The 60948-nt window shown below is 46.6% G+C and overlaps 2 protein-coding genes across 11 annotated transcripts; one reads left to right on the forward strand and one right to left on the reverse strand.

Moving 5' to 3' along the window:
• Nucleotides 1-9542: 9542 nt before the first annotated feature.
• timm10b (translocase of inner mitochondrial membrane 10 homolog B (yeast)) lies at nucleotides 9543-15086 on the reverse strand. Of its 2 annotated transcripts, none has more exons than XM_087988528.1 (3): nucleotides 15066-15086; nucleotides 13147-13242; nucleotides 9543-10236 (listed from the first exon to the last, which is right to left on the reverse strand). In XM_087988528.1, the coding sequence occupies exons 1-3, from the start codon at nucleotides 15069-15071 to the stop codon at nucleotides 9967-9969; spliced, it is 372 nt and encodes a 123-aa protein (XP_087844654.1). In that variant the 5' UTR covers nucleotides 15072-15086; the 3' UTR covers nucleotides 9543-9966. The 2 variants fall into 2 exon arrangements, with proteins under 2 accessions (XP_087844654.1, XP_087844653.1); XM_087988527.1 differs by lacking the exon at nucleotides 15066-15086 and adding an exon at nucleotides 14271-14323.
• LOC122550997 (arfaptin-2-like) lies at nucleotides 14399-60597 on the forward strand. 9 transcript variants are annotated; one of them, XM_087988523.1, is made up of 10 exons: nucleotides 14399-14487; nucleotides 36155-36257; nucleotides 44687-44794; nucleotides 46385-46493; nucleotides 49197-49292; nucleotides 53023-53141; nucleotides 55801-56022; nucleotides 56220-56377; nucleotides 58789-58963; nucleotides 59544-60597. In XM_087988523.1, exons 3-10 carry the CDS (start codon nucleotides 44696-44698, stop codon nucleotides 59697-59699), a joined length of 1134 nt encoding a protein of 377 aa, XP_087844649.1. In that variant the 5' UTR covers nucleotides 14399-14487; nucleotides 36155-36257; nucleotides 44687-44695; the 3' UTR covers nucleotides 59700-60597. The 9 variants fall into 9 exon arrangements, with proteins under 9 accessions (XP_087844649.1, XP_087844648.1, XP_087844652.1 ...); XM_087988522.1 differs by having other exon boundaries at nucleotides 14412-14454; XM_087988524.1 differs by having other exon boundaries at nucleotides 14426-14454; nucleotides 36155-36278.
• The last annotated feature ends 351 nt before the right edge of the window (nucleotides 60598-60948 follow it).

Consider the following 60948-nt stretch of genomic DNA (forward strand, 5'->3'; position numbering starts at 1 on the left):
CCACCCATCCTTACACCCTCTTCCGCCTCCACACCCTCCTTCTCTCTGCCTCACACCCACCTCACCCACTCTCTCCATCACCACCCATCCTTACACCCACTCCTGTCTCCACACCCTCTTTCCCTCTCCCTCAGACCCACCTCACCCACTCTCTCCATCACCACCCATCCTTACACCCTCTGCCACCTCCACACCCTCCTTCCCTCTCCCTCAGACCCTCCTCACCTCTCTCCACTTCACCCCTCTCTGCCTGACTTCGTCTCTCCCTCACCATCCCTCCTTCCACCATCTCTCCCCTCCCCCTCTGACCCCCTCCACACCATCCTTCCCTCACCCTGTCCCTCTCTCCCTCACCTACCTCCACCTCCCACCACTCACCCCCTCCCTCACCTCCTCTCTTCCTCCCCCTTCCCTTACCTCCTCCCTCCCTTGCCAACCCTTCTCACGCACTCTCTCCCCCAATCCCCATACCTCTCCCTCAACCTTTCTCTCCCTCTCATCTCCTCCTCACCCTAACCCCCCTCCCTCACACCCCTCCTCTCGCCTCTGTCTCTCACCCCTGACCACAACCTCCCTCGACCATTCTCTCCCTCACCACCTTCTCTGTCAACCCACTATCTCCCTTCCCCCACTCCCTCACCCCCTCTTTCACCTCACTGTCTCCCTCAACTCCTTCCTCCAACCCACTCACTCCCTCACCCCCTCCCTCCAACCTACTTACTCCTTCATCCCCTCCCTTTAGACTTCTCCCTGCTTCATCTCCTCCCAAAGTCCACCCACTCCCTCACCTTGTTCCCATGATAAAAACCACTTTCTGTTTAGATGTAAAATGAAAGTGTCAAGTAGGAATTTGTTTTCATGGAATACTGATACAAATGCATCTTAGACTATGTCTGTATTCTTGTAAATTATACTGCTATCAGACAGGAGCTGTGGAGTATGAATTGGGAACAATTGTTCTACGGGAAATGCACAGCAGAAATGGAGAGGCTGTTTAAGGAGCACTTGTTGCGAGTGTTGGATAACTTTGTCCCACTGAGACAGGCAAGGAATGAGACGGTGAAGGAGCCTTGGATGACAAGAGAAGAAGACCTCCTCGTCAAGAGGAAGAAGGAAGCTTACTTAATGTTGAGGAAGTAAGGATCTGGCACAGCTTTAGACGATTACACAGTAGCTGGAAAGAACTCAAAAATGGCTTGAGGAGAGCTGGTGGGCGGGGGGGGGACAAAAATGCCTTGGTGGGAAGGATGAGGGAAAACCCAAAGGCGTTCTATACTTACATGAGGAATAATCAAAGAGAGAGTAGGGTCCATCAGGGATAGTGGAGGGAACTTGTGCCTGGAGTCTGAAGAGGTAGGGGAGGCCCTAAATGAGTTTCCTGCTTCAGTATTCACTAGAGAGAGGGACCTTGTTGATTGTGAGAACACCATGGATTAGATGGATATTAAGAAAGTGGATGTGCTGCAAATTCTGGGAAGCATCAAAATAAATAGGTGCCAGGGCCAGACCAGATATGTCCAAGGTTATTAAGGGAAACGAGGAATGAGATTGCTGCGCCTCTGGCGACGATTTTTACATCCTCACTCTCCATTGGAGTAGTACTAGCTGATTTGGGGGAGGCAAATGTTGTTCCTCTGTTCAAGAAAGGGAATAAGCCCTGGAAAAGATTCTGAGAGATAGGATTTATGAGTATTTTGAAAAAAATAGTTTGATTAAATATAGCATGACTTTGTTAAGGGCAGGCCATGCCTCACAAGCCTTGTTGAGTTCTTTCAGGATGTGATGAGGCACGTTGACAAAGATCGAGCAGTGTATGTGGATTTCAGTAAGGCATTTGATAACGTTCCCCACAGTTGGCTAATTCAGAAAGTTAGGAGTTTATGGGAGACAGGGAAATTTGGCTGTCTGGGATACAGAATTGGCTGGCTGAAATATAGAACATCACAGCGCAATACACGCCCTTCGGCCCTCGACGTTGTGCCAACCTGTGAAGCCAATCTGAAGCCCATCTAACCTACACTATTCCGTTCTCGTCGTAGGCCTACCCAATGACCATTTAAATGCCCTTAAAGTTGGTGAGTCTACAACTATTACAGGCAGTGCGTTCCATGCCTTTACTACTCTCTGAGTAAAGAAATTTCCTCTGACATATCCTATATCTATCATCCCTCAATTTAAAGCTATGTCTCCTCATGCTAGCTATCTCCATCTGAGGAAAAAGACTCACACTGTCCAACCTATCTATCCCTCTGATTAACTTATATGTCTCAAGTCACCTTCTCTCTAATGAAAACAGCCTCAAGTCCCTCAGACCTTTCTTGTAAGACCTTCCCTCCATACCAGACAACATCAGAGTAAGGCTCGGCAATCTCCTCCCTAGCTTCCCAGAGAATTCTAGGATAAATCCCATCCCGCCCAGAGAATTTATCTATTTTCATACTTTCCACAATTTCTAACATCTCCCCCCTTATGAACCTCAATCCCATTTAGTCTAGTAGCCTGTATCTCAGTATTCTCCTTGACAACATTGTCTTTTTCCAGTGTGAATACTGACAAAAAAAATCATTTATGCTCCCCCTATCTCCTCTGACTCACGCTCTTTAGTATCCTTACGTACAGATGAGGAAGGACACCACTTTGATTAGGACCATATATCCATCCTAGGACAAGTCAAACAGAGACATGCCTGAGAATTCATAGAATCATGGAAATCCAACCAGAACTCTATCAACAAACACATCGATTTGGATCCCATCTACCATTTATTGACAAAAAGAACAGGAAATGACACTACCAACACAGGAAATGACATTACCAACCCAAGTAAACCTAAACTGAAACAGAAAGCGGGACATAGCACCAGTGCTTAACCGGAGGTTAACTGATGATGTGATTCCTGATGAAGGGCTTTTGCCCGAAATGTCGATTTTGCCTGTCCTCGGATGCTGCCTGAATTGCTGTGCTCTTCCAGCACCACTGATCCAGAGATGATGATGTTACCTAGTATGGTGATGAAACGTCTGAAAACAAACTTTCCAGCTCAGCGAGCTAACCTACATCCAGACTGATAATGCATGTGCAGATATGGGATAAAGCTCACAAAGCTAGTACTTGGTGACTAGCCCCATAAGGAAAAGCCCCATATCATTGCTAAAAACATCATCATGCCTGCATGTAAAATAATCAAAGGTGTGATGTTCGATGATGCTGCAAAAGATATTGACAAAATTGCAGTTTCTGATAATAGTTAAACAGTGAATTGATATATATCAGCTCATAGATGAGGCATTGCAAGAGATGTTAGCTCCTAAGTTTGCAGGGCAGACAGATGCTGCCAACAGCTGACACTGGTAATGCTCAATATATGTTAATTAGAATTCCACTCAGGAATTTTTTTTTTCTTTTGTAAGGAGCCACCATGTCACACGATTAGAAGAAATATTTAGGGTAACAGATGCTGATTTGAGGGAAAACAAAGTTACATGAGCAATACGTTGGAGCATTTGCACTGATGGATCAGCCTCCCTGACAGGGAAAGTTAAGGGTTTGTCAGTAAAGTTAAAGAACAAAGTCCTGACATTCCAATCACCCAGGGAGAAAGTGAGGACTGCAGATGCTGGAGATCAGAGTCGAGACTGTGATACTGGAAAAGCACAGCCTCATTCCTGATGAAGAGCTGATGCTTGAAACGTCGATTCTCCTGCTCCTCAGACACTGCCTGAGTGGCTGTGCTTTTCCAGCACCACACACTCGACTCCAATCACCTACCGCATTCTCCACCATGAACCTCTTGTAGCCAAAACAATGCAACTGTTGCAATGTTACAGGAAGTCATGAAAATCATGAATTACATAAATTACATTTGTTCACCATTTTTAGTGCACAGATTGGGGCCGAGCATCAGGGTTTACCGTACACACTGAAGTGTGATGGAGATCCTTGCGGAAGGTTCTCTCCTGTTTTCATGAGCTCTGGCAAGAACTGCAAGAGTTTCTATCTGATGATTACTGCTGAGCAAAGCTGGCATATCTCAGAAATGTTTAGCCATCTGAATGATCTGAATATTAAAATGCAGGGAAGAACAGGACACCCTGACCATCATTGATAATAGAACATGTAACATAGAAAAGTGCAGCACAGAAAAGGCCCTTTGGCCCACGATGTTATGCCGAAATTTAATCCTAACGTAAAATATAGTAACTTAACCAATACACCCCTCAACTCATGTGCAGGTCCAGCAGTCGCTTAAATGTCCCCAATGACTCTGCTTCCACCACCACAGCTGGTAACGCATTTCATGCATTCACAACTCTCTGCGTAAAGAACATATCTCTGACGTCTCCTTTATATCTTCCTCCTAATATCTTCAAACTATGACTTCTCGTACCAGTCAATCCTGCCCTGGGGAAAAGTCTCTGGCTATTGACTCTATCTATTCCTCTCATTATTTTGTATACCTTGATCAGGTCTCCTCTCTTCCTCCTTTTCTCCAGAGAGGAAAATCTGAGCGTATTCAACCTCTCTTCATAAGGCAAGCCCTCCAGGCCAGGCGGCATCCTGGTAAACCTTCTTTGCACCCTCTCCAAAGCCTCTGTATCTTTCCTATAGTAGGGTGACCAGAACTGGGCACAATATTCCAAGTGTGGTCTCACCAGGGACTTGTAGAGCTGCAGCAAAACCTCGCGGCTCTTAAACTCGATTCCCCATTAATGAAAGGCAAAACACCATATGCTTCCTTAACAACCCTGGGTGGCAACTTTGAGGGATTTATGTACTTGCACACCCAGATCCCTCTGTTCCTCCACACTGCCAAGAATCCTGTCTTTAATCCTATATTCAGCATTTTAGTTCGACCTTCCAAAATGCATCAGTTCGCATTTATCCAGGTTGAACTCCATCTGCCATTTCTCAGTTCAGCTCTGCATCCTGTCTATGTCGCGCTGCAGCCTGCAGTAGCCCTCGATATTATCAATGACACCTCCAAACTTTTTGTCATCGGCAATTTTACTAACCCACCTCTCAACCTCCTCATCCAAGTCATTTATAAAAAACTACAAAGAGCAGAGGCCCAAGAACAGAGCCCTGAGGGAACCCACTCAACACTGACCTCCAGGTAGAATACTTTCCATCTACAACCACTCTCTGCCTTCTGTCAGCCACCCAATTCTGAATCCAGATAGCCAAATCTCCCTATATCCCATACTTCCTGACTTTATGAATGAGCCTACCATGGGGACCCTTATCAAATGCCTTGCTGAAGTCCATATACACCACATCCACTGCTCGACCATTGTTGACCTGTCCTGACACCTCCTCAAAGAACTCAATAAGATGTGTGTGGCATGACCTGCCCCTCACAAAGCTATGCTGACTGCCTTTAATCATACTATGCTTTGGCAAATAGTCATAAATTCTATGCCTCAGAATTATTTCCAAAACTTTGCTGACCACAGACGTAAGACTGACTGGTCTGTAATTGACAGGGATTACCCTTCTTGAAAAGAGGAACAACATTCGCCTCCTTCCAATCCTCCGGTACAACTCCTGTGGAGAGTGAGGGGTTAGATAGGGTCGACAGTATGAACCTTTTCCCGCGTATTGAGTCGGGTATTACAAGGGGGCATAGCTTTAAATTAAGGGGGGGTAGATATAGGACTGATGTTAGGGGTAGGTTCTTCACTCAGCGAGTCGTTAGTTCATGGAATGCCCTGCCAGTAACAGTGGTGGACTCTCCCTCTTTATGGGCATTTAAGAGGGCATTGGATAGGTATATGGAGGATAGTGGGTTAGTGTAGTTTAGGTGGGCTTGGATCGGTGCAACATCGAGGGCCCAAGGGCCTGTACTGCGCTGTATTCTTCTATGTTCTATGTTCTATGTTCTAAATATGCTTGCCAGCGGCTTAGCAACCTCCTTTCTCGCTTCCCAGAGCAATCTAGGATAAACCTCAATATTTCAGTTCAAAACTGGGCCGTTGGCAAGAGATAGCGGCAGATGCAGCTGTCAAGGTGCACGGCCTCATATTCAAACACCTTCTGGAATACTGTGTCAGTTCTGGTTGCCCAGTTATAGGAAGGATATTATTAAGCTGGAGAAGGTTCAGAAGAGGTTTACCAGGATGTTGCCAGGTATGGAAGGTTTGAGTTATAAAGAAAGGCTGGATAAACTGAAACTTTGAGAGGTGACCTCAAAGAAGTTTACAAAATAATGAGGTGTTCAGATGGAGTTAATGATAGTTGTCTTTTCCCCAGGATGGGGGTTTCAAGCCTAGGGGACACATTCTTAAAATGAGAGGTTTAAAAAAAGACTTGAGGAGTGAACGGTTTACACAGACGGTGGTTCACATGTGGAATGAACCTCCTGAGGAAATGGTGGATGAGGATTCAATTACAAGATTTAAGAGATATTTGGATAAGTACATGAACAGGAACTGTTTGGAGGGAAACGAGCCAGGAGCAGGCAGGGGAACGAGCTTAGTTTGGGATTATGTTCGGCACGGACTGGTTGGACCAAAGGGTCTGTTTCCATGTTGTGTGACTCCATCTCAAAACTTTGCAGGAGAAGTTTGAATTTTACTTCTCCTTCCCAGTGTGGAAGGCCTTGACTGGATATGCAATTCATTCAGTTTCACTGTCTTCTGATTCATCACAAAAGCTGATGTTAAAATGTTGCTTCAGCAGAATGTGGGAGATAAGAGTCACTACTAGTGTCCCTGCTAACTGCATCTGCATCAATTGCACCCAACTTCAGCTACTCGAAAACTGCTTTAGGGACTGGAGCTGGATGAACTTCGGATCATTTGGGATGCGGAGGGGTTATTGAGAGGAGTTACAGGGAGGTAGTCACACCTCGCGTACAAATAGTGGTGTCACGTTAGCCAACCTCCAGTCTTCCAGTACGTGACCTGTGACTATCGATGATATAAGGGGTCCAGCAATCATTACCCTAGCTTCTCACAGAGTTCTAGGGTACAACTGATCAGGTCCTGATGACTTATCCACCTTCATGCGTTTCAAGACATCCAACACTTCCTCCTCTGTAATATGGATATTTTTCAAGATGTCACAATCTATATCCCCACATTCTATATCTTCCATGTCCTTCTCCACAGTAAACACTAATGCAAAATAGTTGTTCAGTATCTCCTCATCTCCTGCGGCTCCACACAAAGACAAGCTTGCCAATACATAACCACCTATTATTCTTACAGATAACTGAAATCTCCTTTGTTTCTCAATTTCCTGCTATTAGGGGGTCTATAATACAATCCCAATATGGTGACCACCCCTTTCTTATTTCTCAGTTCCACCCAAACAACTTCCCTGGATGTATTCCCAGGAACGTCCTCCCTCAGTACAGGTGTAACGCTATCCTTTATCAAAAACGCCACTCCCCCTCCTCTCTTGCCTCCCTTTCTATCCTTCCTGTATCATTTGATTCCTGGAACATTAAGCTGCTAGTCGAATTGCTATGAGATCCCAATCCCATGTTCCTAACCATGCCCTGAGTTCATCTGCCTTCCCTGTTAGGCCTCTTGCATTGAAGTAAATGCAATTTAATTTATCAATCCTATTTTGTTCTCTGCTTTGTCCCTGCCTGCCCTGTTTGACTCTCTTCCTTTCCCAAAAGTACCAGTCTCAGATTGATCTCTTTCCTCACTATCTCCCTGGGTGACCCCACCCACTAGTTTAAATCCTCCCGAGCAGCTCTAGCAAATCTTCCTGCCAGTATATTCTTCCCTTTCCAATTCATGTGCAATCCATCCTTCTCGTATAGGTCACTTCTACCCCAGAAGAGATTCCAATGATCCAAAAATGAGAATCCTTATCCCATACACCAGCTCCTCAGCCACGCATTCATCTGCTCTATCCTCCTATTCCTAGCACTAGGTTTAATTATAAAAATGGAAAATGCTGGAGAAACTCAGCAGGTCTGGCAGCAATTGTAGAGAGGGAAACAAGAGTTAACATTTCAAGTTTGATATTACTCTTCAGAAATGAACGGAGTTGGAAATTATGGTTCTTAGGCTCTTGGTAACAAGGAAGGATGAACATATGGAACAGATTGAGGCCGTACCCGTAGCAAAAGACAATGGGAGTGTTATTGTTGGCAAAAGGGGGATAGAGATATAAAATAGGTTTAAATCATAGGTGTGAGAAGGAGAAAATAGGTCTGCTCTGCTGAAAGTCAAGTCAGCAAGACACAAACAAAAAAAAATACAGAAACAGCTGGGAAAACTCAGCAGGTCTGGCATATTCTGTGGAGAGAAAGCAGAATTAACATTTTGGATCTAGTGACTCCAGGTCAGAATGCTGCGAAGAGTCACTGGACACAAAGTGTTAGCTCTGCTTTCACTCCACAGATCTGTCCAGACCTGCTGGGTTTCTCCAGCAAATTCTGATTTTGTTTCTGATGCAGTTCTTTGCATTTTATTTAGGTTTAAACAAAACATGGTTGAGAGATGGGAGAGTTTGGCAAATCAAAACAGACGGTAGAGGTTAAGAAGTCATTGAGCTCAATGTTGAGTCCTGAACTTCCCAGGGCTAAAGGCAACAAAGAAAATAGAAAAAAGCAGGAACAGAGTACAGAGGTGGATGGTTAGCCAGGATCATATTGATTTGGCTTTTTTTGATTTGATTTATTATTGTCACGTGTATTGTTCTCCTTGCTAACCAGACAAATCATACCTTACATAAGTACAGAGTAAAAGAACAGAATGCAGAATATACTGTTACAGCTACAGAGAAGATGCAGAGAAAGATCAACTCTAATATATGATCAGTCCATTCAGAAGTCTGATAACAGCAGAAAGGATTCCTGAATGATAAGAGGTAAGAGTCACAACTAGTGTCCCTGCTAACTGCATCTGCATCAATTGCACCCAACTCCTATTGATATTCTTATGTTTGCCATGACCCTTTAGTGAGGACTCGGACTGGATTGAGCATGCAAGAGAAGATCTAATTCGAGGAATTCGAGATATGTGACAGACATTGCTGCTTTAGATCAACTGACCTCAATATCTCAGCTCATGACCCCACTTGGAGTCCTAAGCTTCACTCTGAGAAACCCTGCTCCAGAGGGACTATAACAACAGTAACATGTAGAAGAAAAGCAGCTGCAAAAACAGAATGTGAGGAAACCACAGCTCAGTGAAAATGCTGCACCCATAAACACACTGGGAACACAGGAATGTTCAAACAATGTATGCTGTTAGTGAGAGACAGAGAAAGAAACTGGTGTGGGTCTCTGTATGGGTTATTCCCAAAGTGATGCACTCACTGTCTCCAATCTTACCTCTTAGGTGTAGGCAGCTCATCATCATACAGTCAGGAACCGCACCCTTAGTGGAGGCGGTATAATTCATGTGTGGGGGCCTGGAGCAGACAACAGATTCCTAAACTAATAGTTCAGATAATAAAACAGCATCTGAATCATTACCCACAATTACTTAAATGGCATATCTGAAATGAATTAAGTGCTTTCATTTGACAAGGGCCACACTTGTAACTTAAATGTGTATTAATTCACTGAGGAGCAAAGAAACATTCTCAATGAAACTAACTTTAATGAGTTCCATGCTGTAGCTCTGTGAGCTCCTTTTTGGTGTAAGGCATGCAGTAGCTGCATTTTCTTTTTCACAACCAGCGTGAACCACTCTGGCTATTCTGGTCAATATGACTTCTGGTTTCCAGTTTTGTCACTGTCTAGAAGCCGTGGTCAGTCCCAATTCTTGTCCTTTCCACGTCACATTTGCCCATCGCAAATCTGTGGCTCCAGCCTCTGCAACCACCTGTTCAAAATGCCAGGCAAGTGTGTAGGTATTGTGCTGGGTCTCTCGATTTTCTGTTACATGCCAGTTCCCATTGGCACTGTTTGATTCACTGGAAGTTGGAGCGAATCACTCAGTCTGGGCACATTAGAGTAAGTGAAAGAATTACGGCAAAGGTGACATTGGGACCAAGAAACTAACTCTGATCAGGAGAGCCAGTGTTGGTCTGATTCAGGGGGTCAGGGATAATGGAATTCTCCAAGTCCACTGGTACGATTTCAGCAATGCTGCTTTGGCTCTCTGATGCAGGTAGATTCACATTTGATTTCTGCACAACCTCAGCAGCTTTTGCCTCATAGTCAGAGATTCTTCTTTGAACAATGGTTGGCATGAGCTGGACGTAGGCACTCATTAACCGATGGTTGGTGTGGATCAATTTACCAGCACAATTGTTGATGCAATTCTCCTAGAAAGAGAGGAAACAGATATTAAAGCTCATTCCATTCCATTGCATACCATCAACAAACTGTGTAATATTGCATAGACACCTAACAGCCCTGCACTGTCAACGGAGTCAGTGCTGAGGGAGCACCGCACTGTTGGAAGGTCAGTGCTGAGGGAGTGCTGCACTGTCAGAGGGTAAGTGCTGAGGGAGTGCCACACTGTAAGAGGGTCAGTACTGAGGGAGTGCCGCACTGTCAAAGAGTAACTAGTAATTTGCCAGTATCTCTGCAATTTCCACTCTACCTTCCCCTATGACATTTGGGTGTCTTTGGCTGGGCCCAGGATTTATTTACCCCTATTTGCCCCTTGAAAAGGTGGGGGTGAGCTGCTTTCTCGAACTGCTGCAATTCATGTGATGTAAGTAGACCCACAATGCCCTTAGGGAGGGAATTCCAGGATTTTAACCCAGTGACACTAAAGGAACGGCGATATATTTCTAAGTCAGGATAGTGAGTGGCTTGGTGGGAAACTTGAAAGTGGTAATGTTCCCATGTATTTGCTAACCTTGTCCTTCTAGACGGAAATGGTCATGGTTTTAAAAGGTGCTGACTAAGCAAGTTTGGCAAATTTCTGCCGTGCATCTGATCTGGTGATTTCTCACTACCAACAGTGTCTTGAATACCATCTCCTTATCAATCTTAAACCCTTCTAGTGACTGAGATTCTGCCTCTGTCACATCGTCCTGGGCAGCACTGCTCCGTAGGTAAACACAGCTGCAAAGTATTCATCCATCACTGAACTATACCTCTTACTCCCAGGTGTAATAGCCCTTTTTGATCTCTGGTTAATCAAAGGATGAAAGATTATTGGGGGTTGAATAACGATCTGAGCCATGATAGAGTGTCCAAATGACCCCTTGCTCCTGTAATGATGTTCACAAAAAAGGCTCTTCAGCCCATCAAGTCTGCGCCAGTCAAAAACAATCACTTAATTATTCTAATCTAGCACTTGACCCCTAGTCTTGTCTGCCTTGGCATCACAAATGCACATCTAAATACTTAAGAGTCATAGAGTCAGAGAGATATACAGCATGGAAACAGACCCTTCGGTCCAACTCGTTCATGCTGTCCAGATATCAATAGACAATAGGTGCAGGAGTAGGCCATTCTGCCCTTCGAGCCTGAACCACCATTCAATATGATCATGGCTGATCATCCTTAATCAGTATCCTGTTCCTGCCTTATTTCCATAACCCTTGGTTCCACTATCCTTGAGAGCTCTATCCAACTCTTTCTTAAATGAATCCAGACACTGGGCCTCCACTGCCCTCTGGGGCAGAGCATTCCACACAGCCACCACTCTCTGGGTGAAGAAGTTTCTCCTCATCTCTGTCCTAAATGGTCTACCCCGTATTTTTAAGCTGTGTCCTCTGGTTTGGCACTCACCCATCAGCAGAAACATGTTTCCTGCCTCCAGAGTGTCCAATCCTTAAATAATCTTATATGTCTCAATCAGATCCCCTCTCAGTCTTCTAAACTCAAGGGTATACAAGCCCAGTCACTCCAGTCTTTCAGCGTAAGATAGTCCCGCCATTCCAGGAATTGACCTCGTGAACCTACGCTGCACTCCCTCAATAGCCAGAATGTCTTTCCTCAAATTTGGAGACCAGAGCTGCACACAATACTCCAGGTATGGTCTCACCAGGGCCCTGTACAGCTGCAGACCAACCTCTTTGCTTCTATACTCAATTCCTCCTGTTATGAAGGCCAGCATGCTATTAGCCTTCTTCACTACCTGCTGTACCTGCATGATTACCTTCATTGACTGGTGTACAAGAAGAACACCCAGATCTCTTTGTACTGCCCCTTTACCTAAATTGATTCCATTTAGGTAGTAATCTGCCTTTCTGTTCTTGCCACCAAAGTAGATAACCATACATTTATCCACAATAAACTGCATCTGCCATGCATCTGACCACTCACCTAACCTGTCCAGGTCACTCTGTAATCTCCTAACATCCTCCTCACATTTCACCCTGCCACCCAGCTTAGTATCATCAGCAAATTTGCTAATGTTATTACTAATACCATTTTCTATATCATTAATAGTGGGGTCCCAGCACTGATCCCTGTGGTACCCCACTGGTCACTGCCTGCCATTCCGAAATGGAGCCGTTTACCACTACTCTAACCCAATCTAGTCCCACTTGCCAGCGCCCAGCCCATATCCCTCCAAACCCTTCCTATTCATATACCCATCCAGATGCCTTTTAAATGTTGCAATTGTACCAGCCTCCATCACTTCCTCTGGCAGCTCATTCCACACACACACCACCCACTGCATGAAATGTTATGAAGGTTTTTGTCTTTTCCACCCTTACAGGCAGTGAGTTCCAGATTCCCATCATCCTCTGGGTGATAATATTTTTCCTCACCTCCTCTAAAGCTTCTGGCCCTTCCCTTAAATCTACACATGTGCTTATTGATGCTTCCATTAAAGGGAGAGGTTTCTTCCTGTCTACTGTATCTATGGCCCTCATTATTTTATACATCTCAATCATGTCCCTTTTCCGTATCCTCTGCTCTAAGGAAATCAACCCTAATCTATCTAATCTCTTTTTGATGTGGAGGTGCCAGTGTTGGACTTGGATGGATAAAGTCAAAAATCACATGACACTGGGTTATAGTACAATAGGTTTATTTGAAATCGCATGCTTTCAGAGTGACGCTCCTTCTTCAGATGTTAGTGAACTCCAACAGAAAACTCACTGGCACCTGAAGAAGGAGCAGAGCTCTGAAAGCTTGTGTTTCATCTCTTTTCATAACTGAAACTCTCCAGTCCAGGCAACGTCCTGGTAAAATCTTCTCTGTACCCTCTCCAGTGCTGTCACATTCTTCTGATAATGTGTGCAGCCGGTCATGCTGGGACTTACCTCAGTCAATGTGATGTTCCTGTAGTTGAGGTTGGTCACACACTTGTTGAAGCAGGTTTCTGTCATTTTGTTGTAGACTAACAAGAAGTCCCGCAGCTGAAACATAGAGAACAGGAGATTAAGATCGGAGCTGAGCAGAAACAAACCTACACACATATTCCCCAATAAAAGACAGCCTAGCACTGTCACAGTGGTCTGTATATTTCCCTGAATGAGTGTTTGATGTGGGAAGTATCATGGCAAAGGCAAGGAGGGGAGTGTGAAATACAGTGGAGGTGGGGAATAGGAATGGCACATGGATGTATTACTAATAGGGTGGGTATGGGGGCATAGACTTATAGGGTGGGGGTTTATCCTCAGAGAGGACAGGGTCACACATGAGGGATGGGGGGGGTGATGGTCTGACCCAGTGGGGCATAAGGGTTGGGACCCCATGGGATGAGTTATAGTGAGGGATTAGGCCCTAATGGTGGGGAGGTTATGATGGGGTTTGTGGGGTAGGGGGTCACTCACGATGGGGGAGATGGAGGGGCGAGTGGGGAGGGGGGGAGAGAGGGAGGGGGGGAGAGAGGGAGGGGGGGAGAGAGGGAGGGGGGAGAGAGGGAGGTGGGAAGGGAGGAGGAGGAGAGTGTGGGGGAGGGAGGAGAGTGTGGGGGAGGGGGGAGAGTGTGGGGGGAGGGGGAGGGTGTCGGGGAGGAGGGGGAGGGTGTGGGGGAGGAGGGGGAAGGGTGTGGGGGAGGAGGGGGGAGGGTGTGGGGGAGAGGGGGAGGGTGTGAGGGAGGGGGGGGAGGGTGTGGGGGGGGGAGGGTGTGGGGGAGGGGGGGGAGGGTGTGGGGGAGGGAGGGGAGGGTGTGGGGGGGGGAGGGTGTGGGGGAGGGAGGGGAGGGTGTGGGGGGGAGGGGGAGGGTGTGGGGGGGGAGGGAGGAGGAGAGTGTGGGGGAGGGGGGGGGGGAGGGTGTGGGGGGGAGGGTGTGGGGGGGAGGGTGTGGGGGGGGGGAGAGGGAGGAGGAGAGTGTGGGGGAGGGGGAGGGGGAGGGGGAGGGTGTGGGGGGGGGGGGGAGGGGGAGGGTGTGGGGGGGGGGGGGAGGGGGAGGGTGTGGGGGGGGGGGGGAGGGGGCCCTCACGTTGCGGATCTCTGGTTCCATTCTGTCTCTGTGACCTTTCCCGAGCGGCTGGTTTCCGGTGACCCGCCCAATTGTGTCGTCACTTCCTGGCGCCGGCCCCTCTCCCCCCCCCACAAACTTTCCGGGCTCCCAGAGGGATCCCCTCCCCCCCGCCCTCACCACCACAGAGCGACCACCCGCCTCGGTAAGAGATTGGGGAGGGGGAGGGCAGGATGAGGTGAGCCTTCTCCTCCCCCCCCCCCCCCCCCGGTATATGTTGCTGTGGTTTGTTCTCGCTGGGTCTGGTCTGTGTCTGTGTCTGGTCTGGGTCTGGGTCTGGGTGTGGGTCTGTCTGGGTGTGGGTCTGTCTGGGTGTGGGTCTGTCTGGGTGTGGGTCTGGGTCTGGGTCTGGGTCTGGTCTGGGTCTGTCTGGGTGTGGGTCTGGGTCTGGGTCTGGGTCTGGGTCTGGGTCTGGGTGTGGGTCTGGGTCTGGTCTGGGTGTGGGTCTGGGTCTGGGTCTGGGTGTGGGTCTGGGTCTGGGTCTGGGTCTGGTCTGGGTCTATCTGGGGAGTGCCCATCATACTCAGGAGGGGGTGACAGTGTTGTCAATCTCCGGTGAGTGTCACTCACCACATTGTCTTACCCACTGCCAGTGTGGCCATCCTCCTTGATACTGCTCCCACGGTGGTGAACCTGCCCTCTGTTTATTTCTCTACCTCTTTCTGCTGTGGTTTGCATTGATGATGTTTCTGACTGTAGCTTGTATTTGGAGACTAATTCTGCCCCTGACCTTGTCAACATCACTGAATGCCTCACCTGCATACATGAACTAAAACTGCAGACACCTCAAACAGCAGAGTCCAACACAACAAGCTGAGTATTGCTTGGATCAGGCTGTGTAACAGATAGCTCCCTCTGTGACATACAGATTTCCTACAGCCTGCTTTGTGTGCTGCCTCTGCCTCCTCCCTCCTTGTCTCTGTCACCTCCTCAGGCCCCTGGACACACAGCTGGTCCCTCCTCCTTTCACCCCATTTGTGGGTATTCCTTTAGCCCCATTTAACCCCACTCCTCTGGTAACAGTTGTTTATGTGTCTGGATAACAGGAATGCAGTTTGTTAACATCAGAAGTCCTCATTGTTTATTCACGGTAAGGACCACTACCTGTTACTGTTCAGAGCCACTATTTATTCAGACTAGTACTGGGAAAATAGAAAGTACTGCATGAAACTTGGTAACTAGAAACAGGAGCAGACCCTTTGAGCTTGCTCCACCATTCAATATGATTATGGCTGATCCTGTCTGCCCTAGAAGGCAGTGGAGGCCAAGTCTCTGGATACTTTCAAGAGATGGATAGAGCTCTTAAAAACAGTGGAATCAAGGGTTATGGGGCTAAGGCAGGGACAGGATCTTGATTGTGGATGATTAGCCATGATCATAATGAATGGTGGTGCTGGTTTGTAGGGCAGAATGGCCTACTCCTGCACCTATTGTCTATCTCAAAACCAATTTCCTGCTTTCTCTCCATACACCCTAATGCCTTTAATATTTAAAAAATTATCAACTTTTTAAAAAATATATTCAGTGACCCAGCCTCACCAGTCACAGAATTCCAGAGGACACTGTTATGAGTGAAAAAATGTTTTTGGCCTCTATCCTATCATGGGTTTAGAACATAGACTAATACAGTGCAGAACAGGCCCTTCGGCCTTTGATGTTGCGCCGACCTGTGAACTAATCTAAGCTCATCCCCCAACATGATCCCATCATCATCCATGTGCTTAGCCAAGGATTGTTTAAATGCCCCTAATGTGGCTGAGTTAACTACATTGGCAGGCAGGGCTTTGTGGCCTCTTGTTCCAGACTCCCCACTCAGCGGAAATATCCTCCCCACACCTAGATCCCCCATATCTTTCTAATCTCAAGTGAATATAGGCCCGCTCGAACCAAGCTCTCCTTACTAACCATTTCGTTCTGTCGTGGGTTTTACACCTGCTTAATCTGCAATCATGTACATTCTACCTCAGGGCTCACAGCAGATGGGGACAATGGGTGTATCCATCTTCAAAACCTCCAAATCATCTTGGAAAATCCATCTATGTACCCTCCCCCCAAATAGAAGGCATCTGGATGGGTATATAAATAGGAAGGGTTTATAGGCCAAATGCTGGCAAATGGGACTAGATTTATTTAGGATATCTGGTCAGCATTGACAAGTTGGACTGAAGGGTCTGTTTCCATGCTGTATATCTCTATGACTCTGACAATGAGGACAGTCCCGCCATCCTCAGTATCATCTTAGTGAACTTTTGCTGCACTCCCTCTATGGCAAGTATAACTTTTCTTAGATAGGGAGACCAAAACTGCACAGACTGCTCCAAGTATGAGTCAAAATTATGGTATGGAAAAGCACAGCTAGCCAGGCAGTCTCCAAGGAGCAGGTGAGTTGGCGGTTCGAGTATTATCCCTTCAGCAGAAATGTTCCTGATGAAGCACTTATGCTCGAAACATCGAGTCTCCCGCTCCTCGGATACTGCCTGACTGGCTGTGCTTTTCCAGCACCACAGGTTTTGACTCCAGCAAACAAAATCCGAACTAATTTAACCTTTTGTCCTACAACCATCCCATTGTTGCACTCCCTCTATAACAGGAATACCTTCCTCAGATAAGGAGACCAAAACTGCACACAATATTCCAGGTGTGGTCTCACCAATGTACTGTATAATTGCAGCAAGACATTCATGCTCCTGTACTCAAATCCTCTCGCTATGAAGGCCAATATACCATTAGCCTTCTTCACCGCCTGCTGCACCTGCATGCGTACCTTCAGTGTATGATGACACCCAAGTCTCGTTCCGCGCTCTCAATTTATATCCATTCAAATAATAATCTGCCTTCCTGTTTTTGCTCCCAAAGTGGATAACCTCACATTACCAAATTATTCAGCATCTACCATGTATTTGTCCACTCATTCAGCTTGTCCAAATCACACTGCTGCATCTCTGCACTCACCCACCCAGCTGTGTCACGTACACTAATATCCGACTGTCACTGTCTGCCGCTCAGAAAAAGACCCATTTATCCCTACTCTTTGTTTCCTGTCTGCCATGATCGGTGGGGAGAAAAACAGATTTAATGTTTCGAGTCCAGTATGATTCTTCTTAAGTACTGAAAAGGGCTGGGAAAGTTTTTCTCATCAACCTGTTTAGAGATGTTATTACACACCTCTGGAGCAGGTGAGAATTGAAACCGGACCTTCTGGTCCGGGGATAAGGATTTTACCAATGCATCACAAGAGAGCCCCTAAAATGTTGGTTTAAATGGGATGGTTGTACCCCAACAGACTGATGTCCTCATGGACAGATTCATTTATGTAGTGTACACGAACAGACAAAAGGAAGAAAGTGGGAGCGTTGGACATTGGGTAGCAATGATGTTCAGAGAAGATATTGTGGTATTAGAGAGGGGCAAGGTCCTGCTACAGGAGTTAATTTATATACCTTCAAATGAACAGAGAGAGAGAGCAAAACAAATCTGCAGGGAAATTACATGGGATAGAGTGGTATTCCTTTCGGACTTGAATTACACAAATATAATTTGGAATAATATTAGAGTAAATGAGTATGAGGGGGATGAATTTCTGAAATGTGTTCAGGAGAACTTCGCTGATCAGCCTGTTCTTGGTCTAGTGAAAAACAAGGCTGAATCTAGGTGCTGGGGAATCTGTGGGGAAGCCATTGATTAAGAGTGCTCATTGTACCATTAAATTCAGATTAGTAATGGAAAGAGTAAGAGGGGATCAAGCCAGTGTAAAGACTATTGATGATCTTATGATCTTTGCAAGACAAATAAAATAAGGGTGCAATTCTAAAGGTGGCCTCGGAGCAGAGGGACATTGATCTGCTTCAATGATCTGTAAGTGCACAAATCATTGAAAGTGGCAGGCCAGGTGGAGAAAGCACCTGTACGTGCATAATTAAAGTATACAGTATTCTCTGCTTTATTAATTTGGGTATAGCATACACGAGCAAGGTAGTGATATTGAACTTGGGCAAGACCTTTGTTAGACCTCAGCTGGAGTGTTGTGTACAGTTGTGGGCCCTACGTTATGGCAAAGGTGTGAACCCATTTGTGAGAGTGCAGAAGTGATTTATAAGAATGGTTCCAAGAATAAGAAACTTCAATGATGAGGAGAGATTGAAGAAATTGGGATTGTTCTTTTTAGAGTGAAGATGACTAAGAGGAGATGTGACAAAGGTTTTCAAAACCATGAGGGAGCTGGACAGAGCAGATAGAGAGAAGTAGTTCCCATTCATAAAATAATCCAGAAGCAGAAGGCGCAGATATAAAGTGATTTGCAAAAGAAGTAAATGTGAGGTAAGAAAAATCTTATTCTCAGTGAGTGGGTGGGATCTGGAATGCACTACCTGGAAATGTGAGGGCTTTTGCCCGAAACGTCGATTTTTCCTACTTCTCTGATGCTGTCTGACCTGCTGTGCTTTTCCAGCTCCACTCTAATCTAGACTCTGATTTCCAGCATCTGCAGTCCTTACTTTTGCCTACCTGGAAATGTGATGGAGACAGGTTCAAATGAGGCATTCAAGAGGGCACTGCATGATTAATAGGTAGAAGTAGTGTGCAAGGTTGTGGGGAAAAAGCAGCAGATTGCCACTAGGCAAAGATTTCCTTTGAAGAACTGGTACTAGCATGTACAGCTTTATTACATTTTTCTCTGGCTAAGGGCTTCCACGTCTTTCTGTCTGATCAGGGAATTATTCCCTCCAATCATTCAAAACCTGTACATTGATCGATAGATAACACCCAAGAATCCTGAGGAGGTGTTAACAATTGCTGAGTCAATGGCAGATCTGCACTTTAGAAATCTATAGGACAGATGCAGTCACTAATGCAGTGCATTTTGTGTTGCTGTTTCTTTCATTAAGGTTTCACTCTCTCCTGCTGCCCATGTCGAATTCTCATTTACCCACTCTTGTTCACTAACCCATGTTGATTTCCAATTCAAAAGCACCTGAATTTCAAAGTTCTCGCTATAGTGTCAGAGTATGGAAAGAAGCTCTTTGGACCATCATGTTCACGTAGATCATCAAGGGCATTTGTATTCATTCGAGATGTGGGCGTCACTGGTTAGGTCAGCATTTGTTGCTCATCCCTAATTGCCCAGAGGGCAGTTAAAACTCAACCACATTGCTGTGGGTCTGGAGTCACATGTAAACCAGGTAAGGGTGGCAGATTTTCTTTCTCAAAGGACATTGGTCAACCTGATGAGATTTTACCAGCAATGGGCAACGCTTATATGGTTTTCATTAGACCAGCTTTTTATTGAATTCAACTTTCACCATCTGCTATGGTGGGATTTGAACTTAACTCCTCAGAGTATTAGTCTGGGGTTCTGTCCTAGTCACCCAGTGACATTACCCCAGCACTACCTAGCAACTCTCAACCCAGTTTCCAGCACTTGACCTGAAACCTGGTATGCTCTGGATCTTCAAGTGATCATCTAAATATTTCCTAAATGGTTTTTCCACCTCTACCACCCTTTTAGACAGAGAGTTCCGGATACCCACCATCCTCTGATTGAAACAATTCGCACATAAATATCACATATGCTCCTGCACTTCATCTGCATAACTAATGCAGCATAATGTGAGTAAATATGTGGTTATCCACTTTGGGAGCAAAAAACAGGAAGGCAGATTATTAACTGAATGGTTATACATTGGAAAGTGGGAGGTGCAATGAGACGTAGGTGTCCTTGTACACCAATCACTGAAAGTGTGCAGCGGGCAGCGTGAAGGTGAATGCTATGTTGGCCTTCATAAAAAGGGAATTCAAGCGCAGGCGCAGGGATGTCTTGCTGCATTTGTGCAGGGCCTTGGTGAGACCACACCTGAAATATTGTGTGCAGTTTTGGTCTCCTTATCTGAGGAGGGAGGTCCAGAGGGTAGAGGGACTGCAACAAATATTTGCCAGAATTGGTTCCTGAGATGTATGAAGAGAGACTAGATCAGTTAGGACTATATTCACTGGAGTTTAGAAGAATGATGGGGAATCTCATAGAAACCTATAGCATTCTTACAAGACGAGACAGGGTAGATGGAGGAAGAATGTTCCACGTGGTGGTGAGCCCAGAACCAGGGGTCACAGTTTATGAATCGGTGATGATGAGAAGTGTCTTCACTGCGGTGAGCCTGTGGAATTCTCTACCACAGAAAGTGGCTGAGGCCAAATGTTGAATGTTTTCAAGGAGGAGTTACATGTGGTTCTGAGGGCGAGAAGGGTCAATGTGTATGAGGGAGAAAGTGGAACAGGGGAAGGGTCAACGTGTATGAGGGAGAAAGTGGAACAGGGGAAGGGTCAACGTGTATGAGGGAGAAAGTGGAACGGGGAAGGGTCAATGTGTATGAGGGAGAAAGTGGAACAGGGGAAGGGTCAACGTGTATGAGGGAGAAAGTGGAACGGGGAAGGGTCAACGTGTATGAGGGAGAAAGTGGAACAGGGGAAGGATCAACGTGTATGAGGGAGAAAGTGGAATCTGGGCACTAAAGTTTTTTTTCATTTTTGGTTGAACTGTGAGTTAATGTTAGGATGAGTTGAATTTTGAATAGCTATGTGTTTTAACAATCAGGCATGGATTTTGAATAGAGGAGTTTCTCGTCAAAAGGAGAAAAGCAGCTTACATAAGGTGGAAGAAGAGGGGAATCAGGAGGACAAAACGGGGACATGAGATATCTTTGGCATTTAGAATTAAGGAGAATCCAAAGGGCTTTTACAAATATATTAAGGACAAAAGGGTAACTAGGGAGAGAAGAGGGCCCCTCAAAGATCAGCAAGGCGGCCTTTGTGTGGAGCCACAGAAAATGGGGGAGATACTAAATGAATATTTTGCATCAGTATTTACTGTGGAAAAGGATATGGAAGATATAGACTGTAGTAAAATAAATGGTGACATCTTGCAAAATGTCCAGATTATAGAGGAAGAAGTGCTGGATGCTTTGAAACGGTTAAAGGTGGATAAATCCCCAAGACCTGATCAGGTGTACCCGAGAACTCTGTGGGAAGCTAGAGAAGTGATTGCTGGGCCTCTTGCTGAGATATTTGTATCATTGATAGTCACAGGTGAGGTGCCAGAAGACTGTAGGTTGGCAAACGTGGTGCCACTGTTTAAGAAGGGCGGTGACCAGTGGAGTGCCACAAGGATCGGTGCTGGGCCCTCTACTTTTTGTTATTTACATAAATGATTTGGATGCGAGCATAAGAGGTACAGTTAGTAAGTTTGCAGATGACACCAAAATTGGAGGTGTAGTGGACAGCGAAGAGGATTACCTCAGATTACAACAGGATCTGGACCAGATGGGCCAATGGGCTGAGAAGTGGCAGATAGAGTTTAATTCAGATAAATGTGAGGTGCTGCATTTTGGGAAAGCAAATCTTAGCAGGACTTATACACTTAATGGTAAGGTCCTAGGGAGTGTTGCTGAACAAAGAGACCTTGGAGTGCAGGTTCAAAGCTCCTTTAAAGTGGAGTCGCAGGTAGATAGGATAGTGAAGAAGGCGTTTGGTATGCTTTCCTTTATTGGTCAGAGTATTGAGTACAGGAGTTTGGAGGTCATGTTGCGGCTGTACAGGACATTGGTTAGGCCACTGTTGGAATATTGCGTGCAATTCTGGTCTCCTTCCTATTGGAAAGATGTTGTGAAACTTGAACAGGTTCAGAAAAGATTTAGAAGGATGTTGCCAGGGTTGGAGGATCTGAGCTGCAGGGAGAGGCTGAACAGGCTGGGGCTATTTTCCCTGGAGCATCTGAGGCTGAGGGGTGACCTTATAGAAGTTTACAAAATTATAATGGGCATGTATAGGATAAATAGACAAAGTCTTTTCCCTGGGGTCGGGGAGTCCAGACTAGAGGGCATAGGTTTAGGATGAGAGGGGAAAGATATAAAAGAGACCTAAGGGGCAACTTTTTCATGCAGAGATTGGTACGTGTTTGGAATGAGCTGCCAGAGGGAGTGGTGGAGGCTGGTACAATTGCAGCATTTAAGAGGCATTTATATAGGTATATGAATAGGAAGGGTTTGGAGGGATATGGGCCGGGTGCTGGCAAGTGGGACTAAATTGGGTTGGGATATCTGATTGGCATGGACGGGTTGGACCGAAGGGTCTGTTTCCATGCTGTACATCTCTATGATTCTAAGAAGCAAGGATCTAGCACAGCCTTAGAGGGTTACCGGCTTACTACAAAGGGGCTCAGAAATGAAATGAGGAGAGCCAGGAGGGGCCACGAAAAAGGCTTGGCAGGAAAGATTAGGGAGGACCCTAAAACGTTTTACTTATATGTGAGGAATAAGAGAATGATCAGGGAGAAGGTAGGGCCAGTCAGGGATAGCGTAATGAACTTTTGTGTGGAGTCTGAGCAGATAGGGGAAGCCCTAAATTAGTTTTTTGCTTCAGTTTTCACTAAGGAAAAGGATCTTGTGAATGAGAACTTTGAGAGCTGGGAAACAGACTTGAACAGATCAAGATTGACTAAAGTTGATGTGCTGGAAATTTTGGCAAACATTAAGATTGGTAAGTCCCCAGGGTCAGATCAGATTTATTCCAGGTTGCTCCGGGAAGCGAGAAAGGAGGTTGCTAAGCTGCTGGCGAGGATCTTTGCTTCCTCACTCTCAATGGGAGTTGTACCGGAGGATTGGAGGGAGGCAAATGTTGATCCTCTTTTCAAGAAGAGTAATAGGGAAATCCCTGACAATTACAGACCAGTCAGTCTTGCGTCTGTGATCAGCAAGGTTTTGGAAAGAATTCTGAGGGGGTAGGATTTATGATTATTTGGAAAAGCACAGTGTGATTAAAGGCAGTCAGTATGACTTTGTGAGGGGCAGGTCATGCCTCACAAACCTTATTGAGGTCTTTGAGGAGGTGAAAAGACAGGTCGATGATGGTCGAGCAGTGGATGTGGTGTATATGGATTTCAGCAAGGCATTTGATAAGGTTCCCACATGATAGGCTTATTCATAAGGTCAGGAGGTATGGGATACAGGGAGACTTGGCTATCTGGATTCAGAATTGGTGGGTTGACAGAAGGCAGAGTGTGGTTGTAGATGGAAAGTATTCTGCCTGGAGGTCAGTGGTGTATGGTGTCCTGCAGAACTCTGTTCTTGGGCCTATGCTCTTTGTAGTTTTTATAAGTGACTTGGATGAGGAAGTTCAGGGGTGGGTTAGTAAATTTGCCGATGACACAAAGTTGGAGGTGCCGTTGATAGTATTGAGGGCTATTGCAGGCTGCAGCGCGACGTAGATAGGATGCAGAGCTGGGCTGAGAAATGGCAGAAGGAGTTCAACTTGGATAAATGCGAAGTGATGCATTTTGGAAGGTTGAACTTGAATGCTGAATATAGAATTAAAGACAGGACTCTTGGCAATGTGGAGGAACAGAGGGATCTTAGGGATCAAGTACATAGATCCCTCAAAGTTGCCACCCAAGTGGATAGACTTGTTAAGAAAATATATGGTGTTTTGGCTTTCATTAACAGGGGAATCGAGTGTAAGAGCCACGAGGTTTTGCTGCAGCTCTACAAGTCCCTGGTGAGACCACACTTGGAATACTATGCCCAGTTCTGGTCGCTGTACTATAGGAAGGATACAGAGGCTTTGGAGAGGGTGTAAAGAAGGTTTACCAGGATGCTGCCTGGACTGGAGGGCTTGTCTTACGAAGAGAGGTTGAATAAGCTCGGACTTTTCTCTCTGGAGAGAAGGAGGAAAAGAGGAGACCTGATCGTGGTATACAAGGTAATGAGAGGCGTGAATAGAGTCAATAGCCAGAGACTTTTCTCCAGGACAGGATTGACTGGCATGAGGGGGTCATAGTTTTAAGATATTAGGAGGAGCTGTCAGATGTCGGGTCATAACGCAGAGAGTTGTGAATGCATGGAATGCGTTACCAGCTGTGGCGGTGGAAGCAGAGTCATTAGGGACATTTAAGCGACTGCTGGACATGCACATGGATAGCAGTGAGTTGAGGGGTACGTAGTTTAGGTTATTTTATTTTAGATGAGTAATCCTTGGCACAGCATCGTGGGCCGAAGGGCCTGTTCTGTGCTGTACATTTCTATGTTATTGGTGGCTGTTATCTTTACTGATATAAAGAAAACTGTGATGAATGCCCAGAGAACATTAACTGTAGGAGCAGAATTAGGCTGTTCAGTCCATCAAGTCTGTTCTACCATTTAATCATGACCAATATATTTCTCAACCCCATTCTCCTGCCTTCTCCCCGTACCTCTTGATCTCCTTACTAATTAAGAATCTATCCATCTCTGTCAGAGTCACAGTCCTACAGCATGGTCCAAACTGGTCCATGCTGACCAAAATGTCCACCCATGCTAACCCCATTTCCCTGCACTTGGCCCATATCCCTCTAAACCCATGTATTTGTTCAAGTGCCTTTTAAATGTTGTTCGTGTACCCACCTCAACCACTTCCACACATTCAATATGCGTACCACCATCTGTGTAAAAACAGTTGCTCCTCAGGTTCCTTATTCTTTCCTCTCTAACCTTAAGCTGATACTCTCTAGTCCTCAATTTCCCAAACCTGGAAAAAAGACTGAGTGCATTCATATTATCTATGCCTCTTGTGATCTTATACACTTCTGTAAGGTCACCTCTCTGTCTCCTAAGCACTAAAATGTCCTAGCATGTCCAACCTCTCCCAAAACTGAGACTGTTGAGACCTGGCAAGATCCTTGTAAACTTCTGCATTCTTTCCAGTTTAATAACATCCTTCCTATAGCAAGGTGACCAAAACTGAACACAATAGTCCAAGTGCAGCTTCACCAGTCTCGTGTACAACTGCAACATAACTTCCCAACTTCTACACTCAATGCCCTGACTGATGAAGGCCAGTGTGCCTGTCTACCTGTGACTCCATTTTCAGAGAACAGTGCACCTGAACTCCAAGGTCCCTTTGTTCCACTAAACTCATTAAGGCCCCACCATTCATCATGAAACTCCTACCTCGATTTGACTTTCCAAAATGCAAGATTTAACACTTATCCATATTAAACTCCATTTGCCATTTCTCGCCCACTTCCCCAGTTGATCAAGGTCCTGCTGCAATTTCTGATAACCTCCCTCACTGTCCATGATGCCTCCTATTTTAGTGTCATTTGCAAACTTATTAATCATGCCTCGTACATTCTCATCCAAATCATTGATATACATAACAAATGGTAATGGTAATGGGCCCAGCACCAACCCCTGAGGCACTCCACTTGTGCGGCATGATTTCCCACGCACAAAGCCATGCTGACTGCTCCTAATTCAACACTGTCTTTCCAAATGCATGTATGTCTTATCTCTCAGAATCTTCTCAAGTAACTTATCTACCACAGATATTAGGCTTACTAGTCTTTAGTTCTCCAGTTTTCTTTGCAGGCCTTCTTGAATAAAGGCACAATATTCACTACCCTCCAGTCTTGTGGGACCTCACCCATGGCTAACGATGATACAAAAGTATCAGCCATTGTCTTCGCAATTTCTTCTCTGGCCTCTTGTAGTGTTCTTAGATGTATCTAACCAGGACCAGGAGATTTATCCACCTTCATACAATCAAATACATCCAACACCACCTCTACTGTGATATGGACTGTCCACAAGATATGGCCACTAACTTCCTCAAGTTCCCAAGTCTTCATGTCTTTCTCCACGGTAAAGACAAAGGAAAAATATTCATTGAGAACCTTGCCTATCACCTGCAGTTCTACACATATACGTCCACTTTGGTCCTTGAGAGCTCCTATTCTCTCTTTTGTTATTCTTTTTCATTAATATACTTAAAGAACCTCTTCGAATTCACCCTAATCTTCTCAGCCAAGGCTATCTCGTGCCCACTTTTCACCCTACTGATTTCCTTCTTCAGTGAACTCCTGTATCCCCATATACCTCCAGGAATTCCCTTGATCCCAGCTGCCTGTACCTGAGCCGTACCACCTTTTTTCTGATCAAAGCCTCAATATCCCTTGTCATCCAGGGTTCCCTATTCCTGTCAACCTTGCCTTTCACCCTCACATATAGACCTTGAACTCTGGCTATCTCACTTTTAAAGAGTCTTGAAAACACTTAATGACTTGGTCTCGACAGCACTCTGTGGCAGTGAGTTCCACAGATTAGCCATCATTGGGCTGAATAAATTCCTCCATATATTGGTTCTCCAGGGCTGCCCCTTCACTCTGAGGCTGTGCTTTCAGGTCCTAGTCTCTCCTCCTCATGGCAAATTTCTGCATGTCTACTTTATCCAGGCCCCTCAGTAAGCTGTAGGTTTCAATCAGATTCCCCCTCCTCCTTCTAAACTCTATCGAGTCCAGACCCAGAAACCTCAACTGTTCCTCATATGACAAACCTTTCATCATGGATTCATTCTTGTATATTTCCTCTGGATTCCTACCAGCACTGTTTTCTTAGATACAGAGCCTAATATTGCTAACAATATTCCAAATGCAGTCTGACCAGTATATCTCTGCTTTTGTATTCTTTTGTTTTTGAAATAAATGCCAACATTGTATTTGCCTTCCTAACTGCCAAGTGAACCTGCCCATTAACCTTAAGAGAACCCTGAAACAAGATGCCTAATTCCCTTTGTGCTTCACATTTTCTAAGTCTTTACCCATTTAAAAAATAGCCTATGACTCTATTCTTCTTAACAAAGTGTGTAAGCTTACATTTTCCCACATTGTATTTCATCTGCCACTTCTTTAGCCTTTTGCCTGGCATGTTCAAGTTCTTCTGCAGCATACTGCCTCCTCAGTATAATGATCCCTCCACCTGGCATTCAGTTTGATCTTGACTTGGTCATCAAGGGATGACAGAGGCTAATCAACAAGTGCAGAGTAATTTTTGAAGCTTTGGGGCTGTCTGCTTTTTCTTGGTATCTCAAGTTTTGTATCCAGTTAAAGAATTGTTCAATGTTCTGAGAGAAGAATGTAAGAAATAAGTAAATACTTCTCGAAGTCTACTGAAACTGTTTATATTCTCTGGTGACTATGAAATTAGATATATAGTTATATGGCTGTGAAGGTCATTGAATATTTTAATTTCACTTGTTGCGTGCTCATTGATAGTCGGGCTGATTCGGATTGGCTTGTTATCCCTGTATCTTAACAACTGAGTTGGATGATCAGCCGTGACCGTATATTAATAATACCATCTTCTTGACAGTTTCCCATGCAGAACCATTTCAAAAATCTTACTGAGTCCAAGTAGATTCCATCAGCTGCATTGCCCTCATCCACACAAATATTCATCACCTTGAATAACTCAAATCAAACACTTCAGACATGATCTCCCCCCTGTCAGTGTGGTTTTGCCTACCCTTGCCTCTTCAACTGGAGATGAATTCTCTCCCTCAGAATTTTTCCAATAGTTTCCTTAGTTCTCTGGTTTATCTCCACCCACTTTCTTGAGTAATGGTGTCACCTTAGTGCTGCATCAGCCCTCTGGCACATCTTGTGGCCATAAAGGATTTGATTTTCAATCTCACTAAGTTATGGTCACTATCACAGGTTATCATCTTGGAATACATCCCTCCATGACCTCGCAGCCCGCCATGCTTGTAGACTGCAAACTCAAAACCCTTTGTGATCCTTAAGTTCTGTCCTTTGTGAATCATGAATTTAATTGATTCACCATTAGTGGGCATGCTTTCAGCTGCATTTTGGCAGCATTTCTGGAATTCTCTCCACGAACAACTCCTGTAATACACTTCTTCAGATTTTGTCCAGAGGACAGTGAGACACTGGTGGGATGGGCAATCACATAGCAGCTGAAATTTATTGCCAAGATTTGTCACATGTTATGCTTGGATTTCAAAAAAGGATGTAATGCTAACGGAGATGCAGGTTTACATGAACAGAAGTTACTGAAGGTCACAGGATAGATAGAGAAAATACATATGAGATCTTGAATGCTCTTAATAGAATGTGAAGCAGGAAAGTGATGTTGAACCTGTGCAACACACTGGTAAGACCTCAGCTGGAGTATTATATACCATTTTGGTTACCATGCTTTAGGAAAGATGTGAGCGCATTGGAGAGAATGCAAAAGTGATTTAAAGGAATGAGAACCTTTAGTTTTGAGGATAAATTGAAGATTATTCTCCTTGGGGAGGAGAAAGTAGAGAGAAATTTTCCAGAGGTGTCTTGAGACATCTACTCAGAGTAAATAGAAACTTCCTATTGGTGGAGAGTTCAAGAATGAGAGAGCACTTTTAATGTGATTGACAAAAGAAGCAAAAGTGAAATGAGGGTTAACATTTTCACGTGGCGAGAGGTTAGGGTCTTGAATGTGGCACCTGTGAAGACAGATTTCGATAATGACATTCAGCATTGCTTCCAGTGGCCAATGCAGCCTTTGGCCACCTGAGGAGCAAACTGATGGCAAAGAACTCAAAGCAAGCACCAGTGCTACGTGCCTGAGATATGGATTTGTCTTTAGCAAATAGAATAAAGGAGAACCCTAAAACTTTCTATAGGTATGTGAGGAATAAAAGGATGATTAGGGTAGGAATAGGGCCAGTCAAAGACAGAACTGGGAAATTGAGTGTGGACCCTGTGGTGCTAAATGAACATTTCTTATCGGTGTTCACTCAGGAAAAGGAGAATATTGTAGAGGAGAAGAATGAGGTACAAGATATTAAACTAGAAAGGATCGAGGTTAGTTACGCACAGGTGTTATCAATTCTAGAAGGAGTGAAAGTAGACAAGTCCCCTGGGCCAGATCGGATTTATCCGAGAATTCTCTGGGAAGCTAGGGAGGAGATAGCAGAGCCGTTGACGTTGATATTTGAGTCGTCATTGTCTACAGGTTTAGTACCTGAGGACTGGAGGATTACAAATGTTGTGCCCTTGTTCAAGAAGGGCAGCAGAGATGACCCAGGTAATTATAGACTAGTGAGCCTTACTTCTGTTGTAGGAAAGGTTTTGGAAAGGATTTATAATTATCTAGCAAGCAACAATTTGATTTCAGATAGTCAACATGATTTTGTCAAGGGCAGGTCGTGTCACACAAACCTCATTGAGTTTTTTGAGAAGGTGACCAAGTATGTAGATGAAGGTAGGGCAGTTGACTTCAGTAAAACCTTTGATAAGGTTCCACATGGTAGGCTGATGGAGAAAATGCAGAGGCATGGGATTGAGGGTGATTTAGCAGTTTGGATTAGAAACTGGCTTTCTGGAAGAAGGCAGCGAGTGGTGGTTGATGGAAAATATTCAGCCTGGAGTCCGGTTACTAGTGGTGTGCCACAAGGATCTGTTTTGGGACCACTGCTGTTTGTAATTTTTATAAATGACTTAAATGCAGGCATGGGTGGATGGATTGCAGACGATACTAAAGTCGGTGGAGTAGTGGACAGTTTGGAAGAATGTTACAGGTTGCAGGGGGACTGCAGAATAAACTGCAGAATTGGGCTGAGAGGTGGCAAATGGAGTTCAATGCAGCTAAATGTGAGGTGATACACTTTGGGAAGAATAACAGGAAGGCAGAGTACTAGGTTAGTGGAAAGATTCTTGGTAGTGTGGAAGCGCAGAGGGATCTTGGAGTCCATGTACATAGATCCCTGAAAGTTGCCACCCAGGTGGATAATGCTGTCAAGAAGGCATACGATGTGTTAGGTTTCATTGGTAGAGGGATTGAGTTCCGGAGTAGTACTGTCATGCTGCAACTATACAAAATGCTGTTGCTGCCTCACTTGGAATATTGTGTACAGTTCTGGTCGTCCCATTACAGGAAGGATGTGGAAGCATTGGAAAAGGTGCAGAGAAGATTTACCAGGATGTTGCCTGGTCTGGAGGGAAGGTCTTTTGAGGAAAGGCTGAGAGATTTGAACATTGGAAAGAAGAAAGCTAAGGGGGGATTTGATAGAGACATACAAGATGATCAGAGGATTAGATAAAGTGGACAGTGAAATACTTTTTCCTAGGATGATGATGTCAGCTTGTATGAGAGGGCATAACTACAAATTGAGGGGTGATAGATTTAAGACAGATGTCAGAGGAAAGTTCTTTACACAGAGACTGGTAAGGGTGTGGAATGCCCTACCTGCTAATGTAGGTAACTCAGCTACATTAGGGAAATTTAAACAATCCTTAGATAAGCACACGGATGATCTTGGGATAGTGTAGGGGGAACGAGCTGAGAATAGTTCACAGGTCGGCGCAACATTGAGGGTCGAAGAGCCTGTTGTATTGTTCTATGTTCTATAATTTACAGCAGAAACCTCTAATACCTTGAGAAATATCACCAGCAATGCCTGTATGAAATCCTGATGCTCTAATGTAGGTATCCTTAGTCCGGCCACTTTCGCCTTTACTGAGGCATTGGTTATGGTCAGTTTGCAGGCCACATTGTCCAAGCCTGTTGCAAGTCTCAAAACACACTTTTCTGCTCCGAGACTCATCACAGAAATATGCAATCTCCCCATTGACTCATGTGAATCTCCTGCCCTGCAAAAGGAGCATTCGCAAAGGCTCAACCATCTCTGTCAGGCCATGGAGGGTGGCAGCATATGTTTTTCTAACATATTTCAGTGACTTGGCGGAGGGATGGGAGTGTACTATTTCCAAATTTGCGGATAACACAAAACTAAGTGAAAAGACAAGTGATGAGGATGAGAATGGGCACACAGTGGCTCAATGGTTAGCACTGCTGCCTCACAGCGCCAGGGACCTGGGTTCACTTCCAACCTCAGGCTGTGTGGTGCTTGTACATTCTCCCTGTGTGTGCGTGGGTTTCCTCCGGGTGCTCCGGTTTCTTCCTACAATCCCAAAATGTGCAGGTTAGGTGAATTTGCCATTCTAAATTGCCCATAGTGTTCAGGGGTGTGTAGGTTCGGTGCATTAGTCAGGGGTAAATATAGCTTAATAGTGTAGGGAAATGAGTCTGGGTGGGCTACTCGTCAGAGGGTTGGTGTGGACTTGGTGGGCTGAAGGGCCTGTTTCTATACTGTAGGGATTCTATGACACAGCCTACAAAGTGATATAGATACGTTAGGGGACTGGGCAACATCTTGGAATACAACATGGGAAAATATGTGGTTATGCACTTTGGCAGAGGAATAGAGGAGCTGAATATTATTTAAATGGGGACAGACTGCAGAAAGCTACAGTGCAGAATGAAAGGTTTTATCCCCTGAGAATCTAGAATCGGAGAGTCTAATAAAAGGGGTTATCTATTTAAAACAGAGATGAGGAGTTTCTTCTCTCAGAGGGGAGTGGATTTGTAGCACGGTTGAGGCTGGGTTGTCAAGTATATTTGAATCTGAGAGAGACAGATTTTTTAATCAGTAAATGGGTGGGTCCTCATTCATGAATCATAACAAGTTGGCATCCAAGTTCAGCCGATGATAGGGAAGGCAAATGGAATAGAGCATATCGGACAAGGAAACAAAGTGCTGGTGAAACTCAGGTCTGGCAGCCTCTGAAACAGAGTTAATGTTTCAAGTCCCAAATAACTCTTCATCAGGTCACAGCTGATGCAGATATGTTGGAAAGTGAGGTGCTTTAGCATCAAAATTGAGCTCATAAGTCAAGCTCTGAAGTTGTAAATGAACTTGTCCAACATTTTCATTACAAAGCCTCCTTCCCAACAATGGCCAGTTTGATTCCCATTAACTGTGGTCTCAGCAGAAAATCACCCATTCTCTCCATTCATACCCATCAACGAGACTTATTTAATATCTCTATCAATCCTTTGTCACTGTTAGAACTCCCTTTGTCTTTTGTTCTGTGCACCCTCATAATATTTTCTGCTCGTTGCTCTTTCCTTTCTGTCTATATTTTTGGTGCAGTGGTAGTGTCTGTACCTCTAGGCCAGAAGAGCTGAATTCGATCCCATCTGCTCCATAGAAATAACATTTCTGAAGAGTTTGATATAGAAAATATCTAAAATCAATTGTTTCCAACCCCTTTTAGTTTTGGAGAAGAATGGTATTGGACTGAAAACATGAACTCTGTTTCTGTCTTCACAGATGCTGCTAGATTTGTTGAGTTTCTTCAGCACTTATAAAAACAGGGGGATCTTGATAAAACTATATAAGATTAGTCCCACACCGGAATACTGTGAATTTGATATGAATCTTATATCTAAGGAAAAGTAGGCTGGAATTGGAGACAGTCCGGAGAATCTTCACTAGTTTGATCTCAACTAGAAGGAGAGGTTAAGTAGGTTGGGCCTGTACTCACTGGAGTTTAGAAGAATTGAGAAGTGCCCTTATTAAAACAGACATGTTCCTTATGGAGCTTTTTAGGGTAGACATTGAAAGGTTTTAATCCCCTGAGAATCTAGAATCAGAGAGTCTAATAAAAGGGGTTATCTATTTAAAACAGAGATGAGGAGGAGTTTCTTCTGAGGGGAGTGGATGTGTAGCACGGTTGAGGCTGGGTTGTCAAGTATATTTGAATCTGAGAGAGACAGATTTTTAAATCATTAATGGAATCAAGATGGAAAAAATGCAGGAAGGTGGAGTTGAGGATTATCATATTCAGCCAGGATCTCATTGAATGGCAGAGCAAACACAATTGTCTTATATGTTATGCTCCTATTGTTATATAGTTTAAGTACAAACAGCAGAAGGAGTATACGGAAATACGAGGGACCCAGCCATCCCCCTCCTCCTCCATCGGCCTCACTTGTACCTGTGTTTGTGGATCTAGCATCACGATTGGATGTAGAAGTTGCACATGTGCATACTGTATACTGACTTCATTGTGAGGGATTGGGGTGGGGGGGGTAGGGGGGAGGGTTTGGGGTGAGGAAATGTCCTGCACTCTGCCAGAAAGCGGCCCAGAGTGGGGTTTTGCTGGGGTGTAAGATCTGAGTGCCATTGGGAGAAAAATGTTGAGACTAAGTTCTTCCTCTTTGCCAAAACCCCAAATCCACAAAAGCCACCAATCCAGTTGTGTTTCTCTTGTTAGTAAAGCCTTTCTGAGATTGTCAGGCTTGCCTGGCTCTCTGTGATCCCACCCTCCTTGTCCTTGTGGTGTTCCTGACCTGGGCCTTGCCGGTATGGTACCTGGTTCCCTGGGTCAGGGTGTTGCGTGGTTCTGCTCATTGGTTATTCATTGGTGGCTGGCAGCCTGTGTGAGTTCAGCAATACTGCTGACTATAGTCCCTCTCTGAAACATATTACACTAAGGTTTGCTTCCAAAGTTCAGTGGATATTGTCCATTCCCAGAAGTCCCTTTCAAACCACAAACACTTCTGTGATTGTTAATGTACAACCGATTCCTCTTGCATTACATTGTGCAGGGGTGGTCTCTGTGACCACACTGTGGGGGTTGCTTTCATTTTGTAGCACAGGGTAAGGATGTCTCAGAGAACTTGCTGTGTGTGGGAGTGGACTGTCTGGGATCTTGCTGTGTGGGGGGCGGAGTTTCTGGGATCATGCGGTGTCGGGGGCAGGGCCTCTGCGATCTTGCTGTGTGGGGATGGGAGGAGGGTCTCCGGGATCTTACTGTGCCGGGGAATGTCCCTGGGATCTTGCTGTGTCAAGGGATATCTCTGGGATCTTTCTGTGCCATGGGGAGGGGTCTCAATAACCTCCCTGTGCAGGGATGAGGTGTTCTCTACGATCTCCCTGGAAGGATCGATACTACGCTCCATGTAGTGATTAACATTCCTTTGTCACAGTAGAATGTGGGCCCGGTTTGGCTGCTTTACTGATGTCAGTGGAGAAATGTTCTCAGTTATTGAACAAGCTGTCAGTAACTCCTCCTCCTCCTGTAAAGCTGAGAGTCCTGTCTGGTGACGTGGCTTTGTGCGTTGTGTGTTGGTGTGAGGCCAGAGACTGTGTGTGTGAAATAGAGAGAGAGTGTTGTTAGAAAGAGAAAGGCCTTGAATTGATGAGAGTACGATGTAGTGAGCAGTACGGCTGCTATCAGAGCCCAGGCTTCTGCCAGAAGGAGGTGAGTCTGCAAATGCATGCAGGAAACTGGGGTGGAGGGGGATGGGGAAGAGAGCAGGAGCTCGTTTCTTTTCTATCTGATGCCCCTGCAATAGAATTCTGACTTGGCCTAAAACCTATATGAGCTGTCAGAGCCCAACTACACCAGGCCACCTCATTCCCACACTCTGGCACCTGCTTACTCCCCTGCCTGCTCCATCCCTCACTCACACTAACCTGGCACGTGCCCACCCACCACGATCATCACCCAGTTGTGCCCCTCACTTGCTGTGCCAACCGTGGGTTATTTGCCCACCCACTTGCACTCTCCGCCTCATTGTGATGTGTCTTCCTATTCACCCCAACCATCTTGGCCCAGCCTGGCCTGGTCACACACTCACCTACACATCTCCCAGTGAAGCGACTGGTTGCAACTTCCCACGTGCAAACCGAAGCAGCAGAAAGTTGCATTTGTGTAGTTCCTTTTGTGACGTGAGGAACTTGACTGGGAAGTGAAAACCACAGCACATGAGGGATGCACAGCAAGACTCCATAGCCAAGATGTAAAGGTCTAACAATTTGTTTTTCTGATGTTTACTGAAGGATAATTATTGGTCAGAGGCGAGCGTCAATGTCTCTGCACCTCTTCTAACACATCCGACAGTGCGGCACTGACCCTCTGACAGCGTAGCGCTCCCCCAGCACTGACCCTCCGACAGCACGGCACTCCTTCAGCGCTGACCCTCCGACAGCGCGGCACTCACTCAGCACTGACCCTCCGACAGTGCGGCACTCACTCAGCACTGACCCTCCGACAGTGCGGCACTCCCTCAGCACTGACCCTCCGACAGTGCGGCGCTCCCTCAGCACTGACCGTCCCACAGTGCGACACTCCTTCTGCACTGACCCTTCCGACAGTGCAACATTCCTACTGCACTGACCCTCCGACAGTGCGGCGCTCCCTCTGCACTGACCCTCCGACAGTGTGGCGCTCCCTCTGCACTGACCCTCCGACAGTGCGGCGCTCCCTCTGCACTGACCCTCCGACAGTGCGGCGCTTCCTCTGCACTGACCCTCCGACAGTGCGGCGCTCCCTCTGCACTGACCCTCCGACAGTGCGGCGCTCCCTCTGCACTGACCCTCCGACAGTGCGGTGCTCCCTCTGCACTGACCCTCCGACAGTGCGGTGCTCCCTCTGCACTGACCCTCCGACAGTGCGGCACTCCCTCTACACTGATCCTCTGACAGCGCAGCACTCCCTCAGCACTGATCCTCCGACAGTGCGACACTCCCTCAGCACTGATTCTCTGACAGCACGGGGCTCCCACAGCTGCCTGGGTTCTTTTTCAAAAACTCTGCCCTTTAACTCAGTATCTGTTGAAGTTTCACGTGATTCACCTGCCTTCAATCTGTGTGTGTGTGTGAGCTGCACGATTGCTTTGGGCCCATGCTGCAAAGGGCCTCCATTAGATGAATATTGAGCAGGCCTGTTGGAATAGTGGCTGTGACGGATTTACAGATCAAGGAGATTAAATGCTCTGTGTGAGCAGGCGGCTGATTATATTGCAGGGATGTGTTTCGACCTGTGTCATCAGATCAGGCAACAGTTGCAGTAACCGACGAGTTCCTTGTGCTTCTGTAAACATTGGCTAATGATTGTCAAATTTCACAGGCAGCAGTAACCTTTCTGTTGCACAATTCCTGTTTGGGCACAGGGCCCACGGCTCAAGCAGTTCCTGCTGCTGCTGGGACTGGACAGCAATGAGGATATTGTAAAGAGAGCTTTACTCTGTTTCTAACCCCATATTGTCGCTGTCCTGGGAGTGTTTCAGGGGGGCAATGTGGAGGAAGCTTTATTCTGGATCTAACCATGTGTTGTTCCTGTCCTGGGAGTGTTTGATGGAAGACAGTGTAGAGGGAGCTTTACTCTGTATCTAACCCTGTGCTGTCTATTTCAGATTGGAGTATGATGCTTATCGCACGGACCTTGAGGAGTTGAACCTGGGACCCCGTGATTCACTGACCCTGTCGAAGATCGACCTGGCGCAGCAGCTGTTTCTGGTGCATAAGGAGAAGTATCCTGTAACTCCCTGTAAATACTGACACACTTCCTCCCCTCCCTCGGACCCCTGGAAATACTGACACCCTCCTAAAAATACGGAGACCCCCCCCCCACTCCACCTCGGAACGCCCTAAACCTCTGGGGAACCTTGCTTTCTGTCAGCACTAACTGATCATTGAATTTTCCCTTTGGCACTCTTGCTGACATGAGCAAGCTCTGGGAGGGGTTCAGACTCTAATCAAGTGCAGCCTGCCTGAGTGAGTCAGCGGGGTGAGGTGGCACTGCCTCAGAGGTAGGGAGGGGTGTTGGATGGTATAATTGGTTCTCTGTAGAGCTGTATTCAACAGTGAACAAGAACTGAATCCTCCTTCATTCACACTGTTAGTTGCCATGTCTCTGTCTCGACAATCATGTTCTTTCCCATAGTCTGCAAATTTATAATGCCGTCTTGTCTCCCTCTCTGAACTCCAACACAGCTAATCCGTTCACACAATACCTCAATGTAACTGAGTGTCTTGCTGCACCTTCCTTCGAGGAAAGGTAAGAGTCAGCTGCATTGCCTTGGGTCAGGAGTCATGAATTGTTCAGTCCAGGTAATGAACAGCAGGTTTCCTTCCTTAAAGGGCATACTGAACCAGGTAGTGTTTAATGACATGCGATGACAATGTAAACATTTCCTTATCCTGTATCTGTGTCTCCTGGTTAAAGGTTTCCCACATCCATGGAAACATTTTCTCAACACCTACCTGTCAAGTCTCCTTAGAATATGCTGTTTCAACAAGATCACCCTTCATTCTTCTGAATTCTAATATTCTAATCTTTTTTTAAAAAGAACTGTGGATGCTGGAAATCCAAAACAAAAACAGAAATTGCTGGAAAATCTCATTAGATCTGGCAGCATCTGTGGAGAGAGAAGCAGCGTTAATGTTATGGTGCCAGTGACCCTTCCTCAGAACTGATTGCTACCCTCAGTTCTGAAGAAGAGTCACTGGACTTGAAATGTTAACTCTGATTTCTGTCCACAGATGGTAACCGTTTAGCTGTTCTTGATATGTCAATCCTTTCCCAGGAATCAGCCAAATGAATCTCTTTTGAACTGCTTCCAATACCAGGATTTCCTTTGTTAGATACGGGGACTAGAACTGTATACAGTACTCCAGGTGTGGACTCACCAACGTCCTGTACAGTTGTAACATATGAACAAGGAATAAAAGTTGACCACTTGCCCCATCAAGCCTGCTCTATCGATAATATCAGGGCTGATCTGTAACAAGACTTACTTATTTTTAAACTCCCAACTCCCTTGCAGTAAAGGCCAAAATTCCATTGATTTAATGATTTGCTTCACTTGCATACTAACTTGTAGTATTTCATGCAGGAGCACTCTGATCCCATTCGGCTGCACTGTTTTGGACTCTCCCTTGTTTAAATAATTGTCAGTTTTTTAATTCTTTCCACCTTTGGGATGTTTATTGTGTTCTGCACTGTGAAGACTGACTCAAAATATTGGTTTAAATTATCTGCCATTTCACTGTTCCTCATCAGTAAACCCGAAGTTGTATCCTCCAAATGTCCCACACTGATATTAGTTACACTGTTTATATTCCTGTAGAAGCTCTTGCTGATGGGACCAGTTCAGTTTAGGAACCTGGTCAGCATGGGTGAGTTGGGCCAAAGGATCTGTATGACTCTGTAGCTGTATGATTATATATTTATTGCCAACTTGCTTTCAAAATTAATTTTCTCTCTTTTTATTAGCTTCTTAGTTGGTTCCTAAAACAAACCCGCTTCTCCCATTTAACATTTATTTTTGAATGGTTACTCACCTTTGCTAATCATGGGTGGTTCATCCATCTCATCAAGTCCTTCTTTTGATCAAAATAATGTTTTGCTGTAGGTTATGAAATATCTACTTAAATGTCTGCTCCTGCTCCTTCACTGACCTTCCCTTTTGTCTATTTTCCCAGGCTGCCTTAGCCAGCACTTTCTTCATACCTCTGTAATTGTTATTGTTTAAGTTGAGGATCCTGGTCTGCAATCCAAGTTGGTCTCCCTCAAGTGCCACAAGGATTGGTGCTGGGTCCACTACTTTTTGTCATTTATATTAATGATTTTGGATGTGAGCTTAAGAGGTATAGTTTGTATGTTTGCAGATGACACCAAAATTGGAGGTGTATTGGATAGAAGAAAGTTATCTCAGAATACAACAGGATCTTGATTAAATGGGCCAATGGGCTGAGGAGTGGCAGATGGAGTTTAATTCAGGTAAATGCAAGGTGCTGCATTTTTGGGAAAGCAAACCTTAGCAGGATGTATACACTTAATAGTAAGGTCCTAGGGAGTGTTGCTGAACAAAGAGACCTTGGAGTGCAGGTTCATAGCTCCTTGAAAGTGGAGTCGCAGGTAGATAGGATCATGAAGAAGGCGTTTGGTATGCTATCCTTTATTGGTCAGAGTATTGAGTACAGGAGTTGGGAGGTCATGTTGCAGCTGTACAGGACATTGGTTAGACCATTTTTGGAATATTGCGTGCAATTCTGGTCTCCTTCTATCAGAAGGATATTGTGAAACCTGAAAGGATTCAGAAAATATTTAGAAGGATGTTGCCAGGGTTGGAGGATTTGAGCTATAGGGAGAGGTTGAATAGGCAAGGGCTGTTTTCCCTGGAGCGTTGGAGGCTGAGGGGTGACCTTATCGAGGTTTATATAAAACCATGAAGGGTATGGATAGGGTAAATGGACAAGGTCTTTTCCCTGGGGTTGGGAAGTCCAGAACTAGAGGGCATAGGTTTAGGGTGAGAGGGGCAAGATATGAAAGAGAGCTAAGGGGCAAATTTCTCATGCAAAGGGTGGTGCGTATGTGGAATGGGCTAGCAGAGGACATAGTGGAGGCTGGTACAATTGCAACATTTAAAAGGCATCTGGATGGGTATATGAATAGGAAGGGTATGGAGGGATATGGGGCAATTGTTGGCAAATGGGACTAGATGAACTTAGGATATCTGGTCGGCATTGAAGAGTTGGACTGACGGGTCTGTTTCCATGCTGTACATCTCTATATCTCTAACTGAATTTGAAGTTCTACGATGTTGTGATCGCTACCCTCTAGAGGATTCTTAACCAGAAAATCTCTTTTATTAATCCTGCCTCATTACACATTACCAAATCAAAATAGTCCCTTCTGAGTGAATGCTACAATGTAAAGCTCGAAGAAACAATCCCTGATGAACTCTACAAATTCATCTTCCCTGTTACCCTTGGGAGAAAGTGCCTTATTCCTGATGAAGGGCTTATGCTTGAAACGACGATTCTCCTGCTCCTTGGATGCTGCCTGACCTGCTGTGCTTTTCCAGAACCACAGTCTCTTCTCTCTTCCTTGTTACCATTGCCCATCAGATTTGGCCAGTCAATGTACAGATTAAAATCACCCATGCCAATTGGAGAAAAAAAACATAGAAAACAGGAGAAACATAAAAACGGAACAGAATAAGCCACTTGGCCCTGTGGATAAGAAGAGCTACAGCATCTTTTTTATATGCCTTCATTATTTCCTGATTTCTCCTTTGTGAGGATCATCCTCATGTCCTATAGATGACCTCCACCAGTGACTGCTTTCCCATGCCATTCATGATTTCCACTCAAACTGGTTCCATATCACAATCTGTTTTCATTTACATCACAGTTCACCCCTGCACTGATACCATCCTTATTAACAACACCTCACCTCCTTTTCCTTTTTGCCTATTCTTTCAGAACGTTGAATACCCTTGAGTATTGTGTTCACAGTTTTGGTCACCCCATAACCATGTCTTTATAATAGCTATCAAGTCACATTCAATTATTAACTATTTGTGCTATCAGTTGATCCCTCTTGTTAAAAAGCTGTGTATATTCAGATAAAGAGCCTATACTTTGATTTTTTTTGCCAATTATTACTCAGGTTCTGTTTTCTGATACTCCTTCCTATCACATTTAAATCGTATTTCACCTCTTCACTACCCTGCAGTTCTGCTCTCTTGTTTCATTCACTGAAAGATTCACAGCCATTTTCAGCCAGAGTTGCTGAGTGGATGAGCCATCTCGGCCTCCACTAGAGCTCCCCAGCATCATAGATTCCAGTCTTTAGCCAATTCAATTCACTCCCTATAATATCAAGAAATGGTCAAAGACACTGGATACTGCAAAGGTTATGGGCCCTGACAGCATTCCAGCAATACTACTGAAGAGTTGCGCTGTAGAACGTGCTACTTTCCTAGACAAACTATTCCAGTACAATTACAACACTGGCATTTACCAGTCCTGTAGACAAAAAAAAGGACAAATCCAACCTGGCTAATTACTGTCCTCAGTCATCTGCGAGTGGCATCTGCTTAGCAATAATCTGCTCAGTGACGCCCAGTTTGGTTTCCACCAGGGCCACTCAGCATGTGAACTCAATGACAGCCTTGGTTCAAACATGGACAAAAGAGCTGAATTCCAGAGGGGAGGAGAGAGTGATAATCCTTCACATCGAGGCTGCGTTTGACTGACTGTGGTTCCAGGAGCCCTAGCAAAACTGGAATCAATGGGAACCAGGGGCAAACTCAGCTGGTTGGAGTCATACCTGGCACATAAGAAGATGGTTGTCATTATTGGAGGTCAGTTACCTCAGCTCCAGGACATCACTGCAGGAGTTCCTCAGGGTAGTGTCCTCGGCCCAACCATCTTCAGCTGCTTCATCAATGACCTTCTCTCCATCATAAGGAGGTGGTGATTTTCGTTGATGATTGCACAATGTTCAGAACCATTCATGACTCCTCAGGTACTGAAGCAGTCCGTGTTCAAATGAAACATGACCTGGAAAAAATCCAGGTTTGGGCTGACAAGTGGCCAGTAACATTTGTGTTAGATAACTGCCAGGCTATGACCACCTCCAGTAAGAGACAATCTAGCCACCACTCTTGACATTCACTGTTACTATCACTGAATCCCTCACTATCAACATCCTGGAGGTTACCAGTGACCAGAAACTGGCCATATACATACAGTGGCTACAAGAAGAGGTCAGAGTCTCACAATTCTGCAGTGAGTTACCTGACTGGCTCCCAAAATTAGATTAGATTAGACTACAGTGTGGAAACAGGCCCTTCGGCCCAACAAGTCCACACCGACCCGCCGAAGCGAAACCCACCCATACATTTACTCCTTACCTAACACTACGGGCAATTTAGCATGGCCAATTCACCTGACCCTGCACATCTTTGGACTGTGGGAGGAAACCGGAGCACCCGGAGGAAACCCACGCAGACGCGGGGAGAACGTGCAAACTCCACACAGTCAGTCGTCTGAGGCGGGATTTGAACCCGGGTCTCTGGCGCTGTGAGGCAGCAGTGCTAACCACTGTGCCACCGTGCCGCCCACCGTGCTGTCCACTATCTACAAAGCACAAGAAAGAAGTGTAATGGAATACTCCCCACTTGCCTGGATGAGTTTGCAGCTCCAAAATTACTTGAGAAGCTCAATGCCATCCAGGACAAAGCAGCCTATTTGATTGGCACCACATCCACAAATATCCATACCCTTCAGTGTGTACTACCTGCAAGATGCACTGCAGAAATTCAGAAGATCCTCAGACAGCACCTTCCAAATTCATGACCACATCCATCTTGAAAGACAAGGGCAGCAGATACATAGGAACACCACCCCTGCAAGTTCCACTGCAAGTTCCCCTCCAAGCCACACAACATCCTGACTTGGAAAATATCACCATTCCTTCAGTGTCACTGGGTCACAATGTTGGACTTGCCTTTCTAAGGGCATGTGGGTCAACCCACAGCACATGGACTGCAGTGGTTCAAGAAGGCAGCTCACCCCCACCTTCTCAAGGGGCAACTGGGAATGGGAAATTAATGCTGGACTAATTAGTTTTAATCCAATGTGCAATCCTTATTATACGATTTGCTAGGACACTGGTCCCAGCTTAATTCAGATGAATCCTGTCGGAACAGCTCTCTCTTGCCCTATGTACTGGTGAGCTCTGAATTAGAATAATTTGTTCCGTACCAATCTTTGAGCCACTCATTTACCTTTTCAATCCTATGTGCCCCATGTCACTTTGCATGTGGCTCAAGTAGTAATGCAGAGATTATTATCTTTGCATTCTGATTTTTAATTCCATCCCAAGTTGTTCATATTCTGGATTAGTGGTGCTGGAAGAGCACAGCAGTTCAGGCAGCATCCAAGGAGCTTCGAAATCGATGTTTCCTTGATTCCTGATGAAGAGCTTTTGCCCGAAATGTCGATTTCGAAGCTCCTCGGATGCTGCCTGAACTGCTGTGCTCTTCCAGCACCACTGATCCAGAATCTGGTTTCCAGCATCTGCAGTCATTGTTTTTACCAAGTTGTTCATAGTCCATCAGAAGAAGTTCTTTCCCAATCCTAGCTGTGGCATTAGTACCTATAGGCCATGTAGGCAACACAGTACAGCCATGATCTGATTGAATGGGAGAGCAGGTTCAACGGCCGAATGGTTCTACTCCTGTTCCAAAGTTCTACACTTCTGTTCTGTCATGAGATTGATGCAGATTTCCAGCAGGGCAGTTTGAAAATTTGAATATAGTTGCAGAGAAATCTGGAAATAAAGCTTTCAGGTCAGCAATGATGATGATGATGATGCTGCTGTCTTATTATTACAGTTGTCTTTGAGGGAAGGAAACCTGCTTTTCTTACCAAGTCTGGCCCTCTGTGTGACTCCTCCATGTTCAGGCAGTGCATTTTCACATGAAGGGCTTTTGCCCGAAACGTCGATTTTGCCTGTCCTCGGATGCTGCCTGAATTGCTGTGCTCTTCCAGCACCACTGATCCAGAATCTGGTTTCCAGCATCTGCAGTCATTGTTTTTACCTCGTCATTTTACACCCTAGTCCATTGCAGTATAGAAAAGATGTTCCACGTCACTTCATTGGGAAGGCAGCAGCATAGTGGGAATGTTATTGGTCTAAATTATCCAGAATCCCAGATGATTGTTCTGGGGACATGGGTTCAAATTGGAAGCTGGTGAAATTTGGATTCTATAAATGACTTATGAAATGCATAGCCTTGGTTAATGGCAACCATGTAAACCCTTGTTGAATGTTGTGAAAAGCACCATCTGGTTCAGTAATGTTTTAGGGGAGGAAACTGCTGTCCTTACCTGGTCTGGCCACATGTGACTCCAGACCCACAGCAATGTGGCTCTTAACTGTCCTGTGGGCAATTACGGAAATGCCAGACCAGCCAACAGTGCCTGCATCCCATGAATAAATACAACCTTGATGGTTTTAATATTTACTTTAAAACAGTGCCGTTTTTGTCATGGATCCAAGTAGACAGGCAGGAGGATGGAAGAACACAGCAAGCCAGGCAGCATCAGGAGGTGGAGAAATCAACATTTCAGGTGTAACCCTTCAAGACTGGGGGGAGCCGCAGATAAAGGGATTGGTGGAGGCAGGGTTGCACACCATCGAGGGCCGAAAAGCCTGTACTGTTCTTTATTTAGTGACTGTTCATCAGAATAGTTTCTCCCTATTCAGACCTCTTATGATTTTGAAATCTCTATCACATCTCCTCTCCACCCTCTTCTCTCTAAGGTTTTTTCAATGTCTTCGTATAACTGAAGCTTCTCATTCCTGGGACCATTCTTGCAAGCCTCTTCTGCACTCTCTCTAACACGTTCATGTCTCTCCTATAATGTAGTGCCCAGAACTGGAGAACTGGTCGTAATACTCCAGCTGAGAACTAACTGGTGTTTTATATCGCATCACCTCCTTGCTCTTGTACTATATGCCCCTATTTATGAAGCCTAGGAGACTATCCTTTATGAACTGCTCTCTCAGTCAGTCCTGCTGCTTTATCACTTATACAAATGTACATCCAGGTCTTTCTGCTCCTCCCTTTAGAATCGTACTCTTTATTTAATACTGTCTCTCCACGCTCTTCCTACTAAAGTATGTTATCTCTCATTTCTCTATGTTGACCCTCATCTCCTACCTATCTGCCCACTCCACCAACTTATGGAGTTTGACACTCTCCTCACAGTTTACAGTTCTTCCACGTTTCATGTCTGCAAACTTTGAAATCACCTCTTGCATACCAAGGGACCTTAATACACTTCAGAAAAAGCCAGAGTCCCAATACTGACCTCTGGGAAACTTCACTACAAACTCTCTTGCAGCATGATGGATATTCATTACCGTTATTCCCTGTTTCCTGTCACTCAGCCAATTATTTACCCATGTGGTGTCAGCAAATCTGGATACTAATTAGTGCACATTCTGATGCCACAAATGATAATAGACTGCCGGTCTGATGGGGAGGGAAGTTGGCCAGGACTTGGGGAATGCTCCCTGTATCGATTGATCTTTAACATTTTGTATGTGGAACCTGGTAAGATTTTTTTATGTTATCCAACAGATCTGAACAATGACAGACGGGATCATGGGAAAGGCCGCCACAATGGAAATTGCCATAAACAGCAATGGTGACACAGCCGGTTTACCAGAGGATGATGGTTTAGAGCAGGTACTGTCATCTCCCAGTATGCTCAATAGGGACCTGTTAGATCAACCATTTCAGAGTCAGCCACAAGGTGAATCAAAAACTATTTCTCTGTTATTCAAAGTATTTTCCACAAAACCATTCCCAACACCCAGGCTTAACTCTCCCTCTCTGCTGGGGGTATTACCATCCCATAGATGTGTAGAGGAAATGTATAGCAATCTCTTGCAGTGAGTTTAATATAAAACAAGCTGTTAACACTGCTAAAGGAACGCCACAAATTGAAACTTTTCATCTTGTACTCATCAGAATTAGGATACAAGAAACAAACTTGAAAAAGGAGACCCCATTTTATACAGTATGAGGAGAGGGTGCTGTTTGGTTGGTCCAGTTGGTGTGGAGATGCAGCACAGTCTGGATTATTTAATAAATGATTTCTGTTTAATGTGATAGGCTTTGCTGAAGCTTGCAAGTTGAGGGTGTAGGCCCTTTGTTGGCCCTGAGTGATACCCTATTTATCTCAGGTTATCCTGGAGGAGACAGTGTCTCAGTATTTAAACAATCAATAAAGCTAGATATCCCTCACTGTTACTGTGCAGTACATCCACAGGTGGTTTTCTCCAGTTACAGGATGCTGCCGTCAAGCTATAAAGATGTTTTGCCTGTGATCTGAGTTTCGGTGCTACTGTGATGCCAGGTGTATAGGCTGTACATCCCAATGATAACCATATTAAATAACACATCCTGCTGACCACTCACAATGGGTAACATACTGATGGTGTTCAACCAGCCTGTACATGCCAGCGTCTGGAAAGTAAATCCACCATTAGATGGGATTCTGTGATTGGACATCATTTATTCAATAATCCAGACTGTGTTAAGAATTAAACTGGAAACTAATCTGAATTCCATTGCCAGGCATGCACTGTTATGGATTTGTTTATGCTACAAGTTACATCTATGAATTCTCAGCAAGATGTTTATTGTGGACAAACAGAATTTGCGCAGACTGTGCAGCTTCTTTTAAAAAAAGGTCATGGAGATAACTAATTGGTGCTGCATCTCCATAACAACACTGACCAATCAGAATCAACCCACTGAATAAAGATTGACAGTTAAACTATTTTTTGAGATATCTCCAGGCCAATGATAGTCCAGCCAATCAGCACTCTTCAGCTGTATATTTTTTCCCAAGTCTGTTGTTTGTGTCTTTGTTTGGATGAGTGCAAGACAAAAGCTTCATCTCATCTCCTTTTAGCAATATTTAAATTTTGTTCTTTCAAGCTGTTAATACTCAGTCTCAGACTGAGTTGTATCTGAGTTTGACTTCAAACAGATAGTGAGCTTTGTTCTGAAAGGAGAGAAACTTGCCTGTGCATTGACCGTACATTACTGTCAGTGCAACTCTCCCTCACGCATTGTATAAACCATCTCCGTGGTTTCCCCCCTCCCCCCCCCACCCCCCACCATGAGTATGGAGTCAGCACTAGGGACAGATGGCAGTGTGTACCACGCGGCTGAGCTCTGATTATGCAATGTGACCATTTCTGCTGGTTTTGACCGTGACCGTGACTGTGTTATGCTGCAGTGTAAAATCTTCCTTTCTGTGTCCAGGACCTTCAGCAGGTGATGGTGTCAGGCCCAAATCTGAATGAGACCAGTATTGTCTCCGGGGGTTATGGGGGAACAGCAGAAGCGATAATTGCAACAGGTACAATCAAAGGTAAGTGAGGGGAGAGACTGGTGACATGGGGATGGGGTGAGGGCATGATAGTGGAGGATGGGAGAGTGAGAAGGGTATTGAGGGAAAATGTGGGTGATGGGAGGGTGAGGTGGTGAACTGGAAGGGTGGTTGTGAGGGATGTTGTTTCAAATCTATGAAAGGGCAAATTGGAAGAGGGTGTTTTCCTGAAAATATTGTGGGGGTGGTATGGGTGAAGTGGAGTTGGCTGGCACGGATTGGCTTCTTCCAGCAGTTAAATACAGACTGTCTCAGTGTGTGTTGTGTCTGGGGTACCCTGTGATATCATGGGTTAACCTGGCACACTGACTGTGTCAGTGTAATGCAGCATCTTAGTAAGCATAGTGTCCAAAGAATAACATGTAACTGTTTCTAATTTCTATTCTTTTTGTAAATTGCAGGCAAGCTAGAGGAAGTGCAGCTTCCCTGGAAGGAAAGGGCCATAGGCAGCAGTCAGGAAGGAAAATCTGTTTTCAATCTGGTCCCAAAAGTCAGGATTTATAAACCGCGTAGGCAGTTCTTTATTCCACTAGTATTCAAAATTACAGTTTGAGAGAGCTGTGTTTCTAAACTCTGTTTGGTTTCCATGTTTGACAGAACCCTCTGAACAGGCATGTGTCAGTCAAGTGTTTGATGTCAGGTCACTGGCCCAGGCTGTGAAGAAGGACTGAAGGCTCACAGCATAGTGGGGAGGAAATGAGTAAAACTTCACAGGAGCTGCTGCAGGCTTAGCCTGCCCTGGTTGAAGTTTGCAATGTTATTATTCGGTCACGCTCACTCCCGGCAGAGGAGCCAAGACAATGAATGAGCAGCTGTGGCCATCACAGATCCTGTCCTCAGAGTGCTGACATTTCTGTTTACCCACATACCTCATTGCTGTAGTGACCGACTGCTAATGTGTCCCACACAAAACACACTGCTTCACACAATGCTTGTACTCAATTGTTAACTGACCTTGTATGGATAACTCCAATTACAGTGGGTGAGGCATGCCTGGGATGATTCCATGTGCTGGGGGCAAGACTCTGTGTTGGGAATATGGGACTGGGCAAAGCTCTTTCCAGTGTACACATTTCTGGGGCTAGTTGAGGAAGCTGAGAACTGCTCCACAAGTAATGAAGTTATCCAAAGCCTGATTAACATCCCCAATCGGGTATTATCTTCAGTTCTGGGTTCTTCACTGACCCTCTGATGATGCGGCACTCCCTCAGCACTGACCCTCCGACAGTGCGGCACTCCCTCAGCACTGACCCTCCGACAGTGCGGCACTCCCTCAGCGCTGACCCTCTGACAGTGCGGCACTCCCTCAGCGCTGACCCTCCGACAGTGCGGCACTCCCTCAGCGCTGACCCTCCGACAGTGCGGCACTCCCTCAGCGCTGACCCTCCGACAGTGCGGCACTCCCTCAGCGCTGACCCTCCGACAGTGCGGCACTCCCTCAGCGCTGACCCTCCGACAGTGCGGCACTCCCTCAGCGCTGACCCTCCGACAGTGCGGCACTCCCTCAGCGCTGACCCTCCGACAGTGCGGCACCCCCTCAGCGCTGACCCTCCGACAGTGCGGCACCCCCTCAGCGCTGACCCTCCGACAGTGCGGCACCCCCTCAGCGCTGACCCTCCGACAGTGCGGCACCCCCTCAGCGCTGACCCTCCGACAGTGCGGCACCCCCTCAGCGCTGACCCTCCGACAGTGCGGCACCCCCTCAGCGCTGACCCTCCGACAGTGCGGCATCCCCTCAGCGCTGACCCTCCGACAGTGCGGCACCCCCTCAGCGCTGACCCTCCGACAGTGCGGCACCCCCTCAGCGCTGACCCTCCGACAGTGCGGCACCCCCTCAGCGCTGACCCTCCGACAGTGCGGCACCCCCTCAGCGCTGACCCTCCGACATTGCGGCACTCCCCTCAGGGCTGACCCTCCGACATTGCGGCACTCCCCTCAGGGCTGACCCTCCGACATTGCGGCACTCCCCTCAGGGCTGACCCTCCGACATTGCGGCACTCCCCTCAGGGCTGACCCTCCGACATTGCGGCACTCCCCTCAGGGCTGACCCTCCGACATTGCGGCACTCCCCTCAGGGCTGACCCTCCGACATTGCGGCACTCCCCTCAGGGCTGACCCTCCGACATTGCGGCACTCCCCTCAGGGCTGACCCTCCGACATTGCGGCACTCCCCTCAGGGCTGACCCTCCGACATTGCGGCACTCCCCTCAGGGCTGACCCTCCGACATTGCGGCACTCCCCTCAGGGCTGACCCTCCGACATTGCGGCACTCCCCTCAGGGCTGACCCTCCGACATTGCGGCACTCCCTCAGCAGTGACCCTCCAACAGTGTGACACTTCCTCAGCACTGACCCACCGTCAGTGCAGTGCTCCCTCAGCACTGACCCTCCACTAGTGCGGCACTCCCTCAGCACTGACCCTCCACTAGTGCGGCACTCCCTCAGCGCTGACCGTTCTAGAGTGTGGCACTCCCTCAGTATGAGTTTTGGGAGTATTGACCTGGACTGTGTCTGCATATTTGGAGTAGGTCTTGGACTCCTGCCTTGATGGGGGATGTTCTAATCCCTCCCCAGCTGCTCGTTCCCTCAGCGTTGTTTGTGCGTTTGCTGTCTTCTGATGTCTTCATTTTCTCACTTCCCTGATCCCTTTCATCCATCCCTCCTATTTCTTTCTCACTGTTTCCAGGCACACGTGTGAAAGCCCTGGCACCACGGTCTGTGCTAATCTCACCCAGCAGGTCTGCTGCCAGTAGGATAGCCAGTCAGGGCAACACCTCACCAGGTACAACGCTGTGCCGACAGCTGCCTCCCCCTTCCTTTACTGCCCTGCAATGGGAGAAAGATATCCTTGACCCTTCCTCTCCTCCTTCAGCTCCACCCCAGCCTGTCTCCCCCTCCCTCAGTCCTGCAGCAGAATGTTTTGCCCTTACACCCAAGTTATGGTAAATACTCTCCACTGTATCCCTGCCCTTTCAATCCTGATTGCCCTCCTCTGTGGTGAACAAATCCCCCCTCCCCCCGCGCCCCCTGTCCTGTCCCATTGCTTTACCTCCTCTTATCCTATCTGCTGTATTTGATTTCATTTTTGTGAAGTTTCAGAATGCTATGAGATTTAAGTCCATTGTGTAAATCTCCAAATAATAATGCAACGTGGAGGCCTTGTATATAACATGGAGTGTCCCTCTTCAGCACACTCATGGGCTCACACTCTCAAAATCTCTCTCCTCCCCCATTTTCTTACTCTCTCTAAAACTCTGTCTCATACCTAGGCAACATCCTTGACTAACCTGCCTCATGTAGATCACTGGCTGCTGGTGCTCTTTCTGTCTCTCCCAGCGATCATTGAAAAGTGATCAAGAACAGAAACCCTGCCTGATTTCCCCTCTTTGTAACTCAAGGATCACTGGAAAATGATAAGAGCAGAAACCCTGCCTGATTGTCCTACCTGTTGTTTGCAATCAGTTGTTTGCCCATCTTTGCTCTGCAGGAATTGCACTCTGTGGGGCAATCTCTCCCTAAGCTGAAAATGTGTTGCTGGAAAAGCGCAGCAGGTCAGGCAGCATCCAGGGAACAGGAGAATCCCACCACCAAGGATATATTTCCCTCCCCTCCCCTATCAGCATTCCGTAAAGACCACTCCCTCCGTGACTCCTTTGTCAGGTCCACACCCTCCACCAACCCAACCTCCACTCCCGGTACCTTCCCCTGCAACCGCAGGAGGTGCAAGACTTGCGCCCACACCTCCCCCCTCACCTCCCTCCAAGGCCCCAAAGGAAACTTCCATATCCGCCACAGATTCACCTGCACCTCCACACACATCATCTATTGCATCCTCTGCACCCGATGTGGCCTCCTCAATATTGGGGAGACAGGCCGGCTACTTGCGGAGCGTTTCAGAGAACACCTCTGGGACACCCGGACCAACCAACCCAACCACCCTGTGGCTCAACATTTCAATTCCCCCTCCCACTCCACCAAGGATATGCAGGTCTTTGGACTCCTCCATCGCCAGACCACAACAAAACGACGGTTGGAGGAAGAGCGCCTCATCTTCCGCCTAGGAACCCTCCAACCACAAGGGATGAACTCGGATTTCACCAGTTTCCTCATTTCCCCTCCCCCCACCTTGTCTCAGTCTAATCCATCGAATTCAGCACCGCCTTCCTAACCTGCAATCTTCTTCCAGACCTCTCCACCCCCACCCCAGTCTGACCTATCACCCTCACCTTGACCTCTTTCCACCTATCACATTTCCGACGCCCCTCCCCCAAGTCCCTCCTCCCCACCTTTTATCTTAGCCTGCTGGACAAACTTTCCTCATTCCTGAAGAAGGGCTTATGCCCGAAACGTCGATTCTCCTGTTCCCTGGATGCTGCCTGACCTGCTGCGCTTTTCCAGCAACACATTTTCAGCTCTGATCTCCAGCATCTGCAGACCTCACTTTCTCCTCAAAGATCTCTCCCTAAGGCCAAGCAAGCAGTGACTGCTCTCCATTTCCCTGTTCACCTCTTGTTACTTACCATTCTCCCACATTAAGTAAATGAGAAGCCACAGTATCTGTCAGATTTAGCCAATACCCTCAAAATCACTGTCCATCTCAGCTTCTTACACCAACTGATCACATACAATTCAAACTGACTTCCCAACAGTCAGACAGGAGTATCGATCCTGCACCGCAAACCCCCCACCCTCCCCCTCCCCACCGAAAAAAGCACTCCTCTGTCTGGAAACACACCCGATTTTGTGTCTGTTCATTTTCCACTTCATGCCTCATTTGTCCCTTTTAGTCTTTTTCGTCTCTGCTTGTGACCAGAAACAAATGTGGGAATGACTGGGGAATAAAGGCGTTTTTTGTTGTAGTGGTGTCCCTCTGTTAATATTGGAGTGTTCTTCACCTCTCAGGCCAGCTGATTAAATTCCCTGCATGTGAAGGATTTTTGTGGAGGACAGTGGTGATTCTGTATGGGTTAATGATGTTCCATTCTTTTTGGGAAAGCTGAGAGTCTTTGTTTCTCAGTCTAGAATGCTGCATCCTGTCCTGCGTTCTCCCGGGTCAGAGCTGAGCAGAGTTCCCCTGTCCCGGGTCAGAGCTGAGCAGAGTTCCCCTGTCCCGGGTCAGAGCTGAGCAGAGTTCCCCTGTCCCGGGTCAGAGCTGAGCAGAGTTCCCCTGTCCCGGGTCAGAGCTGAGCAGAGTTCCCCTGTCCCGGGTCAGAGCTGAGCAGAGTTCCCCTGTCCCGGGTCAGAGCTGAGCAGAGTTCCCCTGTCCCGGGTCAGAGCTGAGCAGAGTTCCCCTGTCCCGGGTCAGAGCTGAGCAGAGTTCCCCTGTCCCGGGTCAGAGCTGAGCAGAGTTCCCCTGTCCCGGGTCAGAGCTGAGCAGAGTTCCCCTGTCCCGGGTCAGAGCTGAGCAGAGTTCCCCTGTCCCGGGTCAGAGCTGAGCAGAGTTCCCCTGTCCCGGGTCAGAGCTGAGCAGAGTTCCCCTGTCCCGGGTCAGAGCTGAGCAGAGTTCCCCTGTCCCGGGTCAGAGCTGAGCAGAGTTCCCCTGTCCCGGGTCAGAGCTGAGCAGAGTTCCCCTGTCCCGGGTCAGAGCTGAGCAGAGTTCCCCTGTCCCGGGTCAGAGCTGAGCAGAGTTCCCCTGTCCCGGGTCAGAGCTGAGCAGAGTTCCCCTGTCCCGGGTCAGAGCTGAGCAGAGTTCCCCTGTCCCGGGTCAGAGCTGAGCAGAGTTCCCCTGTCCCGGGTCAGAGCTGAGCAGAGTTCCCCTGTCCCGGGTCAGAGCTGAGCAGAGTTCCCCTGTCCCGGGTCAGAGCTGAGCAGAGTTCCCCGGTCCCGGGTCAGAGCTGAGCAGAGTTCCCCGGTCCCGGGTCAGAGCTGAGCAGAGTTCCCCGGTCCCGGGTCAGAGCTGAGCAGAGTTCCCCGGTCCCGGGTCAGAGCTGAGCAGAGTTCCCCGGTCCCGGGTCAGAGCTGAGCAGAGTTCCCCGGTCCCGGGTCAGAGCTGAGCAGAGTTCCCCGGTCCCGGGTCAGAGCTGAGCAGAGTTCCCCGGTCCCGGGTCAGAGCTGAGCAGAGTTCCCCGGTCCCGGGTCAGAGCTGAGCAGAGTTCCCCGGTCCCGGGTCAGAGCTGAGCAGAGTTCCCCGGTCCCGGGTCAGAGCTGAGCAGAGTTCCCCGGTCCCGGGTCAGAGCTGAGCAGAGTTCCCCGGTCCCGGGTCAGAGCTGAGCAGAGTTCCCCGGTCCCGGGTCAGAGCTGAGCAGAGTTCCCCGGTCCCGGGTCAGAGCTGAGCAGAGTTCCCCGGTCCCGGGTCAGAGCTGAGCAGAGTTCCCCGGTCCCGGGTCAGAGCTGAGCAGAGTTCCCCGGTCCCGGGTCAGAGCTGAGCAGAGTTCCCCGGTCCCGGGTCAGAGCTGAGCAGAGTTCCCCGGTCCCGGGTCAGAGCTGAGCAGAGTTCCCCGGTCCCGGGTCAGAGCTGTAGCAGAATGCTGGGGGTTGCTGTAATCTTGTCTCTTGTGTGTATCACCTTCCAGGGTGTAGTAACCTTCACCAATCGCAGAGTGGTCCGATGACCGGCAGTGAGGAGTCATCCCGGGGGATCGCTGGTGAGAAGTTTGACATTGTGAAAAAGTGGGGAATCAACACCTACAAGGTGAGTGGAGGGGAGTGATCTGTGTTATGGGGTAACTCCCCATGCTAACCTATGTCCCCCCAGACCTGCACATCAGGACCCATGTTAGACTGTCCCCCAGATAAAAGCAAGATACTGCAGATTCTGTACATCTGAAATAGAAACCAAAAATACTGCAGAGATTCGGCAAGGCTGGCAGTGTTTGTGGAGAGAATAAAGTTTTTTTAGATTAGATTACTTTACAGTGTGGAAAGTTAATGTTTCAAATCAAATATGGACTTCGGCCTGGATGAATGTGTGGTGATGCACTTAGGCAAGAGAATGGAAAACGAATGGTAGGACCCTGGGAAGCACAGAGGATCAGAGAGACCTTGATGTACTTCTACACCGGTCCCTTAAGATGTCAGGGCAGATGGATAAAAATGAAGGCATATGGTATACTGGCCTTTATTAGGGAGAAAGTGAGGACTGCAGATGCTGGAGATCAGAGCTGAAAATGTGTTGCTGGAAAAGCGCAGCAGGTCAGGCAGCATCCAAGGAACAGGAGAATCGATGTTTTGGGCATAAGCCCTTCTTCAGGATTCCTGAAGAAGGGCTTATGCCCGAAACGTCGATTCTCCTGTTCCCTGGATGCTGCCTGACCTGCTGCGCTTTTCCAGCAACACATTTTCAGCTACTGGCCTTTATCAGTCAAGGCATGGAATTTAAGAGTTTGTGGGGGGTGGGATAGGGGTGGGGGTAGTGTATAGTTATGCTGAAACAGCCTAACTGTTTACAGTTCAGGATTCCACATTAGAGGGGAAATGTGATAGCACTGGAGAGGGGGCAGAGGGAGATTTACCGGGATGTTGCCTGGGCTGCAGACTTTTGGTGATGAAGAGAGAATGGACAGAGTGGGGCTGTTTTCCTTAAGGCAGAGGAGACTGAGGGGGACATGATTGAGATTTATGAAATGATAAGAACACAAACAGGGTAGACAGGAAGAAACTTTTTCCCTTGATGGAGACATCAATAACAAGACGATGTAGATTAAGGGAAGGGGCGAGAGGTTTAGAGGGGATGTGAGGAAATACTTTTTCACCCAGAGGGTGGTGGGAATCTGGAACTCACTGCCTGTGAGGGTGGGAAAGGCACTTGCAATGCCAAGGCAGACAAGGCAAAGGGCCAAGTACTGAGAAATGAGTTCAGGATCGTTAGGTGGTTGTTTTTGACTGGCATGGGCATGATGGGCTGAAGGGCCTTATTCTGTTCTGCAGATCTCTTTCACTGCATGGCATTTCAGAACCAAAAGGTGCTGGAAAACTGTTTTCCTGCTGTTGACAGAGGGAGAAGGGAATGATTGGAACAGATAGGGAGGGTGCCCAGAACAAAAGGCGGCAAGTCATATGAAATCAAAATGTTAAATCTGTTTCTCTCTCCACAGATGCTGCCAGACCTGTTGAGTTTCTCCAGCATTCTCTGTTTTTATTTAAACTGTACCCTTCCTGTACTGGTATAGCTGCACCATTCTCCCCAGCTTGCACATCCCAGATCACCAATCACCAACCTTTACTCTGTTTCCAGATGCACATGGACACTGTACCTGTTAGTGCTGTATCCCAATGTCCTGCTGTTGAAATTGCTTTATCTAGCCTTCTTTGAAAGAGCACGTTCTCACTGCTTACCAAGTTAAGGGAGTGTTAGTGTGTGAATACCATCCTGACTTGGAAATATATCGCCGTTCTTTCACTGTCTCTGGATCAAAATCCTGGAATTCCCTCCCCAAGGGCATTGTGGGTCAACTTACAGCACATGGACTGCACTGGTTCAAGATAAGGGGGAGGCAGTGGGACATTGATAAGGTTAATTCAGAACCCTGTTAATTATTCAAGGGACATAGCTCGAATCCCACCATGGTGACCCAGAATGTTACCTGGGTCACTGGATTACAGTCCAGTGATAATACCACGGCACTGTCACCTTCGTGTTAATTATTGTAAAAACCTATCCGATTCACCAATGTCCTTGAGGGAAGGAAATCTACTGTCCTTACCTGGTCTGGCCTACCTCAGGGGAGGTGAGCCTGGACAATTAATCCAGAGACCTGGGTAATGTTCTGGGCACTCCGGTTCAAGTCCCAGCACAACAGATGGCTGAATTTGAATTCAATAAAAATCTGGAATTAAGAGTCTAATGATGATCAGGAACCCGTTATCAGTTGTTGGAAAACTGCCATCCTTACCTACTCAGGCTGACACATGACTCCAGACCCACCGCAATGTGGTTGACTCTTAACTGTCCTCTCAAATGGCCTGACCAACCATTCAGTCCGAAGGCAGTTATGGATAGGTGGTAATATGCTGGGCTGGGCTGGACTGGGCAACACTGATGGCATCCTGTAGATGAATTTTAAAAAGCTGTCCTCCCACCTCCACAACCAGGTGTTGGTGTGTCAGATTGCACTGATGCTGATAGCACCATCATGTTTGTGGTGTTGAGGTTTGTGGTCAGAAATACATGTGGTCTGTGTGGTTCAATGTGGCAGTATTGGGCAGTCCAGGCTTTCACTTTCTGCATTCTTATAACGTGTGTCTGAGAGCTGGCAGCTGCTGAATGATCTGAGATTGTTGGTTGTGTGACAGAGTCAGAGCTAATGCCAATACTTCAGTCTAACAGACATTACCATTGGCTGTGTCTGTAGTGTACAAAGCAGTTGATCTCGGAGAGGTTTGGTCGAGGCTCTCGGACAGTGGACCTGGAACTTGAAGCTCAGATCGAGCTCCTACGTGACACAAAGAGGAAATACGAGAATGTGCTGCGGCTTGCCCGAGCGCTCACAAACCATTTCTACAACCTGGTGCAGACACAGCGGGCCCTGGGCGAGTCTTTCTCTGATCTCAGTCAGAAATCCCCCGAACTCCAGGTACACAATGGACACGGGCAACAGACACCGACCGGGCTGAGAGTATGGTTTGTCTTGCTACCGGTGGGAGGTGTTGGTGTTCCCTGTGCTGACCGTGGTGGGTGTCCATGTCCCTGTGCTGACCCTGGGGTTAACTTTTTTTTTTCTCTCTCTCTCTCTCTCTCTCTCTCTATCTGTATCTGTCATGCCCCACACAGGAGGAGTTTGGACATAACGCTGATACTCAGAAGCTGCTGTGTAAGAATGGGGAGACATTGCTTGGAGCCATCAACTTCTTTGTATCGAGCATCAACACTCTGGTCAACAAGACAATGGAAGATACGCTGCTCACTGTCAAACTGTTTGAGAATGCCAGGTGAGACCATTACAGTATAGAGCAGGCTGAGGAACTCAGGAAACAAATACTCACCTGACTGAGGGTAAAAGGCTTCAACTAAGAGGGCAGAATTATTTTCTATTGCCTTAATTTTAAAAGATTGAGATGTTTAAGATGATTGGAAGGTCTTCTACCATTGAGAAACTATTTACTTTTGGGGGAAAGAATTTCAGGTCAAGGGTCAGAACCTTCAAACTTGAGCTGTGTTGTTCAGCGGTGATGTCAGGGAATACCTCCACACACAAATGGAGTGGGGAGTCAAACTCACCACCTGAGAAAACTTGGTGCAGAGGTCCATATAAATACATCAGTACACAGATAGTTGGTAAAGGTCTGGAGCCAGTAGAGGGAAAGGATGTTGTAATACAGATCAGGCAAGGTTTACCAAAAGAACAGGAAAGGGTGGAAGACTGAATGGCCTCCTGAAGATGTGACATGGGCACAGACTGAAAGTACGAGTCCGGTCAGTGCAGGCTCAGTGGAAGAGATCTTCTCTAGACTAGCTTTACTGTGACCACCTGATTGTGTGTGATCTTAGTCACCCCTCAACTCGGTTAAACTCCAGTGGAAACAAGCCCAGTCTGTCCAAATCTTCCTCTTAAAACATGGTGGCTCAGTTGTTAGCACTGCAGCCTCACAATGCCAGGGATCTGGGTTCAGTTCCAGCCTCGGGCGACTCTCTGTGTGGAGTTTGCTCGTTCTCCCTGTGTCTGTGTGGGTTTCCTCCGGGTGCTCCAATTTCTTCCCACAGTCCAAAGATGTGCAGGTCACGTGAATTGGCCATGCTAAATTGCCCATAGTGTTAGGTGTGTTAGTCAGAGGGAAATGGGTCTGGGTGGGTTACTCTTCAGAGGGTCAATGTGAACTTGTTAGGCCAAAGGGTCTGTTTCCACACTGTAGGGAATCTAATCTAATCTAAAAACCCACTCCTTCCAGGGATCAGTCCAGTAAACCACCTCTAACCTGCAATGCATTTACATCTGTCCTTCCACTAGGAGCTTAAAATTGCATGCAGTCAATTAAATGCCCTTCATAACTACAGCGTAACATTCTCACGTTGATGTCTGGTTCCTCTTGTAATAGAGGACAGAGCCCATGTGCAGTAACTTGTGACTCCGGTGTTAGCTCCCTCTGAATCCCTCTGTGCCTCAGAATTTCACACTTCACTTCACATTTTCCCACATCACAAAAGCACAGAATTGTTATAGTGCCAAAGGAGGCCAGTCAGTCCACCATGTCTGCACCAGTTTTATCCCCTAGTGCCAATCTCCTGCCTTGTCTCCATATCCCTGCACACTATTTCTCTCCAAGTATCTATCTGGTGGCCTCTTGAATTGAAGCTGCCTCCACCACATTTCCAAGCAGTGTATTCCACACCATAACTACCTTCCTGAATGGAAAAGCTTTTTTTTCTCTCATCATCCTTGCTTCACTTGGACATCACATTAAAACTATTCTGTCTTGTTTTTGTCTTTTTTAACGAATGGAAACAGCTTCACCCTATTGGCATGTCTCGCTCATTCCTGATTTTGAAAACCTCAAAATCAACATGCTCCATCTGTCAGATTTTTCCCCACTCACTCAATCTGTCCCTGAGTCTGTATTCTTCCTTATGTTGTCTTCAGCACACTTTCCCACCGATCCTGGTAATGTCGGTGAATTTCATTACCAGTTATTTGCTTCCCTCATAAGTGATTGAAGCCTTTGCACAGAACCTGTGCGATTTTACTTGCCACATCCAACCAATTGGCCAAAGTCCCATTAATGCTGACTCTCTGCTTCCTGTTAGCCAGCCAAACCTCTATCCAGACAAGCAAGACATCTTGAGCCCCCAGTTTGCACAAGAACTGTGGTGTTAGAACTGGCATTGCAAGGTACTTGATTGAACTAACCATGTCACCGTGATACAGGCAGCCAGTCTAGTGGGGGAAGCACAAGGAATGTAGTGTTACAAAAGCAGAATTTGCTGGAAAAACTCAGCAGGTCAGGCAGCATCTGTGGAGAGCAATCACAGTTAACGTTTCGGGTTCAGTGACCCTTGTTCAGACCGGATCCAACAGGTTAACTCTGATTTCTCTCCACAGATGCTGCCTGACCTGCTGAGTTTTTCCAGCTGTTTGTTTTTCTTTCTGATATCCAGCATCCGCAGATCTTTGTTTTATTTTGAATGTAATGTTTGTAGGCGACACAATAGTGCGGGGCGATTGACACTGTTCTCTGTAGCTAAGAGTGAGAGATCCAATTGTTGTGTTTCCAGCTCACTCTGGGCTTTGGCACATGCTCAGAGCCAGAGAGGAATTTGCAGGGGAAGTATCCAGTATTGATGGTACATGTAGGGGCAGTGTAGAGGGAGCTTTACTCTGTATCTAACCCTGTGCTGTCTATTTCAGATTGGAGTATGATGCTTATCGCACGGATCTTGAGGAGTTGAACCTGGGACCCCGTGATTCACTGACCCTGTCGAAGATCGACCTGGCACAGCAGCTGTTTCTGGTGCATAAGGAGAAGTACGAGAGATTACGCAGTGATGTCACCATCAAGCTAAAATTCCTGGAGGAGAATAAGGTGCTAATTGGTTGTTGGGGATGGTGGTTGTTTTGTACTAGGGCCGTGGAGATACCAAGGTGGGTGGTGGTGGAATCAGATCTAGAATGCGTGCAGCACAGATGGAGGGTACTTTGTCTAGTATTTGTGCTGGTTCTACAAGAAGGATTCAGCTCAAAGCTTTATTCTTCCTATTTCCACCAACACTGCAAATGATCTAATTTCCACCTGCCTCCCCCCACACTCTCAGACAGTACATTCCAGTCCCTAACTGCTCTGTCCTAGGGAGGTGTGATGTCTTTCTGATCTGTAGGTGGTAGTCTTTTAGATTAGGAGTGAGGTGATAGATCTGTGTCTGATCTGGGGTTTCAGAGTCTCTGACCCGTTAGAGCGATAGGGTCTCTGAGTTGGTGGGTGTGGGGGAGGGTGTGCAAGATCTCCCTAACCCATGGGGATGGAGGAGGGAGCTGATGCTGGGGTGCACTGACCTTGGGTGGGGGTGGGGGTGGGAATGGGAACTCTGACCCTGCGGGTGGGTGGTTGAGGGGGCTCTGACCCTGGGGGTCTCTGACCCTGTGTGTGTGTGTGGTTTCCCCGGCAGGTGAAAGTGATGCACAAACAGTTACTGCTGTTCCACAATGCCATCTCGGCCTACTTCGCTGGGAACCAGCAGCAATTGGAGCAAACCCTCAAACAATTCAATGTGAAGATGAAGGTGTCGAGCTCTGAAAAACCATCGTGGCTGGAGGAACAGTGACAACAAAACTAGTTTGGAGCAGGACCTGAGGGAAGCAGAGCCAGGCAATGAGGAAGCTGCATTAAATACAAAAAAAAACTCAAAAATTTACCATTTGATTCCATGTGTTTGAAACAAACTCTCAGACATGTTAGAATTTTAGGGGAAATTTCCTGGTTGCTTAAACTCAAATCATTTCCAGATTTCTTGGCTTTGTAATCTTACACTAAAGCAAACACTAAGGTACGATGGGACTGTGTCAGAGCTTCAAGCATGCTCCTCGTTTGTAAATATTCAGTCTAGGGACCACAGAGGCTTTCCAGATTCCTGGAGGTCTGTGGGTGTGGTGATACCTGGAAGTTTGGAACATGAGTCACCCTCCCAAAACATCCCGGTTCCCCAAAGTCTTTGGGCTCTGGTCCTGGGGGTGCTGAGTTTCGTGGGGAACAAGTTATTTAAAGGGGATCTTGATTTATTTAGTTGCTTAATTCTAAAGGGGGGGAGGGGAATGAACCTTCCAGACACATGGAGCTGCCAGTTGGTGAGGCCATTGTTCGGGCTCCTCCATCAAGACCAGCTCCCACCCCCTCCCTCCGTCCCACCCCCAGTGGGGGTGAGCATCTTTACCGGGAGCACCATAGTTAAAGGTTGTCCCATGAATGGGGAATTTCCCAAACCTAGAGTATTTATTGAAGCTGAGTGGAGGAGAGGGGGTTTGGCTGTTAGATGGAATCAGTTCAAACATCCACAAGTGTTGTCACTTTGGGGGGAGTCCCCAAGTATTGGAAATGTTTGCAGAGTGAGAATTCTGTGGTGTATTAAAAAAAATCTTTAACTCTGCATTTTCTGTATGTACTGTTTGTGATGTTTAAATTTATTACTATGAAAGAAACAAATCAAATAAACAGCAAAAACCAGGTACGCTGGGGAATTCTGGAAATAAGAGTTGTCAGGATTGGGAGAGATGGGGATACAATTGGACAGCAACATTCCTGAGACCCATTGCTCCCTGAGACCGCTCCTGCCACTTCCCTCTTCCCCACCCCCCCCCCCCCCCCCATCTCCCTCCACACTCAGCCTGCTGTTTCTGCTGTTTCTAGACCCTTCAGTTTATAATCTTAAAGTATACAACTGGTGATTTTATAAAATAAATTCCCTTCCATCTCCATTTTTGAGGCAATGAAGTGTGCGATTTGTTGAGTGTGTGAGTGTATTTTTATTCTCAGCTGCTCACTCCAGGTCCAGGCTGGTGGCTGAAGTGAGCAGACAG

This window comes from Chiloscyllium plagiosum, unplaced genomic scaffold, assembly GCF_037043375.1.
Source record: "Chiloscyllium plagiosum isolate Xiang-an unplaced genomic scaffold, Cpla_swu_hap1 HiC_scaffold_6, whole genome shotgun sequence".
Lineage (NCBI taxonomy): Eukaryota > Metazoa > Chordata > Chondrichthyes > Orectolobiformes > Hemiscylliidae > Chiloscyllium > Chiloscyllium plagiosum.

Excerpts from the sequence above, each read along its gene's own strand:
- LOC122550997 (XM_087988523.1), top strand. The coding sequence starts at position 44,696 with ATGACAGACGGGATCATGGGAAAGGCCGCCACAATGGAAATTGCCATA. Across the intron at positions 44,795-46,384 it reads AGGATGATGGTTTAGAGCAG|GACCTTCAGCAGGTGATGGT; the intron begins GTACTGTCATCT and ends TTCTGTGTCCAG. Across the intron at positions 56,023-56,219 it reads AGAAATCCCCCGAACTCCAG|GAGGAGTTTGGACATAACGC; the intron begins GTACACAATGGA and ends TGCCCCACACAG.
- timm10b (XM_087988527.1), bottom strand. The coding sequence starts at position 14,291 with ATGGAACCAGAGATCCGCAAC. Across the intron at positions 13,243-14,270 it reads TGGAACCAGAGATCCGCAAC|CTGCGGGACTTCTTGTTAGT; the intron begins GTGAGGGCCCCC and ends TCTATGTTTCAG. Across the intron at positions 10,237-13,146 it reads GGAACATCACATTGACTGAG|GAGAATTGCATCAACAATTG; the intron begins GTAAGTCCCAGC and ends CTCTCTTTCTAG.